The 72,089-nt window shown below is 44.2% G+C and overlaps 1 long non-coding RNA gene across 2 annotated transcripts; it reads right to left on the reverse strand.

The window, feature by feature from the left end:
- Window positions 1-6,114: 6,114 nt before the first annotated feature.
- LOC132709029 (uncharacterized) lies at window positions 6,115-34,127 on the reverse strand. Of its 2 annotated transcripts, XR_015733448.1 has the most exons (4): window positions 33,503-34,127; window positions 15,808-15,924; window positions 8,154-8,264; window positions 6,115-6,513 (listed from the first exon to the last, which is right to left on the reverse strand). It is a non-coding gene; the product is annotated as an uncharacterized LOC132709029 (long non-coding RNA). The 2 variants fall into 2 exon arrangements; XR_009620090.2 differs by lacking the exon at window positions 15,808-15,924.
- Between the last annotated feature and the right edge of the window lie 37,962 nt (window positions 34,128-72,089).

The raw sequence follows: 72,089 nt of genomic DNA on the forward strand, positions 1-72,089 counted from the left end.
TTTTCCTTCCCCCATTCTAATTTACAAATATGGCTTTGGGGAATGCAATTCTGGAGGCCATTTGATTCCCTGCCGCCCAGCATATTTATGGCATTCTGCATAATTATCAATTTAGGGAACTTCATCATTGCTCCTTCTGGAAATGCCACTTTGAATTACGAGTTAGGTGGAAATCTGGGCAAAAAAGTCTGGTCGAGTTTAGTTGCAGGGTTTTATTAAACATGCACCCAGGAGGTTCAGTGGAGACATTGGAAGGAATGAAGGAAAGATGGTGGGAGGGAGGGAAGGAAGGAAGGAAGGAAGGAAGGAAGGAAGAAAAGAAAAAAGGAGGAAAGGAGGAAAGGAGCAAGCAAGCAAGCAAGGAAGGAGGCACAGCAGGGAGGTAGATAGGTATACAGTTAGGGAAGGAAGAAGTTGAGGGAGGGAGGGAGGGAGGGAGGGAAGGAAGGAAGGAAGGAAGAAGGGAAGGAGGGAGGGAGGGAGGAGGAAGGGAGGGAGAGAGGGAGGGAGGGAAGGAAGGAAGGAAGGAAGGAAGGAAGGAAGGAAGGAAGGAAGGAAGGAAGGAAGGGAGTCCTTGATTTACCACAGTTCATTTAGTGACTGTTCAAAGTTACAACAGCACTGAACAAAGCAACTTATGACCATTTTTCACACTTATGACTTTTGCAGCATCCCCATGCTCACGTGATTCACATTTGGAAGCTTGACATCTGACTCACATTTATGATGGTTGCAATGTCCCAGAGTCACATGAGCCCTTTTTACGACCTTCTGACAAGCAAAGTCAATGGGGAAACGAGTTTCACTTAACAACCGTGTGACTAGTTTAAGAACTGCAGTGATTCATTTAACAAATGTGGAAAGACAGGACATGAAATGGGGCAAAACTCACTGAACACACTTCTCACTTAGCAATATAAATATTAGGCTCCATTGTGGTTGTAAGTTGAGGACTACTTGTAATCTATCCTAATATGCCATATTACATGATGAATTATTTATTCACTTAAAGCAGGAGTCCCCAACCCCTGATCTGTGAACCGATCCCGGTCCGTGGCCTTTTAGGAACCGAACTGCACAGCTGGAGGTGAACAGCGGGTAAGTTCTTCAGAGCTGAAGAAGCTTCTTGGATGAAAAGTGAAACTTCTTCAAAGAAAAAAACCCAGAAAGTCTAGTTGCCTCTTGAAAAGGCACCTTTGGGACAACCAGGACCTGGATCACTGAGAATCTCTTGTCATGGTTCTGAGTAATGCTTGATATAGCACCTGAGGTACTGCTCCACCATGGCATTAGTTCGTTCTACCATCCCATTGGTACTCAGGTGAAAAGCCAAACTAAACCCCTGGGAGGACCCAATTGACTGTACGAATTCCCTCCAGAACTTAGCCATGACCTAGACAGGTGAGTGAGTATTTGCAGTTACTACCCAGAACTAGCATCACCATTTCAGCTCACCTCAGATTATCAAGCATTAGATTTTCATAGGAGTGTGAACCCCACTCTATAAACTGTGTATGTGAAGGATCTACCGTATTTTTCAGACTATAAGACGCACCTGACTATAAGATGCACCTAAATTTAGAAGAGGAAAACAATTTAAAAGAGTTTTTGGCTTACCTTTTTGGGGGGCTTTTTTTGGCCTGTTTTGGTGGCTTTTTGGGCCTATTTTCAGGGCTTTTTCCAGCCCATTTTCAAGGCTTTTTGTAGCCCATTTTGTAGCTTTTTTGGGGCCCATTTTTGGCTTATTTTTGGCCCATTTTCAAGGCTTTTGGGGGCCATTTTTAAGGCTTTTTTCAGCTGATTTTTTTCTGAAAAAATGGGCCGAAAAAACCCCTCAAAAACAGGCCCAAAACCCCTCAAAAACAGGCCAAAAAGCCTCAAAAATGGGCCAAAAAAAGGTCTGAAAAAGGCCCCCAAAAGGCCCCAAAACAGGGCATGCAGAAGCCAAAACATGGCTGGTGGGTGGGCGGGGCTTTGGCATTATTCGGTCTATAAAACATTTTCGCTCCCTTTTGGGAGACAAAAAAGTGCGTCTTATAGTCTGAAAAATACGGTAAGTTATGCACTCCTCCTTGCCTTCCCAGGTCCATGGGAAAATTGTCTTCCCGTAGTGCCCAAAAGGTTGAGGGGCCACTGATATAAAGACATAATCTCTTTTTTTCCCCTTCTCCTGCACAGGTAAATCCTTGAGTTACGACCACAAGCCAACCGAGAATTATGGTTGTAAATTAGTCTGGTCATTAAGCAAGGCACTCCTATGATCATCTCACTTTAAGGCCACAATCCTTGCTCTAACCCCACCCCCTTGAATGCAGGCCCATGCATATTCATGTAGGAAAACACCCACCCACCCCATAATATAGACCTTCATACATATTCATGTAGGAAAACACATTTCTTCCCTGATGTGTTTGCATTCGGCAATAAGACAAATATGTAAGTAAGTAATTAGTTTCCCGCTGCTGCATGTTTCAAGACTGGAATGGCTGAAAACGAGAATAATTGTAAAAAAAAAAACACCTTCCACAACCTTTCCAAGCAGAAGATATGTCCCGTTTTGTGCCCTCTCTGTGCAGGATGACAGCTAAATAGTTGTCATGGTAGGATGTGACTAGAAGAGTATTTTCTTTTACCAGTTGAAACCACCTGGGCTGCGATGTTTTCCAACCAAAACAAGGCTGAGCTATCTGGATGGTGTTTGCTGCCACTACTGATCTGTTCTGATTTTTAGAGCTCCTAGCTCTGGTGTCTGCAAAGTTATTTATTTAGTCCATGCCAATAGGAGAATAGGATAGGATAAGATAGGATAGGATAGGATAGGATAGGATAGGATACAGTGGTGGGTTTCAAATTTTTTTACTACCAGTTCTGTGGGTGTGGCTTCATGGGCATGGCATTGCTTGGTGGGCGTGGCTTGGTGGGCGTGGCTTGGTGGGCGTGGCTTGGTGGGCGTGGCAGGGGAAGGGTACTGTAAAATCTCCATTCCCACCCCACTCCATGGGAAGGATACTGCAAAATCCCCATTTTCTCCCAATCAGATGGGACTTGGGAGGCAGAGAATAGATGGGGGTGGGGCCAGTCAGAATTTTTACTACCGATTCTCCGAACTACTCAAATTTCCCGCTACCAGTTCTCCAGAACTGGTCTGAACCTGCTGAAACCCACCTCTGATAGGATAGGATAGGATAGAATAGGATAGCAATAGAATAGGGCATGCTTTCTACATGGGGCTCCCCTTGAAGAGCACCCGGAGACTCCAGCTGGTCCAGAATGCGGCCGCGCGGGTAGTGATAGGAGCTGCATGGCGCTCCCACATAACACCTCTCCTGCGTGAGCTGCACTGGCTCCCAGTGATCTTCCGGGTGTGCTTCAAGGTGTTGGTTATCACCTTTAAAGCGCTCCATGGCATAGGACCTGGATATCTTCGAGACCGTCTGCGGCCACCAATGACCTCCCACGGACCGATGCGCTCCCACAGAGAGGGCCTCTTCAGCGTGCCATCGGTCAAGCAATGTAAACTGGTGGCCCCCAGGGGGAGGGCCTTCTCTGCGGGGGCACCTGCCCTCTGGAATCAACTGCTCCCAGAGATACGAAGAATTCAAGACCTCGGTGCCTTCTGCCGTGCCCTGAAGACCTTTCTTTTTCAGCAAGCCGGGCTGGCTTAACGCTTTTTAAAATGTTTTTAATATGTTTTGTTATTGTTTTTTAACTTTGGGGCCAAACTTATATATATCTTTTTAAATTGTTTTTAATGTTCGTATCTATGTTTTTACTTTGGCTGTACACCGCCCTGAGTCCTTCAGGAGAAGGGTAGTCTATAAATTTGATAATTAAAAAAAAGAATAAAAAAAAAAGAATAGAATAGAATAGAATAGAATAGAATAGAATAGAACGCTCTAAGCGGTTTACAGAGTCAGCCTATTGCCCCCAACAATCTGGGTCCTCATTTTACCGACCACGGAAGAATAGAAGGCTGAGTCAACCTTGAGTCTGGTGAGATTTGAACTGCCAAATTGTAGGCAGCCAGCAGTCAGAAGAAGTAGCCTGCAGTACTGCATTCTAACCACTGAATAGAATAGAGCTGGAAGAGATCTTGGTAGTCCTTGACTAACCAAAGTTCATTTAGTGCCCATTCAAAATTATAACGGCACTGAAAAAAAAAATTACTCAGGGTCGTTTTTCACACTTACAACCATGGCAGCATCCCCATGATCATGTGATCAACATTTGGACGCTTGGCAACTGATTCATACTTATGACCGTTGCAATGTCCCAGGTCATCGGAACCCCTTTTGCGACCTTCTGACAATCAAAGTCAATGGGGAAGCCAGATTTGCTTAACACCCATTGTTACTAACTTAACATCTGCAGTGATTCACTTAACAAGTATGGTAAGGAAGGTCGTAAGATGTGGTAAAATTCCCTTAACAAATGTTTCACTTAGCAACAGAAATGTCGGGCTCCATTGTGGCCATACGTTGAGGCAGTGGTGAAATTCAATTTTTTTTACGGTTCTGTGGGCGTGGTGTGGCTTGGTAGGCATGGCAGGGGAAGGATACTGCAAAAACTCCATTCCCACCCCACTCCAGGGGAAGGATACTGCAAAATCCCCATTCCCTCCCTACTCCTGGGGGAAGGATATTGCAAAATTTCCATTCCCACCCCACTCTGGGAGCAGCCAGAGGTGGTATTTGCCGGTTCTCCGAACTGCTCAAAATGTCCACTACCGGTTCTCCAGAACCTGTCAGAACCTGCTGGATTTCACCCCTGCATTGAGGACTATCTATATACTTGAGGATTGATGTATTCTCCAAAGCACCATAGGGCAGGCCAAGAAACAACAGGTGGAAGTTCATCAGAGGGAGATTCAACCTGGAAATGAGGAGGAATTTCCTGACATTGAGAATGATTTATCAGTGGAACATCTTGCCTCCCAATGTTATGGGTGCTCCATCAGGAGAGGCTTTCAAAAAAAGATGGGACTACAATAATTAATCAATGAAACAGCTTGTCTCTGTTGTGGCTCCATTACCTGAGCCTGTGTCATCGGCAGGAGAGGACTCCGAGAGTGAAGGAGAGGAGTTGGCAAGGCCTCCCTCTCCAGGACCCTCCTCTTTGGCAATGCCTTCGGTGTCTGCCGAAGGGCAAGAGATAGGGCCGGGGCCAAGCACGTCCACGCAGCCACAGATGGACAGTGATGAGGGTAATGAGTCTTGGCTGGATCCATGCCAGCATCGCAGAGATAAGCGCGTGCAACAGAAGAAAAGGCGTGCCCAAGATTAGGCTGAGTCACTGGACCACACCCCACAGGGTATAAAAGGGAGCGTGGTGGCCAGTCAAACCTTGTGATGAACAAAGCTGAAAGCTTCCACGCCATTCTGCATTGCCGGACTTTTGCTATAGACTTTGCTGGTTTATATTTGGACTTAAGTTACTCTGTAATTATTGAACATTTTACTTTGATGTACCAGAAGCGGAGAGACGTTATCTCTTCGTGAGTAATAAACTCTTGGCAGGCAGCCACTAGGTTGCTGCCAAGTTCCGTTATCATAAGGAAAAGGATTTTGTCGGCTGGTTTGGTTTTTAACTCTTGGACATCTGTTGGTGTGTGTGTGTGTGTGTGTGTGTGTGTGTGTGTGTGAGAGAGAGAGAGAGACGGGGACAGAATAGTCTCTTGGAGTTGTGGTGCTCATCACTCAGTGGTGAAATCCAAATTTTTTTACTACCAGTTCTGTGGGCGTGACTTGGTGGACTTGGCTTGGCTTAGTGAGCGTAGCAGGAGAAGGATACTGCAAAATCCCATTCCCTCCCCACTCCTGGGGGAAGGATATTGTAAAATCTCCATTCCCACATCATTCTGGGGCCAGCCAGAGGTGGTATTTGCCAGTTCTCCAAACTACTCAAAATTTCTGCTGCCAGTTCTCCGAACTCCTCAAAATTTCCGCTACTGGTTCTTCAGAACCTGTCAGAACCTGCTGGATTTCACTCCTGTCATCACTGCAGTTTTTTTTTTTTAAAAAAAAAATATGGGACAATTGTTTGTCTGGGATGGTATAAAGGCTATGTCAAGTTTCCGAAAGATGCCCTAATTAATTCATGAGCCATGATCCAAACTTCAAAGGAAATATATTGATTTATTAGGAGCAACATTCCGGCAATACTTGGATACAGTTAGGACTGATCCCATGTAGATTTACATTCCCCTATGACCCTGTCTCTCCCCTCCTCTCTGGCCATGTCATAAATCACATTCTCCAATTAACCACTTTGGCTGGCTGTGAAACCTAACACCCTCCTTCTGATTGCGGTCAGAAAGAATGTATGGAATTCACTTCAGTTCTCCCTCCCTCCTGCTCATGGCAACTTGAAAGCTTTGCAAGTTGACAGGCTACTGCTTTAAACAGGGGGGTTGGACTAGAAGATCTCCATGATCCCTTCCAGCCCAATGATTCTAGTTTTATTGTGTACTTGGCCTTTCTGCTCCAAGGAGGGCTGAAGACATCTTAAGCAAATCTGAAAACAAAAGCCGAAGAAAGAAAAGCTTAAGTAAATTAGTGCCTCAAACAAACAGCTTTCTAAACTATTAAAATTATCTAAATGTTGAAAGTCTGGCTAGGGCAGGTAATAATAACTATCCCAGTGATCAAATTACAGAGCTATTCCGCTGGCATGACTTAAGTGCTGAAAGAGCTGAGCAGGACAAAACAAGAGAATTGTGGGTTTTTATTGTATTAAAAGTACATCGAGTTTATGGAGGAAGCTGGCATGTTGTGGGGGATTCTTAATCACAAGGAGCTTGGAACGAAATCCTCCCCCTTCCTATTGCTGAGCTCCCAATAATGAAGTAAAGTCTTCTTTAAGTTAAGCTTAACTCCCGGCAAATCCATGCTATCTTTCCAGCCACAGAATGGTTTGCTGCAGCATTTTTTCTTTCTTTCTCTTTTACTGATAGTCCTCGATTTACGACCGCAATGGAGCCAGGCATTTTCATCATAAGTCATAGTGGTCATAAGTCAAGGCACCCATGTAAGTGACCCAATTTTACCTTTTTAATAGCAGTCATTAAGTGAATACCATGAACAGCAACAGAATGGCAGGGTCAATTGTCAGAATATTCATGACTGGGAAGACATGGTAACAAGGTCAGCCAATGAATAGGCATAGCAACTAAGTCAGCCAATTGATAAATTCCTTGAATGAATTGTCCTGCAGCAAATTAGCCATGGTGAGATGGCCACAGCAAGTTGGCCATGGAGAGTTGGCCATAGTGAGGTGGCCATGGAGAGTTGGCCATAGTGAGTTGGCCATGGAGAGCTGCCTGTGGTGAGTTGGCCATAGTTAGTTGGCCATGGAGAGTTGCCTGTGGTGAGTTGGCCATAGTGAGTTGGCCATGGAGAGTTGGTCATAGTGAATTGGCCATGGAGAGTTGGTCATAGTGAATTGGCCATGGAGAGTTGGCCATAGTGAGTTGGCCATGGAGAGTTGGCCACGGTGAATTGGCCTTGGAGAGTTGGCCATAGTGAGTTGGCCATGGTGAGGTAGCCACTGTGAATTGGCCATGGAGAGTTGGCCGTGGTGAGATGGCCACAGTGAATTGACCATGGAGTGTTGGCCATAGTGAATTGGCCATGGATATTTGGCCATAGTGACTTGGCCATGGAGAGTTGCCTGTGGTGAGTTGGCCATAGTGAGTTGGCCATGGAGAGTTGGCCATAGTGAGTTGGCCATGGAGAGTTGGTCCTGGTGAGATGGCCATAGTGAGTTGGCTGTGGTGAGTTGACCATGGTGAGGTAGCCACAGTGAATTGGCCATGGAGAGTTCGCCGTGGTGAGTTGCCCATAGTGAGATGGCCATGGTGAGATGGCCGCAGAGAGTTGGCTGTGGCCAGTTGTCCCATTTCCCTCTTGGGGGGATACTTATCAGGATTCAAATCAATTAGTGATTAAGTCAAGACTATCTGTACTTCCCAGACTAGACAACTGTTCTACGATTTCTTGGTGATTTCCATTTAAATATTATCTAGGATGACCTAGAACTTAGAATTTTCTAAATGAGCCAAAATCACAGAGAAGCTTTTGAAAACAGGTATTCTCTTATATGGTTTATCTCTTTCTTGATGGTGAACTTGACAAAGAAGAATATTGGAAACAAACCTCAAGCTTTGGGGTTTTGCATGTCTTCATGTGTGTCTTCAAATCCATCTTAATCTTTGCAATGAACTGAAACGATCAGAAGTGGTTTGCCAGCATCGCCTTCTTCCTAGGCTGTGACATGTGAAAAAAAAAATTCATTTTTTCAGTTGATGGGACTGTTTGATAGACATAAGGAATGTGCCCTTGCAACTCACAGCAGACTCATAGCAACCTGTGATTCTCAAGAGGCAAATGTTTCTTCTAACTAAGACCATTGTTCTCTGTATATCATAGACGGGCAGGAAGTATATTTTTTAAAAAAATTTATTTATTTATTTTTGTCAGCATGTATTAGATAACAGATAAAAATATAAAACATGATTATGAATACATGAAATGAATACGAATAAATGGGGATAGTAGGACAGGGACGAAAGGCACGCTGGTCCGCTTATGCACGCCCCTTAAAGACCTCTTAGGAATGGGGTGAGGTCGACAGTAGACAGTCTAAGGCAGAGGTGAAATCCAATATTTTTTACTACCAGTTCTGTGGGCATAGCTTGGTGGGCGTGGCAGGGGAAGGATACTGCAAAATCTCCATTCCCACCCCACTCCAGGGGAAGGATACTGCAAAATCCGCATTCCCTCCCCACTCCTGGGGGAAGGATATTGCAAAATCTCTATTCCCATCCAACTCTGGGGCCAGCCAGAGGTGGGATTTGCCAGTTCTCCGAACTATTCAAAATTTCCATTACCAGTTCTACAGAACCTGTCAGAACCTGCTGGATTTCACCCCTGGTCTAAGGTTAAAGTTTTGGGGGTTTGGGGAAGAAACCACAGAGTCAGGTAGTGCATTCCAGGCGTTGACCACTCTGTTAGGGAAGTCGTATTTTCTGGAGTCTAGTTTGGAGCAGTTTACCATAAGTTTGTATCTATTGTGTGCTCTTGTATTGTTTTGGTTGAAGCTGAAGTATTCATTGGCTGGTAGGACATTGTAGCAGATGATTTTATGTACTATGCTTAGGTCAGACCGAAGACGGCAAAGTTCTAAATTGCCTAAGCCCAAAATTTCAAGTCTGGTGACATAAGGTATTTTGTTGCGATCAGAGGCGTGGAGGACTCTTCTTGTGAAATATCTCTGGACTCGTTCGATTGCATTAATGTCCGATATGCAGTACGGGTAATCCAAGTAATTCAAGATCTATTACATTACGTTCTGTCTTAGATCCAGTACTCTTCAATATCTTCAGAAATGACTTCGATGAGGTAATAGAAGGGGAACTAATCCGATTTGCAGATGACACTAAATTGACAGGAATAGCCAATACTCCAAAAGACAAACTCAGGATATAAAAAGATCTTGACAGACTTGAACTACGGGCCCTACACAACAAACATGAAATTTAATGTGGAGAAAAGCAAGGTTTTACACCTAGACAGGAAAAACGTACAAGTATAGATTAGGCGAAACCTGGACCAAAAACAGTAACAGGCCCTTGAAGTCCTAGTCAGTGGTGAAATGTAAAATTTCTACCGGTTACTACCGGTTACTACCGGTTCTGTGGGCGTGGCTTGGTGGGGGGGTGTTAATGTGACTGGGTGGGCGTGGCCAACTTTTTTTTTTACTTTTAAAAGCATTTTTTCTACATTTACGGGACCGCCTACTACCACAAATAGTCTCCCACCGGCCAGTACGCTCTCATAGAGAGGGGCTCCTCCGGGTGCCATCCGCCAAACAGTGTTGACTGGCGGCCCCCAGGGGGAGGTCCTTCTCTGTGGGGGCACCCACTGTCTGGAATGAGCTCCCCACGGAGATACGGAGGATCCTGGATCTGCGCACTTTCCGCCGCGCTCTTAAGATCTTCCTATTCCAGCAAGCTGGCCTGGCCTAACCTTTCCCCCCTTTTCTTTTAAATTGAAAATTTTCAATCTGTTTTTAAATTATTGGGATGTTTTAAATTTGTCTTGGGCTAAATTGCTTAATCTGGTTTTATTTCAGCTTTTAAATTTTGTATTTATGTATTTTATTTTGTGCCTGTTCACTGCCCTGAGTCCTTCGGGAGTAGGGCGGTATATAAATCTAATAAAACAAAATAAAACAAAGAAACAACCTCTTCGGCCGAAGAGGTTGTAAAAAAATGCTTTTAAAAGGCTATGACGATCAGGCAACTCAGCTGGGATCGTCAGAGCCTTTTAAGAGCATTTTTTTCAGCCGAAGAGGTTGCAGAAAAAATGCTTTTAAAGGGCTCTGACAATCCCAGCTGAGCCGCGCGATCATCAGAGGCTTTTTTTTTTTTTTTACTTTTAAAAGCATTTTTTGGGCCGAAGAAAAAAATGCTTTTAAAAGTAAAAAAAAAAAAAAGCCTCTGATGATCGCGCGGCTCAGTTAGGCATGGGGGGCAGGTGATCCAGTCCGAACTGGGAGCATTTCACCCCTGGTCCTAGTGGAGGCATAGAATCAAAATCACGTGAAGTATTACTACTGCTCTATAAAGCCTTAGTAAGACCCACCTGGAATACTGCATCTAGTTTTGGTCGACGACTTCACAGAAAAAGATGTTGAGACTTTTGAAAAAGCGCAAAGAAGAACAACTAAGATGATTTAAGGTCTGGAGACTAAAACATATGAAGAACGGTTGCAGGATATCATGGCTTAGAATGGCACTCCCTTCTCCTTGGCCCCTCGCAAGGTTTTGCAATCTTTACCTTTTGTGAGTCAAGGAAGTAACCTCTAAGTTGTGAGGTTTGTGTGAGGACTCAACCTTTGGCATGAGGAACTTGTCGTGTCTTGATTTCCTTATTTAGTTAAGTTGATGACTTTTGCCAACTACGTTTGTGTAAAATATGCTTTGTCAGTTTTAGTCCAGGTGCCAAAAAGGATTAAGCCTCTTTTGTTCTATGGGTAGTCCCTCAACTCACAACCACTTGTTTCGTGACCATTTCAAGTGACAACGGCACTGATGAAAGTGACTTATGCCCAGTCTTCGCATTTACGACCATTACAGATCCCAGGGTCACATGATCAAAATTTGGGTGCCGGGTTAATTGGCAGCTTTAATTGATATTTGCAGTGGGATTGCCATTTGTGATCTGCCCCAGGGGTGGGTTCTAAATTTTTTTACTACTGGTTCTGTAGGCGTGGCTTATTTTGTGGGCGTGGCTTGATGGTCATGTGACAATTCTTTAGGATTTAGCAGAGGTACTGGTCTACCAGGCTTTTAACTGCTTGCAGAGCTGTACCGATCTACCCATCTATTTTTGCAGGCACTGATCTACTCATGCATTTTTGCAGGCACTGGTCTACTCATTTGTTTTCTTTTAACACTGATCAGCTGTAAGGCGGCCCTTTGAAGCCCCGCGGCAAGAGTTTAAACAGTTTTCTTCCCTCTAGCCATCAGCTGGGACTCAGGAGGCAGCAATAGATTGTGGGTGGGCCCAAATAAAAGGTAAGAATAATGCAGGGGGGTGGGGTGGGGGTGGGGGATGGGGGGTCAGAATCGGTTCGGTGACGTCATATTGTCACTGCTACCGGCTTGGTGGAACCAGGCCAAACCGGGAGGAACCCACCACTGATCTGCCCGGCTGCCTTCCGACAAGCAAAGGAATTGGAAGGAGCTGGATTCACTGAATGACCTTCTGAGTCAGTTAACTGCAGTGATTCACTTAATGCCCATGGCAAAAAAGGTCATAAAATCGAGCTCACTTAACAATCGTCTTGCTTAGAAAATGGAAATTTTATAAAGGAGAATATTTGTTGCTCAGGGTTGAAATGAGGGGTCCTTGGACCTCTCTGAGCTTGGTTGTTTACTTGCAGATGTTCCATTACCCAAAGTAGGTAACATCATCAATGTTAGAGGGGAGTGGGGTTGGAGTTGGAGAAGGAGGACTGTGGGGTCTTGGTTCTCTCTGAGCTTGGTTGTTTTCTTGCACATTTCATTACCCAAACTCAGTGGTGGGTTTCTCCCGGTTCGGCCTGGTTCGGCTGAGCCAGTAGTGGTGATGATATGACGTCACCGAACCGATTTTGCCCCCCCTGCCCTCCCTTGCCCCCCCACCCCCCCTGAATTATTCTTACCTTTTATTTGGTCCCACCCCCAAACTATTGCTGCCTCCTGAGTCCCAGCTGATGGCTAGAGGGAAAAAAACTGTTTAAACTGTTGCTGCGGGCTTCAAAGGGCTGCCCTACAGCTGATCAGTGTTAAAAGAAAACAAATGAGTAGACCGGTGCCTGCAAAAATAAATGGGTAGACCGGTGCCTGCAAAAATAAATGGGTAGACCGGTGCCTGCAAAAATAAATGGGTAGACCGGTACAGCTCTGCAAGCAGTTAAAAGCCTGGTAGACCAGTACCACATGATCATCAAGCCACGCCCACAAAATAAGCCACGCCCACAGAACCTATAGTAAAAAAATTTAGAACCCACACCTGCCCAAACTAGGTAACATCATCAGTGTTAGAGGGGAGTGGGGTTTGTGGAGGAGGAGGAGGAGGTGGACTGTGGGTTCTTTGGTGCTCTCTGAGCTTGGTTGTTTTCTTGCAGACACTTCATTACCCAAACTAGGTAACATCATCAGTGAAGATGATTACCTAGTTTGGGTAATGAAACATCTGCAAGAAAAGCAACCAAGCTCAGAGAGCACCAAAGACCTCTCAATGGGAATTTTGATTCCAATTTTGGTTGCAAATCGAGGTACTCCCCATATTGACTTAGAGCTCATTGGAAGGTCAAGAAAGATGCAGAGTAAGGTTGACATGGGCGATGGTTCTGACTTTCTTCCTACCCCAACTAACATCTTTTCTTCTCTCCGAGGACTTCAACTGAATTAAGTCAGGGGAAATTTTCACGAATGTCCTTGGTCCTTGCCAAGTGCTTGCATCCCTTGACTTTGGCAGAGGCTCCCCCCCGCCAGTGTTTCCCACCCAAGTTCCTTCTGTTCGCAACGCCACCGCTGACCTTGGCAAGACTGTCCCTTGCAGACTAATGACCAATTGGAATTAATGGCTTGATGCTGTATCTGATGCCATCAGGGTTTCTCAGCTGGCCAGTAATCCCATTACTGCTTAATGGATCTGATTCATCAGCCCTTTGAAGTTTGAGTCACTGCTGCATGAGAGGAGACACAGAGAGGTTATTACTATTCTCGGACGGGCTCATTTACTTCACTAATCAACCCACTTCTGATCCTTTCAGGAGAAGGCTTTAGGAAGCAGGGCTGTGAGAAGGATTTCTGGAATTTTGTTTTCCACCCTGTACAAACAGACGAGGAAGTAAATTCATCTGTCCATGCTGTCTTTTCTCCCAAACCGCAAATGTTCTCAGTCTATGCAATTGTGTTCCAAGTGCACTTGAGGGAGCAAAGAATAAAGGAAATGGGAGGAGAGGAAAAATAACATTGCAATAGTAGGAAGAGTCGTCATACCTGGCATCGCCTAGCCAACTTTTGATCCCAAGAGAAGTTTTTTGTTGTTGTTAGCTGCGAAGTCGTGTCCGACCCATGGACAATGTTCCTCCAGGCCTTCCTGTCCTCTGGAGTCCATTTAAGCTCACGTCTACTGCTTCAGTGACTCCATCCAGCCACCTCATTCTCTACCGTCCCCTTCTTCTTTTGCCCTCCATCTTTCCCAGCATTAGGTTCTTCTCCAGTGAGTCCTTCCTTCTCATTAGGTGGCCAAAGTATTTGAGTTTCATCTTCAGGATCTGGCCTTCTAAAGAGCAGATCTCCTCTAGGACTGATCGGTTTGATCACCTTGCACAAGAAAAGTTAGGCAACTAAATATCCATTGATATTTAAAAAATATCAATGGAAGACGATATATGTGGCTGAAGAGGTGAACAGTGAGGTCCTTGGTGGTCTCTGAGCTTGGCTATCTGCTTTCAGGCATTTCATGACCCAATCAGGTAACAGCATCAGGGTCAGTGAGTTTGCAGTTTGCTCCCTGTTTATAGCTTTCACTGTCAGTATTGATGGGAATGTGGGTTTTTCTTATTAGTTCCTTGATTGAAAGTTAGAAATGCTTATGATTTGGAAGGACTACCAAGTAATCTTACATAAATGCATTGGCCAACTACTTCCGTATTAATATGGACCTATCTTTGTGGACCTTCTGAATCAAGTCTGATTCAAGGGAGATTTCATCTAACACTAAATCCCAACTTGGCTGACTTTCCCATGGCCCATGCCATAAATGATGACAGTTAGAACAATTAATCAGTGGAACGACTTGCCTCCAGAAATTGAGGGAGCTCCAAAGCTGGAGGTTTTTAAGAAGGGATTGGACAGCCATTTGCCTGGAATGTTATAGAGTTTCCAGCTTGAGCAGGAGGTTGGACTAGACCTCCACGACTGCTTCAAACTCTGTTATTCTATTAAACGTGATTTGCAAGCAACTGGCTATATTCATACAACTCCCAGATTTAAAGAAACTTTTCCTGGCTCAAGATAGAGATCCTGATCCCAAAGTCCAATTCGCATAAATCATGGTGCAGGTGTATTTGAACATTCTCCATCCCTGATCACTTTGGTAGCTTCTTAAAGCCAAGTTGAAACCATAAGTTGCTTTATTTATTTATAGAAGAGAAGAGGGGTGCAATGTTGACTGGTGCTGGCAACATAGCGTTGAGACAAAATCTATTACTTGGCTTTGTTTTGTAGATTATTATTTTTATTATTAAATTTAATATTTATTATTAAAGCTGTGGCCATAGTATCATTGGGGCAAAGACCAAAAAATTGGAATGGAAGACCTCCAAGGTCGCTTCCATCTCCTCTCCTCTCCTCTCCTCTCCTCTCCTCTCCTCTCCTCTCCCTCTCCTCTCCTCTTTTCTCTTCTCCCCTCTCTCCTCTTTTCTCTCCTCTCCTCTTTTCTCTCCTCCTCTCCCTCCCCTTCCCTTCCCTTCCCTTCCCTTCCCTTCCCTTCCATTCCATTCCATTCCATTCCATTCCATTCTATTCTATTCTATTCTATTCTATTCTATTCTATTCTATTCTATTCTTCAGATAAAAGTAAAGATTTCCCCTGTCCAGTCATGTCTGACTCTCATCTTCATTTCCTCACCAAGGGATGCTTCTGTGGTCATGAAGCCAGCATGACTATATGCCAAAGTGCATGGAACACTGTTACCTTCCCACCAAAGTGGTACCTATTTATCTACTCACATTTGCATGCTGTTGAATGCCCGTTTGGCAGGAGCCGAGGCAAGTAACGGGCGCTCGCTCTGTCACACAGTGCTCAGGTCTTGAACCCGGTCTGTCTTTATCTGCTGAGCCATCCGCTAAGATTCTTCAACGATCAAACATTTCACAGCTGGTTTTCTTGACATCACAGAAGTTCTAATCTCATAAATCCTCAGATGTTTGGCTTCATTAGGGTTGACACAATGGATGCAAATTATGCATCTGAAGATTTGGCCTAACTATATGATATGTTTTTATTTTCTGTTGTTTCTGTTTGGGTCTCTCTCTCTCCCTCTCTCTTTTATTTGGCAACTTCTTTTTCGTTGTGCTTTTATGGTCTAATCTCATCTCTCCTGTGAACAGCTGCCTATAAATCACAGATGTAGCATGTTCCAGATTTCAGATTGATTGCTTTAACACCTGGGTTGTGATAGCAGCCTGCAAATTGCAAAAGAAAAAAGAAAGATAGGGGGAAAAAATCTGAAGAGTGACACTCTTACCCTTCTTTTACCTCTTCTGAGAGTTTCTGAGAGTTTCAATCTATAGATGAAAGCAATCCAGCTGCTTCTCTTTAGTCAACAGAGATGTTCCTCCATCTGTGAAATGGAACTTGCTTTCTGAAGACAAATAAAAGTTTAAAAACAAAGCGAAAATAAAGACCAGCGGAGCAGCTCTTTAGAAACACGCCTGTAAAATTGGAGGCAAATAGACGACCCGTCTTGTTGTAGGGTTTGAAATAGGTTCTGGATTCAATTTAAACATGTCTATCCATTCTGTATAATGATCCGGTTTCAATTAAACTCCCAAATTGATTTGGAGTGAATCTCGGAATCACAAGGCTGGAAGGAACCTCAGAGGTCATCTAATCCAACTCCCTGCTCAAGGCAGGAGACTTATAACGTCCCAGCCAAATGGTTATCCAGTCGTATTTTTGAAAATATCTACTGATGGAACACCTACAACCCCAGAGGCAAGCTGTTCCAGTGATTGTTCTTAGTGTCAGAAAATTTCTCCTTACTTTTAAGTTGGATCTCTCTTTGACGAGGTTCCATTCCTGCTTTCGGGTGCTTTGGAGAATAAGTCAAACCTTTCTTCTCTGGGGCAACCCCTTAAGTAATGAAGCCAGTTATCATGTCCAGGGATGGGATTCAGCAATATCACACACTATGCTGGATTCAACCCTTGGCCTTGCCTTTTCTTGCAATACAGGTAAACCTCAATTTACAACCTTTCATTTAGTGACCATTTGAGGTTACAACAGCATGTTGAATCTTTGCCCCCCACAGAGAGGGCTCGCAATCTGGGTGTCCTCCTGGATGCACGGCTGTCTTTAGAAGAGCATATGACGGCCGTGGCCAGGGGGGCCTTTTATCAGGTCCGCCTGATTCGCCAGTTGCAGCCCTTTCTGGACCGGGACGCCCTGCGCACAGTCACTCACGCCCTTGTCACCTCCCGGTTGGACTACTGTAATGCTCTCTACATGGGGCTCCCCTTGAAGAGCACTCGGAGGCTCCAACTGGTCCAGAATGTGGCCGCGCGGGTGGTTATGGCTGCAACCCGTTGCGCCCATGTGACACCCCTCCTGCGCGAGCTGCACTGGCTCCCAGTGGTCTTCTGGGTGCGATTCAAGGTGTTGGTCACCACCTTTAAAGCGCTCCATGGCATAGGACCCGGGTACCTTCGAGACTGTCTTCTGCCACCAATAGCCTCCCACCGACCAGTCCGCTCCCACAGAGAGGGTCTCCTCAGGGTGCCATCGGCCAAGTCATGTCGGCTGGCGACACCCAGGGGGAAGGCCTTCTCTGTGGGAGCCCCAGCCCTGTGGAATGAACTGCCCCCGGAAATTCGTAAGATTTCTGACCTCCGGGTATTTCGCTGCGCACTCAAGACCCTATTGTTCCGCCAGGCTGGGTTAGCAACATAATTTTATATTGGATGTTTTAAACTTTTGGGGTTTTAAATTAAGCCAAATTTATTTAATACTTTTAAATTATTTTAAATTGATGTCTATTCTGTTTTTAAATAGGCTGTACACCGCCCTGAGTCCTTCGGGAGAAGGGCGGTATAGAAATAAAATAATAATAATAATAATAATAATAATAATAATAATAATAATAATAATAATAATAATAATAATTATTATTATTATGATGTTCAACATGACCGTGGGATCTGTAATGGTCGTAAATGTGAAGCCTGGGTTTAAGTCATTTTCAACAGTGTCGTTGTCACTTGAAATGGTCACGAAACAAGTGGTTGTGAGTTGAGGGACTACCCATAGAACAAAAGAGGCTTAAATCTTTTGGCACCTGGACTAAAATTGGCAAAGCATATTTTACACAAACGTAGTTGGCAAAAGTCATCAACTTAACTAAATAAGGAAATCAAGATACCACAAGTTCCTCATTCCAAAGCTTGAGTCCTCACACAAACCCCTCAATCTGGAGGTCACTTCCTTGACTCACAAAAGGTAAAGATTGCAAAACCTTGCGAGGAAGGTACAAAGAAGAATGTACTACCATTCTAAGTCATGATATCCTATATTAGTAAAGCAACTCAGAGATGGGAGACCTTCTCAGAAATGCTTAGTTCACTGCAAATTAATCAAAATACTTCAGTGAGTCATGCAAAACAAGGAAATTGAATTAATGGGATTTTGGTTCAATTAATCATAGTTAAGGGCTCTGTAGGAGCATAGTTAAAGTGGCAGTGTATCTGAATTTATGCCAGAATGTCCAGATGTTATAAGGTTTGACCTCTCTCCTGTCCAGTGGTTGGCAAAGGAAATCCACCTTCTACGCGGTCTGTTGTTGTCACTTCTTTAAGACTTTTTTTAGGATATGACTTGGAGAATACAGGTATCTAGTCCTCGACTTACAACAGTTCACTTAGTGACCATTCAAAGCAGGGGTGGATTCTAAAAATTTTTACTACCCATTCTGTGGGCGTGGCTTATTTTGTGGGCATGGCTTGATGGTCATGTGACAAGTCTTTAGGATTTAGCAGAGGTACTGGTCTACCAGGCTTTTAACTGCTTGCAGAGCTGTACCAGTCTACTCATTTGTTTTTGCAGGCACTGGTCTACTCATTTGTTTTTGGAGGCACTGGTCTACTCATTTGTTTTTGGAGGCACTGGTCTACCCATTTATTTTTGCAGGCACCGGTCTACTCATTTGTTTTTGGAGGCACCGGTCTACCACCATACTGCCTTTTAACACTGATCAGCTGTAGGGCAGCCCTTTGAAGCCCCACGGCAAGAGTTTAAACAGTTTTTTCCTTCTAGATGATCAGCTGGGACTCAGGAGGCAGCAATAGATTGGGGGTGCGGCCAAATAAAAGGTAAGAATAATGTGGGGGGGCAGGGGGCAGGGGGCAGGGGGGAGAACCGGTTCGGTGATGTCATAGCATCACCGCTACCGGCTCGGCGGAACCGGGCAGAACCGGGAGGAACCCGCCACTGATTCAAAGTTACAACGGCATTGAAAAAAGTGACTGATGACCCTTTTTCACATTTATGACCGTTGCAGCATCCCCATGGTCCAAAATTCAGACACACTTGGCAACAGACTTATATTTTTGCTGGCTGCATTGTCCTGGGGTCATGTGATCACCTTTTGTGAAGCTCTGATAAGGTAGGTAGGTTGTTGAAGCCACACCTCAGCTCCAGGTATAATAGGTCTACAGCATTCATTTTTGATCTACTTAGTTAGTAACTGGGCTAAAATTTGTTTTGTGACCTATCTTTCTTTGCTCGTTCTTGTAGCATATCTACTTAGGGATCCCAAACATGCTGCTTGATCATCTGTTTGAGGATCTTGTCCTGAAGATATCAAGCTGACAGGCCTGTTAGATTTCCAGATCCTTTTCCACACCGTTTGGAAAGATGGACTTCACATTGGGTCTTCTCCACCATTATCAAACCCTCAACAGTTCTCCAGGAGTTCTCAAAGAATGATCAAGAGTGGTTCAGAAATCACCTCCACTATCAGGACCCTGGAATTTAATTCCTCTGGCTCTGGACACTTGAATTCATTAGAATAACAGAGTTGGAAGGGACCTTGGAGGTCTTCTAGTCCAACCCCCTGCTTAGGCAGGAAACCCTACATCACTTCAGACAAATGGTTATCCAACAGCTTCTTAAAACTTTACAACTTCTGGAGGCAAGTTGTTCCACTGATTACTTGTTCTCACTGCCAGGAAATTTCTCCTAAATTGCTTCTCTTCGCAATTAGTTTCCACCTATTGCTTCTTGTCCTGCCTTCAGGAGCTTTGGAGAATAGTTTGACTCCCTCTTCTTTGTGGCAGCCCCTGAGATACTGGAACATTGCTATCGTGTCTCCCCTAGTCCTTCTCTTCATTAAACTAGACATACCCAGTTTCTGCAACCGTTCTTCATATGTTTTAGCCTCCAGTCCCCTAATCCTCTTTGTTGCACTTCTCTCCTCTCTTTCTAGAGTCTCCACATCTTTTTTACATCATGGCAACCAAAACTGAATGCAATATTCCAAGTGTGGCCTTATCAAGGTGTTATAAAGCGCTATTAAAATTCGGTTTTAAAATTTGGCCAAAACTATTTAATGATTTTAATTAATTTTAACTATGATATTGTATATTTGTATATTTGTATATTAATTCTGGCTGTACACCGCCCTGAGTCCTTCGGGAGAATGGGCGGTATATAAATAAAATAAAATAATAATAATAATAATAATAATAATAATAATAATAATAATAATAATAATAATAATAATAATAGTAATAAACACTTCACATGATCTTGATTCTATCCCTCTGTTTATGTAGCCTAAAACTAGTTAAGTTCTCTTACTCTTTCTTTGTCTGTTCTAAGCTGCAGTATCCTGTTTTCCCTAGTGGCATTTCGATGACTATTTGGGATACCATTTTGTTTCTGAGACAAAAATAAGAATCAATACATTCTGTGTTCTCACCATTACTGGTTCATCATTTTCTCCTTGCAATGGATCTATACCATCTTAATTTGAACATAGCCCCCGGATATATATTTTTTAAAAAATCTTTCTAAGCCTCAACTCATTCTCAGCTTCTTGAACAGAGTTCTTACCGTTTCTGGAGATTACCTTGTATTCTTCTATGATTATACTCCTCCATCAATTACGTGACCTTTTTTTCCTTCAATGTTTTAGAGCTCACTGCATTTATCTTTAGATTTTTTTTCTGCCCATTTTTCTTTTGGGGGAATGTTTGTGACTGTGCCTTCAGTACCTCCTTTTGCACAATTTCCATGCTCTCTAGACACTTTTTTTTTTTCTTCATTCAGGATTTCAAGCCAAGGGATCCAAATGAGCTTCTTTCAGAATTCCTAAAAATACACTCATCTGAAAATCACCATCCTTAGTTCCTCCTCTTTTGGATATCTGAGTTCCCACAATGTGGTAACTTCATATCAGAACATTAGAATAACACAGTTGGAAGGGAGCTTGGAGGTCTTCTAGACCAACCCCCTATTTGAGCAGGAGACTCTACATCATTCCAGACAAATGGCTGTCCAATCTGTTCATAAAAATCTCTGGTGATGGAACACTCACAGCTTCTGAAGACAAGCCATTCTATTGATTCATTGTTCACACTGCCAGGAAATTTCTTCTTAATTCTGGATCTTTGATAACCTCTCATCTGTTATTTCTTATCTTGCCCTCAGGTGCTTTGGAGAATAGGTTGACCCCCTCTTCTCTGGGACAGCCCCTCAAATATTGGAAGACTTCTATATCACCCCTAGTACTTCTCTTTGTTAGACTTGACATATCTAATTCCCACAATCATTCATACCAAGAGCCTTGGTAGTACAGTGGTCCAAGGCACCCTGTTATTAAGCTGGTTATTAAGACCAGCTGCCTGCAATTACTGCAGGTTCGAATCTCGCCAAGGCTCAAGGTTGACTCAGCCTTCCATCCTTTCTAAGGTAGGTAAATTGAGGACCCAGTTGTGGGGGCAATAAGCTGACTTTGTATAAATATACAAAAGTATGAAGGCTATTGCTGAGCACATTGTAAGCCGCCCTGAGTCTCCGGAGAAGGGCGGCATATAAATCAAATTTTTTAAAAAAAAAATTGTAAGTTTTAGCCTCCAGTCCCTTAATGATCTCTGTTGCTTTTCTCTGCATTCTTTTTAAAGGCTCAATATCTATTTTGTATTGTGGTGACCAGAATGCACAGTATGACAAGTGTGATCTTAATGTCAACTTGCAAAGCTTTCAAGTTGCCATGAGCAGGAGGGAGGGAGAACTGAAGTGAATTCCATACATTCTTTCTGACCGCAATCAGGAGGGTGTTAGGTTTCACAGCCAGCCAAAGTGGTTAATTGGAGAATGTGATTTATGACATGGCCAGAGAGGAGGGGAGAGACAGGGTCATAGGGGAACGTAAATCTACGTGGGATCAGTCCTAACTGCATCCGAGTATTGCCGGAATGTTGCTCCTAATAAATGACTATATTTCCTTTGAAATTTGGATCATGGCTCATGAATTAATTAGGGCATCTTTCGGAAACTTGACACTTACCAGTTTTGGTAACTTAATACAGATAGTCCTTGACCTCCAACAATTTGTTTACTGGAGGAAAAAAAAGGCTGGTTCTCACACTTATGACCATTGCAGCATCCTCATGGTCATGTAATTAGAATTTGGCAGAGGTGAAATGCTCCCGGATCGGACTGGATTGCTCGATCTGGTAGCGATTTTTCCCTGTGGTTCCGTGATCCGGTAGTGATCGCCATCCAGGTGTCATTACTTCCTGGTTTTAACCAGGAAATAATGTTTTTTTACCTTCTGCGCATACGCAGAAGGTGTGTGCACGCACGTGACATGCGCACGCGCTTCCGAACCAGTAAGGAAGGTAAGTAGATTTTATTAAGTTGGGTGAGTGAGGAGACAGGAGCCGGCTGGCTCTGTGAGCGGGGAATTTAAACCGTTTCTTAACAAACAAAATGAACTGACTACTCAAGGGGGTTGTCTATTGTGGGGTGATCGAGTTGTTGTACCACTATGTTTACGGGAAAAAGTGTTGACAACATTGCATGTGGAGCACCCTGGAATTGTAAGGATGAAAGGGTTGGCGAGGAGCTACATATGGTGGCCTAAAATGGATGACAGCATATGCCGATTGGGTGGCTAGGTGTTCCCCCTGTCTACCTCGATCCCACCTTCGTCGCCAGTGTTAAGTTGGGTGAGTGAGGAGCCAGGAGCCAGGTCTATGTTAACAACAGCTTTTTATTTCACAGTGAGAATCCAGCAAATGTACAGTAGAACAGCTCTCCTTATATAGTCTCTTGGCCAGGGTGCTGGCCAATAATCATCGAGCCTTTTTCCCCGCTTAATTTTCCCTCCAAAATTAGATACATAACACCTTTCACCCCTGGAATTTGGGCACTTGGCAACCAAAATCTATTTGCAATGGTTTTAAAGGGGTATCTGATCACCATTTGTGACTTTTCTAGTTGGCCTCCGACAAGCAAAGTTAATGGAAGAATCCAGATTCACTGAATAAAAGCATGATTCATGTTGACAACTGCAGTGATTCACTTAACCATGATGGTAAAAAAATTGGGTGAAAAATCGGGTGCAAGTCACTTAACAACCACCTTGTTTAGCAAAAGAAATTGTGGTTGTAAGTCAAAGACTATCTGTATCTTGAGTGACCCAGCCTTCTGTGTGTATAATTTATGACATACGATGCAATAACCTAGTTAATCACAACAACAACAACAATAATAACAACAACAACAACACACTAGATATCATGGTTATCAAGGGCCGGTTGCAAGACAATAACTCAGACTGACTACAAACGACGTCACAACACAGTCGCTCAGATGGTCCACTGGAACTTGTGTCACAACTACCATCTGCCTGTAGCAAAGCACTGATGGGATCATAAGCCTGAAAAAGTGGTCGAAAATGAGCATGCAAAACTACTGTGGGACTTCAGAATACAGACTGACAAAGTTCTGGAACACAATACCCCAGATATCACGATTGTGGAGAAGAAAAAAGTGTGGATTGTCGACATTGCCGTACCTGATGACAGCAGAATCGACGAGAAACAACTTGAAAAAGTCACCAGATATCAGGACTTGAGAATCGAACTGCAGAGACTCTGGCATAAACCAGTGCAGGTAGTTCCAGTGGTACTTGGCACACTGGGTGCTGTGCTGAAAGACCAAGGCAAGCACTTAAGAACAATTGGCACTGACAAGATCACTATTGGTCAGCTGCAGAAGGCCACTTTACTGGGATCTGCTCGCATAATCCGCCGATACATCACACAGTCCTAAACGCTCGGGAAGTGTTCAACTAGTGATTTGGGATACGAAATCCAGCATGGTCATCTCGTTTGCTGTGTATACTGTCAAACAACAACAACACACCAGATATCACAGTTGTCGAGGGCCGAAGTGTACAATTTATTGATATCGCTATACCAGGAGATGCCAGAGTCGAAGAAAAAGAACTGTGAAAAAAAATCACAAAATATCGCAACCTGGCCATCGAAACTACACAGTTATGAATGAAGCATGTAAAAGTGATACCCATTGTCATTGGGGCACTTGCTACCATGGTCCAAGAATTTTATAAAAAACATCAAGAAATTGCAGCTTTTTGCAATAACACTAATGGAACTGCAAAAAACTGCGCTACTCGGAACATCGTACATCTTAAGAAGATACTTGGTTGATACCTAGGACGCTGGCAGCAACCCGTATCAACCATTAGCACCAGTCAATGGCATTTATGATACATTTTTAAATGTTCAGTTGACTGTGGTTCATGTTTAATGAATAAAAGAGATAATAATAATGATGATGGTTGGTTCAATAACTTATGTTTGAGCAAACTATGATTTTTTTCCAACCTGTGAATGAAAGTATAGGATGATTAAAGTCCACCCTGAATCACAATCTCATTTTCCAATTCTGGATCCAATCAACTCTGTTCCTTTTTTTATTATTAGGATTTATTTATTTATTTATTTATTTATTTATTTATTTATTTATTTATTTATTTATTTATTTATTTGTTTGTTTGTTTGTTTGATTTATATGCCGCCCTTCTCCGGAGACTCAGGGCGGCTTACAATACGTTAAGCAATAGCCTTCATACTTTTGTATATTTATACAAAGTCAGCTTATTGCCCCCACAAACTGGGTCCTCATTTCACCTACCTTAGAAAGGATGGAAGGCTGAGTCAACCTTGAGCCTTAGAGAGATTCGAACCAGCAGTAAATTGCAGGCAGCTGTGTTAATAACAGGGTGCTTAGACCACTGTACCATCAAGGCTTTATTTATTTATTTATGGAATTTATATGCCACCCTATCTCCAATGGACTCAGGGTGGCTCACAACAATTAAAACAAAGCAAACAAACCATTAAAACAAAAATCCAAGTTAAAATTAACAAAAATTCAATAAAACCCAGTTAAAATTCAATTAAAACCCTCATCAGTCCAGGGCGGCCAGGTAAAATAGCCACGTTTTCAGGCCACGGCGGAAAGAGTGAAGGTCAGGGGCCACCCCGAGCTCCAGAGGGAGTTGATTCCAAAGAGTGGGTGTGCCCACAGAGAAAGCTCTCTCCTTGGGGGTAGACAGCCGACACTGTCTGGCCGATGGCACTCTGAGTAGGCCCTCCCTGTGGGAACGCACAGGGCGATGGGAAGCTGTTGCTGGCTGCAGATGGTCCGCCAAATATCCCGGGCCTAAGCCATGAATTACCACAAGAACAAGGATTTCACGACATGATAGCAGTGTTCCAAAATCTGAGGGGCTCCTACAAAGATGACGGGGGGGGGGGGAGAGTCAAGCTATTTTCCAAAGCACCAGAAGGCAAGATGAGAAACAATGGATGGAAACTAACGAAGGAGAGAAGCCACCCAGAACTAAGGAGAAATTTCCTAATGATGAGAACAATCAAGCAATGGAACAACTGAACTTTGATTAAAAAGCATTCACAACTTCTGGAGGCAAATTGTTCCGCTGATTAATTGTTCTAACTGTCAGGAAATTTCTTAACTTAAGAAATTTCTTAAGTTAAAAAAAATTCCTGACAGTTAGAACAATTAATCAGCGGAACAATTTGCCTCCAGAAGTTGTGAAAGCTCCATCACTGGAGGCTTTTAAGAAGAGACTGGACAGCCATTTGTCTGAAATGGTATACAGTCTTCTGCTTGAACAGGGGGTTGGACTAGAAGATCTCAGAGATCCCTTTCAACTCTGTTATTCTATGTTCAGGTCCGTAGCCTTGCTGCCATTCTCCCTTCGAAACCCAAGCATTCCATAAATCAGGCTGCCCCTTTAAATGCATTAGTCGGTATCCAAGCTATCAAATCATCTCTAGAAGTCTTATCTCAACAATATAGAAACCTCCCGAGTTATGACAAATGGCTCAGGTCTATAGAACTGAACTTTGCAATGATTAACCGCTCCTTGCCTTGTAAAGTTTCTGGAAGATGCAAAGTGCAAGATAAGCACCGCTAAGCATTATTAGGAGCCATAGCTCAGCCAAAAGAATGTGCCATCTGTCTATGTCAAGGCATGGTTCTCTCTCCCCCACCCCCTCCTCCGCCTTCACCTCTGGGTGCCAAAAAAAAAATGCTTCCATTTGCAGAAAGGGATGAGAGCAGGGAAAAGGGGTCTCTCTGCTGCAGACAGTCCAGATGGCTTCCAGGGACCCCCTCGGTGCATCTGAAGCAGAGTATTGTGGCTCCGTTACCTGAGCCTGTGTCATCGGCAGGAGAGGACTCCGAGAGTGAAGGAGAGGAGTTGGCAAGGCCTCCCTCTCCAGGACCCTCCTCTCTGGCAATGCCTTCGGTGTCCGCCGAAGAGCAAGAGATAGGGCCGGGGCCAAGCACGTCCACGCAGCCACAGATGGACAGTGATGAGGGTAATGAGTCTTGGCTGGATCCACGCCAGCATCGCAGAGATAAGTGCGCGCAACAGAAGAAAAGGTGTGCCCAAGATTAGGCTGAGTCAGTGGACCACACCCCACAGGATATAAAAGGGAGCGTGGTGGCCAGTCAAACCTTGTGATGAACAAAGCTGAAAGCTTCCACGCCATTCTGCATTGCCGGACTTTTGCTATAGACTTTGCTGGATTATCTCTGGACTTGATTGACTCTGTAATTATTGAACTGCTTTCCTTTGATGTATTAGAAGTGGGGAGAAGTTATCTCTCCTCTTTGTAAATAATAAACTTTTGGCAGGCAGCCACTAGGTTGTTGCCAAGTTCCGTTATCATAAGGAAAAGAATTTTGCCGGCTGGCTTGGTCTTTAACTCCTGAACGTCTGTTGGTGTGTGTGCGTGGGGTTGGGGACAGAACACAGAGGTGGGTTTCAGCAGGTTCTGACCAGTTCTGGAGAACCGTTAGCAGAAATTTTGAGTAGTTCGGAGAACCGGTAAATACCACCTCTGACCGGCCCCACCCCCCATCTATTCTCTGCCTCCCCCAAGTCCCAGCTGATTGGGAGGAAATGGGGATTTTGCAGTATCCTTCCCCTGAAGTGGGGAAGGAATGGGGATTTTACAGTATCCTTCCCCTGCCATGCGCACCAAACTATACCCACAGAACCGGTAGTAAAAATCTTTGATTTCCCACCACTGATCTGAAGGGGAGGGTCATGTTGCTTCTGGCCCACCCACAGCCTGCATGATTGACATCAGGGGCTGCTAATCAGACTAGAGGACATCTAGCCAAGCTTGGGAAGTTAAACTGGAAGCAAGTTGTCCAAAATCAGTGCAGCTAGAACAGTGCCCCCACCCCCAACTTTTTGGGACCAGGGGCCGGTTCCGTGGAAAGAGGTTTTTCTGCAGACCAGAGAAGATGTGGCTTCATGTGCTGCCTGTATTCCATGGATGGAGCTTTGTTTGTTTGGATGGCATGATGTCTGGCATGCCGTGGACCAGTGCCTGTTCATGGATTGGAGGTTGGAGACCCCTGAGCTAGAAGATCACAAGGGTCCAAGTTTGTAAGTCTGTGCCTCAACTGACTTGCAAAGATGCTTGAGAAAGAGAAAAAGTACGCCACCAAGAGAAGCTGAACATTAGCTTAACATTGCAACTGCCTCTCATAAGTAGTTGCCTAAATTGTCCACCTATTATCTTGCAGCTGAAGACGAGATACCCACAGTTACTCTGGTAGTAGTGGAGGAGGAAGTGTACACATTTCTGAAATCTTTCACCCCTCTGTTGCCAAATGGAAACATATAATCTGAAAGTAGAGCGAATCTACTTCTGATGACAGAATAAGGCCCTTAGAGGTCTTCTAGTCCAACGCTTGCTTAAGCAGGAGACCCTGTACCATATCAGACAAATGGCTGTCTAATCTCTTCTTTAAAAACCTCCAGTGATGGAGCATTCATAACTTCTGAAGGTCAGCCCTTCTACTGATCAATTGATTTGTCAGGAATTTTCTCCTTAATTCTAAGTTGGTTTCCTCCTTCAATAGTTTCCATCTGTTGCTTCTTGTCCTGCCTTCAGGTGCTTTGGAGAATAGATTGAAACCCCCCCCCCACTTCTTTGTAGCAGTCCCTGGAGTACTGAAATATTGCTATCATGTCACCCCTAGTTCTTCTTTTCAGAGCTGCTCATTGTTCAGCCGATTGGAAACTCATATTTCAGGGGATTGAAGAGAGTTGCAGATCTGTCTTTCTAAACTGTTAGCTGAATAATTAGCTTCTTACACAGAATTAGAAATCTCTCTGACTTAGGTCTCTTGGTATCAGCTACTGATTTCACTTTTGGAAAGAAAGATATTAGATATTTAGAGAGTCAGTTTGATGTAGTGATTGAAGTGCTGGCCTAGCAACCAGAATACTGTGAGTTCTAGTTCCACTTTAGCCACGAAAGCTGGTCGGGTGACTTTGGACTAGTCCTATCATGGCGAACCTATGGCATGTGTGCCACAGGTGGTACACGGAGCCATATCTGTGGGCACGTGAGCATTGCCCTAGTTCAGCTCCAGCGCTGGCCACCTGATTTTCGGGCCTTCCGGTCCCACCGGAAGTTGGGAAAAAGGCTGTTTCTGGCCTCCGGAGAGCCTCTGAGTGGGTGGGGAAGGCTGTTTTTGCCCTCCCCAGAGTCCAAGAAAGCCTCTGGAGCCTGGGGAGAGTGAAAAACAGGCCTACCGGGCCCATTGTGTCATCATGTGTCAAAAGTGGGGGGAGTGTGTAGGGGTCACGCATGCAGGCATGGTGGAGGTGAGGCACATTGAATTATGGGTGTGGACACGCACATGTGTGACCCCCCCCACGTGACCCCCACTTTTGGCATGAGACAGCAAAAAGGTTAGCCATCACTGGCACTAGTCACTCTCTCTCAGCCCAACTCATCTCACTAGGTCCCTGTTGTGGGGGAAAACAGGAGGAGGAAGGAGTATTGTGTATATTTGCTACTTGGAGAAACGTATAAAGTAATGCAGGCAGTATAAAAATCTAACAAATAAACAATTCGCTTTCCAAGATTTTATACCTCAAATTCCTTCCGAAAAGAAGTGGGTAAGTGGATCTGCAGGAACTCAAAATAACAAGTTGGATGACATGGCATCTCTCATCTTTGTTTGTGGCCTTCAAATTCCAAAATTTTCTCCCAGTTAGTCCACCGGTTTCCTTATCCTTTCCAACCAAATGCCACATACTGTAGTCCTTTCTGGCTAAAAAAAATACTACCTAATAGAGCTCTATCAAGTTTTTACATAAGCATATTTTATGCTGTATTTCAGCCCTTAATGTTGCCTCCTAAACTTCAAAGACCCGTCAAAGTGAGAGTCCATCCTCGCATTAGACAAACGGAGAATTCTCTTGCCAATTATGCATTTAATTAACAGCTCTGGAATTCAAAGCTCCCCTTAGTAATTTTGTTATTGTTGTTGACTGATTAGTTACGGGACACAAATGCATGCTTCTATTAGCCTATCTGATTTATTTATTTTTTCTGTTTAAGGTTAATAAGCTCATTGGCATTCTGTACATTGCAACCATAATTCTGCTTTTAATTTGCAGAGTGGAGGTCTTTCAGTGTTTTGTCTTTATCAGCCTTCTGTTCTAACGATTGTCACTCTTCCTTTTTACAGGTGGTACTATTTTTGCGTCGATTACAAATCAAGGATTTTCTATCCTTTGGCCACAGAAAACTCCCTACCTTGTAGAGATCCATCTAAAAGTGCCGGCATGCCTGAAATGAAGCATAGCTCAAAGGACATATCACTTTCCTTTCATCGGAGCATTTCAAGAAAACTCTGAAATTGCATTCTGTCGGGCACCTTGTCTGCTGTGAATGATTCTGTCATCAAGAAACCTCATTACATTTCTGAGTTCCATAAGACTCAGCCTGCAAATAACCACTTGGTTTCATTCATTTGTTGATCAGCTGCAGGTATTTCATTCAAGTCCAATGAATTAGAATATCTCACGACATAGCTAGATGATTGTCTGTAGAGATTCACAGTCATCCAGGTCATGGTTGTCCCAAAGGTGCTTTTTCAGGAGGCAACTGATGTTTCTTGTTTTTCTTTTTGAAGATGTTTCATTTCTTTTCCAAGAAGCTTCTTCAACTCTGACAGGATAATGGGGAATGGAAGGATTTAAATTCCTTGCAGACAGTTGGTCATTTGCATCCTTTTATTTTTATTTATTTATTTATTTATTTATTTATTTATTTATTTATTTATTTATTTATTTATTTATTTATTTATTTATTTATTAAATTTTTATACCGCCCCCTCTCCCGAAGGACTCGGGGCGGTGAACAGCCAAAATTAAAACACACAATACAAATATTAAAATGCAATTAAAAACAAAATTAAATTATCTTTGGCTTCTCCAATTTAAAACCCCTTATCCATAAAATACACCCAATTAAAATTTTTAACCCAGTCCGGCTTGCTGAAATAAAAAAGTCTTCAGGGCCCGGCGGAAGGTACGGAGGTCTGGGATTAGTCGTATCCCTGGGGGTAGCTCATTCCAGAGGGCGGGTGCCCCCACAGAGAAGGCTCTTCCCCGGGGGGTCGCCAGCCGACATTGCCTGACAGACGGCACCCTGAGGAGACCCTCTCTGTGGGAGCGTGTTGGCCGGGGGGAGGTTATCGGAGGCAGAATGTGGTCTCGTAAATAACCGGGTCCTAAGCCATGGAGCGCTTTGAAGATGAGAACCAGCACCTTGAAGCGCACTCGGAAGACCACCGGAAGCCAATGCAGCTCGCGCAGGAGAGGTGTCACGTGGGAGCGCCATGTTGCCCCCATAAGTACCCGTGCGGCCGCATTCTGCACTAGTTGGAGCCTCCGAGTGCTCCTCAAGGGGAGCCCCATGTAGAGAGCGTTGCAGTAGTCGAGGCGGGAAGTAACGAGGGCATGAGTGACTGTGCATAGGGAGTCCCGATCCAGAAAGGGGTCGGGACTTTTAAAGGGTCATTGAAGCACTTGGAGGTTTATCTGTGTCCTCAGGGTCACCTGAGTGGTGCTCCTGGTTCCTGTAGTCTGCAATTTTTCCTCTGGAAATCCATTCCTACTCCCACACCATTCCAAGTGTGTTCATCCCAAATTGTATAGCTAAATGTCTGTAGAGATTCTCAGTCATCCATGAAAAATCTTTCAGGACCAACCTATGATCACTAGTCACGGTCATCCCTACCTTCAGAAAGGATGACCCCAGCCTATTTGAAAATTATAGACCAATCTCTTTATGTTGCATCACCTACAAAGTCATGGAATCAATCATAAACCATTACCCTCCACTTAGGGACAAACAACCTACTCTCTAATAAACAATTTGGTTTCAGGAAAAATTTGTCCTGTAATCTGCAACTCCTACACTGAAAAAACATATGGACTACCGAACTCAACCAGGGCAAAGCAATAGACACAATTTACATAGACTTCGGTAAAGCCTTTGATTCAGTGGTACACGACAAACTACTTCTAAAACTAAAATCTTATGGCATTTCCGGATCCCTGCATAAGTGGATAGCTGCATTCCTGTCAAACAGGCAACAAGTAGTCAAAATAGGGAGTCCCCTATCAAATCCTGCACCTGTTAACAGTGGTGTCCCCAAGGCAGCGTTTTAGGACCCACACTCTTTATACTTTACATAAATGACCTTTGTGATCATATTATAAACAACTGTGTTCTCTTCACTGATGATGTAAAACTATTCAACACCACTGACAATCTACTGCCCTACAAAGAGTCCTTGACTATGTGCCAGAATTGTCAAACAATTGGCAACTCCAAATCTTAACCAACAAATGCTCTGTCTTACACATTGGCAAACATCATTGCCAAAAAGGCATTAAGAGTTGCTAACCTAATCTTGCGAAGCTTCTTTTCTGGTAATATTGTACTGCAAACTAGGGCATACAAAATCTTTGCTAGACCAATTCTTGAATACAGCTCATCTGTCTGGAACCTGCACATCGGACATTAATACAATTGAGCGAGTCCAGAGAAATTCCACAAGAAGTGTCCTCCACTCCTCTGCTCACAACAGAATCCCTTATGACACCAGGCTTGAAATTTTGGGCTTAGACAACTTAGAACTACACCGCCTTCGGTATGACCTAAGTGTAGTACACTAAATTATCTGCTACAATGTCCTACCTGTCAATGACTACTTCAGCTTCAACTGCAACAATACATGAGCACACAATCGATACAAACTTAAGGTAAACTGCTCCAAACTGGATTGCAGAAAATATGACTTCAGCAACAGAGTAGTCAATGCCTGGAATGCACTACCTGACTCTGTGGTCTCATCCCAAAACCCCCAAAACTTTAACCTTAGATTGTCTACTGTTGACCTCACCCAATTCCTAAGAGGTCTGTAAGGAGTGTGCATAAGCACACCAACGTGCCTACCATCCCTGTCCTAATATTCCTTTTTACTCGTATCCATTTCCTGCATTCAAAATCATGTTAGATATATACTTATATCTGTTATCTTATACATGCTTGATAAATAAATAAATAAATAATAAATGCTTGTCCCAAAAAGGTGCTTTTTCAGGAGGCAACTGGGCTTTTGTTAAACAAAACAAAACAAAACAAAACAAAACAAAACAAAACAAAACAAAACAAAACAAAACAAAACAAAACAAAACAAATTCCAGGAACATCTTGATGATTGGATAGTCTCCAGCAAGGTTAGTTTCCCTCTAATATTGGATGCATATTCTGCATATTTATCAACCGTGGCAAATTCAAGCGGTGGACTTCAACTCCCAGAATTCCCTAACCCACAGGTGTCAAACTCGATCACATCAGTGGACGTATCGTGATGTATCGTGACATTTTTTTGCCTTTGCGGAGCCAGGGTGGGTGTGGCCTGCGCATGACGCATCCGGCCCATGGACCACCAGTTTGACAGGCCTGCCCTAACCAGTATCCCAGCTTGGGAATTTTGGAAGTGGAAGTCCCTATACCCTAAATTTAGCAGGACTGAAACAAGGTTTTAGAGCAAGGGTGGGGAACAATGGCCTTTTTATGACTTGTGGAGTTCAACTCCCAGAATTCATGAGCCAGCCACGCTGGCTTAGGAATCCTGGGAGTTGAAGTCCACAAGTCATAAAGGGGCATTCATTCCCTACCTCTTTTTCCAGAGGATGAAGCAAAGATGGCAGCATCTAGCCAAGCTCGTCTGAGATTGCAAGCTAAGCAGGGTCAGCACTGTTGAGCGCTTGGCTGAGAGCCATCCAAGAAAGATTAAGACCATAAACTAGAGAGGAATCCTGGAAAAAAAAAACCCCACTAGAAGGCAGTGGCCAAACACTTGTCTGCATTATTACCAAGAAAACTGCTCGGCCATAAAATCTTTAGGCAGGGGTCTGCAACCTTAAACACTCAAAGAGACATTTGGATCCGTTTCCCACAGGAAAAAAAAAAAACACCGGGAGCCACAAAACCTGGGTGGGCGTGGCCAACTCCACATCATTCACTTCCACTAGTCACCTGACCCCCCCCTAGCCACGCCTACCCAGCCGGTCAACAGGGCAGAGAACCAATTGTTAAAAAACACCAGGAACCACAAAACCCTTTTGACATCTCTCTCCCTCCCTCCCTCCCTCCCTCCCTCCCTTCCTCCCTCCCTCTCTCCCTCCCTCCCCCCTCTCTCTGTATCTCCCTGTATCTCCCTGTCTCTGCTCCAGCCGCTTCTCCATCCCCCACCGTCGCCTTTACCTTCTCAAGCCAGGTGAGGAATGACTGGGAGGGGAGGGTGAGGGACGGGGCCAGCCAGTGGTGGGATCACCTGACAGGGAGCCACAACAGAGGGCTCAAAGAGCCGCATGCAGCTCCGGAGCCGCAGGTTGCTGACCCCTGTTCTTAGGGAATCAAAGGCTATTTACTTTTTAAAGCTGTCAGTAAAAAAAAAAAAAAAAGAGTAAAGTTGCATTTCTGCAACCAGCTGGTGCACAATCTCTCCTCATCTTTTAAAATACATCACTTCTAACCCTTCGACGTTGACCGTGTTGACTGAAGCTGATGTCCGTTGAAATATTTCACATGCGGAAGGCTCCAAGTCGCTAATTCCTCCTCCAAGGACCCATTGCGCAATCCCGCCCCGTGTCACGAGAACTTGACTATTCCTGGTGGCCTCAGGCATTAACCCGAGCCTTTAGCCGTTTGGCCTCCTCCACAGTAGCCTCTTTGTTAAGACCCTCAGGTCTGAATTAATTGATTATTATGACAGTATGGCTTGCCCTTGATTCTGGCTCCCTGCCTGGCCCACTTATCTCCGAATGGGCCCTGCTCAACAGAAGCTACTATTGTTCAGTATCCTGATATTTTGTTCTAAATGAGGAACACTCACTCCAGGCTGAAATTTACTTCAGGTCAGATGGCAAAGCAGTTTGCATTGCATTTCAGGAAAGCAAAAAATAAAAAATAAAAAATTACATCCTCTTGCGTCAAAGCTTGGATGGAGACAATGCTCCAGGAGGAGCATTTCAAAACAAGGCAAACAATATCGCAGGTCTTCCTTGACCCTCCCGGAACTCTACAGATTACAGAGAGACTACGCTTTCCCAGTCACGAGATTGGCCCGTACCTGGAAGGCAAAAGTTGGAGGGTGCTTCAAATGAGACCCAGAGAACAAGGGACCGTAGGAGGGTTTAGTTTTCAATGGTTTTCATATGCTCAATTAAGAGAGAGATTTAATGTAGATAAAAAAAGTAATTGGAAAGGAAACCTTACAATGGAATCTGTAATTAACGGGGACAAAGGATGAACATTTGCTTGCTAAAATGTCTGGACTCCTGCTGAGATTTGGAACAAAAAAGAATCTGGCAGGGATCATGGAAACCTTCTCTTCTCTTCTCTTCTCTTCTCTTCTCTTCTCTTCTCTTCTCTTCTCTTCTCTTCTCTTCTCTTCTCTTCTCTTCTCTTCTCTTCTCCTCTCCTCTCCTCTCCTCTCCTCTCCTCTCCTCTCCTCTCCCCTCCCCTCCCCTTCCCTTCCCCTCCATTCTCTCTTCCCTTTGCTTCCCTTTGTTTCACTTCCCCTTCCAGCATGCAGGTAAGTGGCTGGTGCTGCTGGGTGGGGGAGGAAATGAAGGATTGCAAGACAGGCTTGGAAACTGTCACGGAATGTTGAAAATAAAAGTCACATGACCATGGCAGCAGCACAGAAGCAGATGTAGCACTGTAGCCGAAACTGCCACAATCTCCCCAAATTTCAATCCCTCAAAAGATCCAGAGTTTAGATGCATTCTGTAATTTAATAGATTTGAAGTAGCATGATTCAAAAATTGTTGCCGTATGACGCACCATTTCTCATGGCAACATGACTTTTAGTAGGCTACAGCTCCGTGGTGAAATTCAATTTTTTTTTACTACAGGTTCTGTGGGCGTGGCTTGGTGGGCGTGGCAGGGGAAGGATACTGCAAAATCTTCATTCCCACCCCACTCCTGGGGGAAGGATATTGTAAAATCTCCATTCCCACCCCACTCTTGGCCAGCCAGGGGTGGTATTTGCCAGTTCTCCAAACTACACAAAATTTCCATTACTGGTTCTCCAGAACCTGTCAGAACCTGCTGGATTTCACCCCTGCTACAGTTATAGAAAAAGAAATATATGCGAGTTCAAATCTCACCAGGCTCAAGGTTGACTCAGCCTTCCATCCTTCCGAGGTTGGTAAAATGAGGACCCAGATTGTGGGGGCAATAAGCTGACTGTATATAAAAGAACACCACTTAGGGGAGGCCGAAAGGCCTGCTAAGGAGGTATATACAAAAAGTATGAAGGCTATTGCTTAACGCATTGTAAGCCGCCCTGAGTCTTGGAGAAGGGCGGCATATAAATCGAACCAATAAATAAATAAATATGTTTGAGGTCGATTTTATTAGTGGAACACTACAGCAAAAATATCCTGATAAGTGAAAATGCAGGTGTTCTGATTACAGCCATCTCTGGTGGAATTGGTTAATGGTCCTTCTCTAATCTGATAATCTCCAGATGTTGCAGTGTACTTTCCATAATTTCCACTCAGCATGGCCTCCAGTTACATCTCAACCAGGCACCTCATTAGGAAAGTCTGGGTTTGGATAATATCATGCCACAATTGCTGTGAAGATAAATCCATCAATTTGTGCTCATAGATAATTGTGGGTCACGATCGTGGTTTTCTCACTAACAAGCACACTGAACTTGATAGAGATTAATCCACAGTGAGATTACAGTTCTAGGTGTTGAAGACAAAAAAAAAAGAAATATTTCCAAAGGATCATCTTTCATCTCTCCCGCAGGAATTTGGTAAAAGATGAATTCAGGCTTCTAGAAAACATTCCCACTAGGGAACATCTTAACTCTTTGACCTCTTAACTCCTCTAGTTAGCCTTCCGTAACTAGGCTGTGGTGCCTGGAGATTCTGAGGACTGCCGTCTAAAAAAAAACATCTGGAAGATGCCAAATTGGGAAACCAGTGGAATGCAAAGCAAGGCAGTGTGCAAAAATGCATGCAATTGTGTAAGTTTCTCCCCTCCTCTCCCTCCAAGAAATCTTGACCTACAATAGTCTGTGGAAACTCACAGACTACAATAGTCTGTGAAAAAAACAAAGGATTTGGGAATGTAGAAAGTTAGCACCCACCCCTCTCCTAGAAGAATGAAACATTTTGAGAAATATTAAAAAGGCAGAATATTATTTTCCCCTGAGTGAGAAATGGAGAAACATGCTCTGGGAAAGCAGCTCCCATCTTTCTTAACAGCCCCCAGCAGATATTTTTTTGCCCATTAAGAAAGACTGGGCCATCCTATCTACAAAACAACAGACCTTCAGATCCAGGATGATGGGATTAAGACATGACCCTTCAGGACATAATAGGATTAGCCCACTAGCAGTAGAGCTCACCACATCGCACAATCTCCTAAGGACATTGCATCAGAGTCCAAACTTCAACCAAACCGGAGAGCCCAGACAACCTACAGAGCCAGCTACAACCCCTACAACAGCCAATAGAATACCTCTTCTTGCACAGGAACAGGAAGTTCAAGTGCAAAGCCCAAGAGAAGGTATAAATACCCCTCACTCTCAACTCCATGTGGTCAGCTGCTCAGGACCTCAAACCCATGTGGTTCTGCTTCATCCTTAAACCATCTTTCCAATCAGCCTCCATGTTTTTGTTTTTGTTTTTAATTTGATTTATATGCCGCCCTTCTCCGGAGACTCAGGGCGGCTTACAATGCGCTAAGCAATAGCCTTCATCCTTTTGTATATTTATACAAAGTCAGCTTATTGCCCCCACAAACTGGGTCCTCAATTTACCTACCTTAGAAAGGATGGAAGGCTGAGTCAACCTTGAGCCTGGCGAGATTCGAACCTGCAGTAATTGCAGGCAGCTGGTCTTAATAACAGGGTGCTTTAGACCACTGTACTACCAAGGCTCTTTCCATGTTTCCAGTGTCTTTCTCCCGGCTTGGAACTGAACCCAGATGGATATTTCTCCCAACAGGCGAAATGAGGAACATATCCCATCCTCTAGAAAAAAGGAGCCCCTCTCAAGTTTCCCATGTGGAATTTGACCCCTTACTTCCTTCTCTACTTAGGGGTTCAAGGTTTGTTCAGCTGCATTTCATCCTCTTTCACTATCGGCTTGTCCTTTTTTGATGCTCCCTATGATACAGCAACTAATTGCCATGGAGTTCTGGAACAAAGCAGCCATTGTCTGCCTAACTACCTGATATCTTTGAGACAGAGCTCAAAGCAAAATCCTCAAGAGAGCAATTGTATCTTCTAAAGCGGTCTTTTCCAACCACGGCCTTTCGCAAGGGTTGGGCAAAGGTACACAGCACATTTGGGGAAACAAATATTATATCTCCTCATCGGATGTCTGTGACGTGATGAGGTATGACATTACCGTCCAAAGGCTCCTGAATGTTGATGGACAACAGAAGAAAATATTTGTAGCTCAGGGTTGGACTGTGAAGTCCTTCGTACTCTCTTGCAGACAGATTCCTTGCAGATGTTTTGTTACCCAACTAGGTAATACAGACATTTCATTACCCAACTAGATAACATCATCAGTGCTAGAAGGGAGTGGGGTTTCTCAGTTTATCTCAGGGGTCAGCAACCTGCAGCTCTGGAGCCGCATGTGACTCTTTTACCCCTCTGCTGTGGCTCCCTGTCACTCAAAATATGCGTCACAACTGCCAATGTGAGACACCCACCATCACGCGATTTATTGAGCTTTTCAACCCCTGGTAGGCCAACCATGGATAAATCCAAGAAAACAAAAGTTTCAGAAGAAAACAGAATGTTTAATTCAACTATAACTGCTAGTTTTGTGGCCACTCAAGAAATAGTCAGCACGGGAAGGGTTTTGTGGCTCCCGGTGTTTTCTTTTCTGTGGGAAATGGGTCCAAATGGCTCTTTGAGTGTTTAAGGTTGCAGACCCCTGGTTTATCTACGTGTAGTTTGCTCTGTCAGTGTTGGTGGGAATGTTCCTAGTGGTCCCTTGAATAGGCAGAAGGAACCACAGCACACAAACACACAATTATTATTATGTGTATTTTTCTCTTAAACATTATTTTTCTTCCTTTTGTTTTTCTTTCTCTGTGGTGATTTTTTTTTGGGTGGGGGCTTGTTTTCGTTTCATTGTGTTTTGCCTTTTTGAACTTTCGTACTTGGCAATTATCTTCCTGTCTGTTTATAGACTCAAAGCAATTTTTTTTAAAAAAAGTGTGTTATTCAAGACCATATGGCTTGCCAATATTTTAATAACACCCAAAGATGAAGCTGAATCATTTCTTTTCCCCCATCATTATGTTCTTATCACTATTAATATTTTTGGTTTGTTTAATAAACAGAGGGAAGATGCAATCTTTCATTATCAAAGGGGGAAAAAAAACCATTTTGATTTGTCTGTTTGAATAGAAATTGAGGATATTCACAGAGCGAATCAAAAAAATCAAGTGGGAAACTGTGATCACAAAATTAAAAGTCCACTCTTTTTTTATAAGTATTGCAGGCATGTGGCTTATAAAATAAGAGATTGGGCTTTGATAATGAGAATGCAAGTGCCATCTATCTATTTTTTATTTTTACCTATTCATATATTTGTTAGTTAATTAGTTAGTTAGTTAGTTATTGCTTATTATAAGTTAGTTTGCTTATTTATTTATTTATTTATTTATTTATTTATTTATTTATTTATTTATTTATTTGATTTATATGCTGCCCATCTTGTCTAGAGGTGACTCTAAAATAATACAATTCTTAATTGGAATCAGCAAAAGGTATATTCTTATATGGAACAATGGATGGAAACTGATCAAGGAGGGTGCCAATCTAGAATAAAGGAGAAATTTCTAACAGTGAGAACAATCAACCAGTAGAATTGCTTGCCTTCAGATCAGTAGTGGGTTCCTCCCGGTTTGGCCCGGTTCTCCTGAGCTGATAGTGGTGGCAATATGTCGTCACCAAACCGGTTCTGCCCCCCTGCCCCCCGTGCCCACCCCCCACCCCCGCATTATTCTTATCTTTTATTTGGCCCCACCCCCAATCTATTGCTGCCTCCTGAGTCCCAGCTGATTGGCTAGAAGGAAAAAAAACTGTTTAAATTCTTGCCGTGGGGCTTCAAAGGGACGTCCTACAGCTGATCGGTGTTAAAAGAAAACAAATGAGTAGACCGGTGCCTGCAAAAATACATGAGTAGATCAGTGCCTGCAAAAATAAATGAGTAGATCAGCAGTTAAAAGCCCGGTAGACCAGTACCTCTGCTAAATCCTAAATAATTGTCACATGACCATCAAGCCATGCCCACAAAATAACCCACGCCCACAGAACTGGTAGTAAAAAAATTTAGAACCCACCCATGCTTCAGATGTTGTGGGTTCTCCATCACTGGAGGCTTTCAAGAAGAGATTGGCAGCCATTTGTTTAAAATGGCTAAAATGATACGGGGTCTCCTTTTTGGGTAGGGGCTTGGACTAGATGACCTCCAAGGTCCATTCCAACTCTGTTATTCTATGAATAAATTAATCAAGGAGAGATCCAATCTTAGAAATAAGGAGAAATTTATTGGTAGTTATAACAATTAATCAGTGGAACAGTGTGTCTCCAGAAGATGCGGGTGCTCCATCACTGGAGTTTTTAAGAAGAGAGTAGACAGTCATTTGACTAGAATAGTATAGGGCTGTGTTGGCGAACCTATGGCATGCGTGCCACAGGTGGCATGGGGAGCCATATCTGTGGGTATGCAAGCATTGCCCTAGCTCAGGTCCAGCATGCATGTGCGCCCCAGCCAGCTGATTTTTGGGCCTTCCAGTCCTACCAGTCAAGAAATGGGCTGTTTCCAGCCTCCGGAAGGCCTCGGGGGGGGGGGGGGGAAGGCTGTTTTTGCCCTCCCCAGGCTTCTAGAAAGCCTCTGGAGCCTGGGGAGAGCGAAAAACGGGCCCACCGTGCCCACCGTACCGTTGTGTGCCAAAAGCAGAGTGAGTGTGGGGGGGTTGAGCACGCGTGTACAAGGAGGGTGGCGCATTGAATTATGGGCGTGGGCACCTGCGTGCACGATCCCCCACATGACCCCCCCGCTTTTGGCACGTGATGGCAAAAAGGTTAGCCATCACTGCTATAGGGTTTCCTGTTAGAGGAGGGAATTGGACTAGAAGACCTCCAAGGTCCCTTCCAACTCCGTTATTCTGTTATTCCTGTCATCACACAGTCATCTAAGGGCAGATATAATGCTGTAAGAATATATCCAGTGATGGGATTCAGCCAGTTCGCACCTATTCGGGAGAACCGGTTGTTAGAAGAAATCATATTTTGTTTTTTTCCCACTTTACAGGGCTAATCCTGTAAGGAAGGCAGGAAGGAAACATTCTGCTGTTGTTTCTAGCCTAATCTTTATCACCCTGCTTACAGAAACTGCCTCTCTGGTTAACCCTTATTACATTGTTACAGCTAAGGCACTTCGCCCATAGATGTGAGTGATGTTGAATTGGCCATGCCCACACAGTCACATGACCACTGAGCCACACCTACCCAACTGGTCATTAGGGCAGAGAACCGGTTGTTAAATTATGTGAATCCCACCACTGAATATATCCTATCTGTGGTCCTATTAGAAGAAATGAGAAGTTGAAGCATTTTGCTTCCAACAGCTTCTTGATTAACTTGATATTAGCTGATTGCTTATGCATCTTTGAATTTTGATAGTTTAATTTCCCCAAGTGGTGCCTGTATAGTCTTTTAAAGATTCCTGTCTTTTCATTCTCAACAGTAGCTATTGTATTTCTCAATCTATTTTGGCATTTTTTTTGTGCTCATCCTAGAGTCGTTGACTTTTTTTATTATTATTATTATTATTTATTAGATTTCTATACCGCCCTACTCCCGAAGGACTCAGGGCGGTGCACAGCCAAACAATAAAAACACATACAATACAAAATTTAAAAATAGAATAAAATCAAATTAAATAATTTTGGCCCCGACAAATTTAAAACCCCAAACTTTTAAAACCAATTTAAAATTGAATATATAAATACTAAAAAATATTTAAAATTTTAAAAATCTTTTATAAAAGAGGGGGAAAATTAGGCCAGGCCGGCCTGGTGAAATAGTAAGGTCTTTAAGGCGCGGCGGAAGGTGCGCAGATCCGGGATCCTCCGTATCTCTGGGGGGAGCTCGTTCCAGATAGTAGGTGCCCCCACAGAGAAGGCTCTCCCCCTGGGGGCCGCCAGTCGGCATTGTTTGGCTGACGGCACCCGGAGGAGCCCCTCTCTATGGGAGCGTACCGGCCGGTGGGAGGCTATTGGTGGTAGTAGGCGGTCCCGCAAGTACCCGGGTCCTAAGCCATGGAGCGCTTTAAAGGTGGTAACCAAAACCTTGAAGCGCACCCGGAAGACCACCGGGAGCCAGTGCAGCTCGCGCAGGAGAGGTGTTACATGGGAACGCCATGTCGCTCCCATTACCACCCGCGCGGCCGCACTCTGCGCCAGTTGGAGCCTCCGGGTGCTCCTCAAGGGGAGCCCCATGTAGAGAGCGTTGCAATAGTCCAGGCAGGAGGTGACAAGGGCATGAGTGACCGTGCGTAAAGAGTCCCGATCCAGAAAGGGACGCAACTGGCGAATCAGGCGAACCTGATGAAAAATCCTCCCGGTCACGGCCGTCAAGTGCTCTTCTAAAGACAGCCGTGAGTCCAGGAGGACGCCCAAGTTGCGAGCCCTCTCTGTGGGGGCCAATGATTCGCCCCCAATAGTCAGTGATGGCGTCAACTGACTATATCGGGACGTCGGAAACCACAGCCACTCAGTCTTGGATGGGTTGAGCCTGAGCCTGTTCCTCCCCATCCAGATCCGTACGGCCTCCAGGCACCGGGACATCACTTCAAGGGCATCGTTGGGGTGATCCGGGGTGGAGATGTACAGCTGGGTGTCATCAGTGTACTGATGGTACTCCACCCCGAAACCACGGATGATCTCACCCAGCGGCTTCACATAAATGTTGAACAGGAGAGGCGAGAGGACCAACCCTTGCGGCACCCCACATATGAGGGGCCTCAGGGTCGACCTCTGTCCCCCTGTCAACACAGACTGCGACCGGTCAGAGAGAAAGGAGGAGAACCACCGCAACACAGTGCCTCCCACCCCCAACTCTTCCAACCGGTGCAGCATGATACCATGGTCGATGGTATCAAAAGCCGCTGAGAGATCTAACAGGACCAGGACAGAGGAGCACCCCCTGTCCCGAGCCCTCCAGAGATCATCAACCAACGCGACCAATGCCGTTTCCGTGCTGTACCCGGGCCTGAAGCCCGACTGGAACGGATCCAGATACGTCGTTTCATCCAGGTGCTGGGGGAGCTGTTGCGCGACCACACTCTCAACAACCTTCGCAACAAAGCGAAGATTGGAGACCGGACGATAATTTACCAACATTGCCGGGTCCAGGGAAGGCTTCTTGAGGAGAGGCCTCACCACCGCCTCTTTCAAGGCGGCGGGAAAGTCACCCTCACTCAGCGAAGCGTTTATAATCCCCTGGAGCCAGCCTCGTGTCACTTCCCGGGAAGCCAGTACTAACCAGGAAGGACACGGGTCCAATAAACAAGTGGTCGCGTTCAGTCTACCCAGAATCCTGTCCACGTCCTCAGGGGTCACAGGATCAAACTCATCCCAGATAACATTCTCAAGACCTGCCCCTGTCTCTCCCCCTGAGACTACCCAGTCGGAGTCCAAATCTTCCCGAATCTGAGTGATTTTGTCATACAGATACTGAACAAAATCCTCGGCTCTACCCTCCAAGGGGTCCTCCCGCGCTTCCTGGTGGAGCAGGGAGCGGGTCACCCTAAAGAGGGCGGCCGGGCGATTATCTGATGACGCAATAAGAGCAGCAAAATAACTACATTTCGCTGCTTTTATCGCCACTAAGTAATTCCTAATGTGGGATCTTAATAGTGTCCGGTCAGATTCAAGAAGACTGGCCCTCCAACTACTCTCTAGGCATCTTTTCCGGCGCTTCAACTCCCTCAGCTCCTCGGTAAACCAAGGAGCCAATTGAGATTGGCGCCGGGTCAGAGGCCGCAAAGGCACGACCCGATCCAGAGCACCAGCAGCCGCCCTATCCCAGGCGGCCACCAGGTCTCCAGTCGAGGCGTGTGCCAGAACCTCAGGAAATGGCCCAAGCTCCGTCTGGAATCTGTCAGGTTCCATCAGGCGCCTGGGGCGGAACCATCTGACCGGCTCCGCCTCCCTGCGGCGGGGTGCAGCGGTTCGAAAGTTGAGACGAAGGAGAGAGTGATCTGACCATGACGAGGGTTCAGTAACTATATCCCCTATATCAAGATCCCTCAACCACTGTCCAGAGACAAAAACCAGATCCAGCGTGTTTCCCCCTGTGTGGGTAGGGCCATGAATTAACTGGGTCAGGTCCATAGCTGTCATGGAAGCCATGAACTCCCGAGCCATCTCTGACGTCTCACCCACGGACGGCAGGTTGAAATCCCCCATAACCATAAGCTTAGGGGTATCAACCGCCACCGCGGCGATGACGTTGAGTAGCTCGGGCAGGGCTGTTGCCACGTGGCAGGGAGCCAGGTACGTGATCAGCAAACCCATCTGAACCCCATGACCCCATTTCACAAAAAGGGATTCACAGCCGGCCGTCTGAGGAACAGTGGCCTCCCTCGGTCTCAGACCTTCTTTAATGATAACCGCTACCCCCCCGCCCCTCCCCTGTGACCTCGGCTGATGGAATGCTTGGAAACCTGGCGGGCACATTTCAACGAGGGGAACCCCCCCCTCCTGGCCCAACCAGGTCTCCGTAATACCTGCCAGGTCCGCACCCCCCTCCTGAACAAGATCACAGATGAGGGGGGCTTTATTTACTACGGACCTGGCATTGCACAGCATCAGCCGAAGGCCTGGGTCCTGAGGGTCTATGCAACCTGAGGAGCGAGTAGAGCCTTGGGGGCCGGAGCACGCCACCACTCGTAGACAGCGAGTGCGCACTCCCCTAACACGATATGGCCCCCTGCTCCCGCCATATCTACTCCTCCCACCTACAGTACTGATGTTCAAAAAACTATCCAGACAAGCTCTAACCCCCCCTCGATCCCGGGTCCTCCATCCCCCACACCACGCTTCACTGCCAGACCCGACCCTCCCCCTTGTGGGTTATCCCCCATACCCACAGCCCGAATTCCAATCTGACCCTCCCCCTCCCTTGGACCCCTTAAAAATTTGACTAAAAATTTTGTTGAAAAACCCCTCAATCCCCTCGTTTTCACATGCCACCTCTCTGGGTCCCAAAACCCTTCCTTGAGGGGGGCCCTCGATAGTGAGGAGGGCCACATCTGCGAGAAGGGGGAATCTCGCAGCGCAAGAAGATCTGCAGTCGTATACATCTCCAAAATGCAGCGATGGAGGCCCAAAGCTCAGACAGGGGACTTCACAAAAGATGTAACACAGCCAATTGTTCATCGATGTGCTGTTGGTGTCTCAACTGTCCTCCCACAACAGCAGGAGGGTCCTAAATTATCTCCTCCAATGGGGGCGACCTCCGGCCCGCCCTCTCACAGCGGAACCCCGCGGGGCCGTAGATTGAAAAAGTTCTCCCACAGACAAGAGCCATGATGTAATAGAGGACCCCTCAACAGTTGCATCAGTTTGGCTGACCATGGTCGGAAGAAAGATTTATCAGTCTATCAGTCAGTCTATGAGTCACGCCAGGGGTGAAGATGGAAAATCCTTGGCAAAGTCTTATACTCAAGATCATATTCGAGTAAGTCCCGATGAAAAAGGGAAAGAAGGGAAGGGGAAGAAGGAAGAGGGGAAGAAAAGTGGGGGGAGAGAGAAGATTCCCTCAATTAGGGCGAATAATAAGCCCATTTAGGCAGACACAGTACCTGGGAGGGGGAGGAGAAAAGGGCTGGTATCTATGTGACGGAAAACTCCTCCGTCGCCCCCCAGCCCTACATTCCTCAGATAGTTCAGTTCTTCCGGGATAACAAATCCAAACCCCAGCCTCCATTGGATGTCACAGGGGGCCTCCAGGTCCTCTATAGCTGCCAAGATATCCCGGGAGGGGGTCTTTCTTCTCCAGTCCGTTATGCTCCTCTCAGTTTTCACCCTCTAGCAAGGCCCCTTCTCTGGCAATAGGGCCTGAGAACAGCTCCAGTACTTCCATGGGGTGTGCCATGGCCCAGTTTAATGTTGGGGCCGGCCTCACCACCCCCGCTGATATCCACTTAAATCCTTACCTACTTTTATTAACCAGCAATAGAACGGTGTATTGAAATATTCTTTTATCCATAAAAGTCGTTTTCTAAGACTGATCCAAAGCTCCTATATTATTTAGGATAGACTTCAGTGAAGAAGGACAACCTTTTTAACAGTTTAAACTCACAGCTGGATTTATTATTTTTTTTACAAAAATCAAGATCATATTAACCGCTTCCTTCTCCTTTTTTTTTTTAAAAAAAAGGCACTTCTTTGTATACTTTGAAATTAAAATGATAAAAAGTATGTATGCATTTGACATCGATTCAATTGATAACACCGTAACATAAGGTAAAGACACTTCTTATACGTAGCTTTCTTGACAAGTGTGAAACTAGGATTCTTCTTCTGGAATCTATTTTTGATTTCCAATCTAGTTTACACTCTTCAAATTTACTAATGCTCTTCCATCAAGTATTCACCAGTTTCAGACAAGGTCAGTTAGATTTAATGTGTTAAGACTAATGTTGGAAGAAATGTCCCATCTGGGGTGCCAAATTGTTGGAAAAAATGTCCATCAGGGTTCAGTGCCAAGTGGGAAGAAAGATATTGGAAATACGGAGGATGATTGGAAAGATGGTTTAATGGTGGACAGGACCATATGGTTTGAGGTCCTGGGCAATTGAGCACATGGGTGAGTGAGAGAGAGAGGCTTATACCCTCTCTTGAGCTTTGAACTTGCTTCCTGTTCCTGTGAAAGAAATGTATTCTGATTGGTTGTCAGACTCCCATGGGTAACTTTGTAGGTTGTCTTGAGACTCAGGCTTGGTTGAATCTTGCTGGGTGATGTAATGAAGGGTCTTTGGGCAATTCCTATTATGGTTTAATGGCTTTGTCCTGGTTTGGATCTTGAGTGAGGGCTAATCCTATCACCCTGGAGCTGAAGGTCTTTTGTTTTGTAGATACTGGCCCAGTCTTTTATCTTGCAGATAGGGGCTATTAACAAAGGTAGGGGCTGCTTTCCAAGAGCATGTTTCTCCTTTTCTCATCCAGGGAGGTATAATATTCTGCCTTTTTAATATTTCCTAAAATATTTCATTCTTCTAGGAGAAGGGTGGATGCTAACTTTCTACACTAACATTCTCAAAAACATAGGTGCTTGTTTTGAAAGGCAGATGTAAGAGAAGAGCAGGGAGAACCTGGTGGTGGAGTCAAGTGAGTAATTAACCTGGAGTCAGTATGTTCTCAACAGCAGATCAACCATTCTGGAATTCCATTGACTCTTAACTAGCGCCAATTTAGTGTTGACCATTAGTTGACTAGAATCTTGTGCATAGGCATGAGCAATAAATCAGCTTGACTGGAACTCATCGTGTGGTCCTGATTCTTCACGCCTGACAGCCAATGAACCACCTGCTTCCCCTTTTTTGTGTTTTTCGATAAAGCCCATTTGCACTAATCTATTCATAGCTGGTGATCTCAGAAGAGGCCTCCTCTCTTGTCTGATGGGGAAAAAAAATAGGAATATTTCTCCTAATGTAGTAGCTGCAGAAATATATATATATACTTATCCCTGTTTAATCAGAGAGAAAAGTACTCCAGAATTAATCAAAGGCCTTTAATGGCTTTTAAAGCTCTTAAGAGAGAAATGGAGCTGGAAACTTTGTGTGCCTTAAGAAGTATCAATCTTTTGATCACACGTCTTTTGTGTGTGTGCCATAGCAGCAGAACTATACAAACTCACTTGCAACAAAGACTAATTCAGGCTTAATCCAGAATCTCTGGGATTCTAATTCTCCAGGAGTTCCTTCTATAAATATGCTGCTCCAACTATTTTGCCCCCCCCTTTTTGATCCAGCAATCTGAATCAAACAAATCTTATACAACAGAAAAGTGAAATGAGTAATATTAAGAGATTCTGAGAACATAATGCAGTTTGGAAACACTTCCATGACACCTTCTCCTTCTCTATCTGGTTCAAATATCAAAAGAAGACAATATTTGTTGTTCAGGGTGGGGTTCTTGGTGCTCTCTGAGAAGCTTGATTGCCTTGTAGACATTTCAATACCAAGCTAGATAACATCATCTCTGCTAGTGACTGATGATATTACCTACTTCGGTAATGAAATGTCTGCAAGAAAACAACCAAATTCAGAGAGTACTGTTGTGGTCCGCCAGCAGCCTGCGGAGCTGGCAGCGGAATTGGACAGCGATGAGGCTGAGGAAGAACATGGGCCAGTCCTGGAGGCTGGGGAAGGCCTGGATGAGGGCTTTGCATCAGAGGCAAAGATGAGGCCAAGGCCATCGGGGAGTGATGCGTGGACTTCGGAGCCCCCAGAGGCTGACATTAGAGAGGCGGAGGAACAGGAGGAGCCTGTTCCTAGTGCACGTATGAGAAGAGCTGCCAGAAGGTAAGAGCAGCTAAAGCAGAGAGGACAACTGAGGAGTAGGGCCAAGAGATGATTGGCCCCTCCCATAAGGCTTAAAAGACCAGCAATGGCTCTTGGCCTCTTTGCCGGAAAACAACCATTGAGAGATTTGCTTCGTGTTTGGGTGTATTTCTTTCTTGTCAGCATCTTCTGTTCCTGAACTGTTGCCAAGAAAAGCCTTTGGCAGTTTGCCTAATTATCCTAAGGTCAGAGATAAACTGGAGAATGATGTTTTGAGGACTTTGCTTTCATTTAATTTGGAATACGATGAGAATGAGTTAATTCTCAGCTGTTTTAATAAAATCTGTTTGTTTTTTGGAACTGTTTTGCATTTAATATTAACTACGTGGGCCTGAGTCACAACAAGTATTATATATCTAAGTACTATGAACCAGAGGTGGGATTCACTTACCTTCCCTACTGGTTTGCAAATGGGAGCACACGCGCATGCGCAGTAGTTGCTCATTATATCCGGGCGGGTGGGCAAGAGCTTCCTGCAGTTCAGGGGTGGGTTCTAAATTTTTTTACTACCGGTTCTGTGGGCGTGGCTTATTTTGTGGGTGTGGCTTGGAGGTCATGTGACTAGGTGGGCGTGGCTAGCTGGTCAGAGTCTTTTCTGGAAGGTCATCGCACTTACGACCAGTCCTCGCACTTATGACCCAACTCATTTGTTTGCTTTTAACACTGATCAGCTGTAGGACGGCCCTTTGAAGCACCACGGCAAGAGTTTAAACAGTTTTTTTCCCTCTAGTCATCAGCTGGGACTCAGGAGGCAGCAATAGATTGGGGGTGGGACCAAATAAAAGGTAAGAATAACGTGGGTGGGTGGGTGGGTGGGAGGGCGGGGGGGAGAACCGGTTCGGTGACATCATATCATCACCGCTACTGGCTCGGCCAAACCGGACCGAACCGGGAGGAACCCACCACTGCTGCAGTTGCCGTTACCATTTCGCATGATCCGGACAGAACTGGCTGAATCCCACCACTGCTATGAATTATATAACACTCTCTCTGTAACAATCCTCTTCCCCCTCCTCCCCCTCCTCCCCCTCTCCCCCCTCTTCCATCTTCTTCTGTGATTCAGTCCTACAAGGTTTAAGTAGCTGTAACTCTTGGAGCCACATGGATCTGGGGACTTCCCATCTTTTGTCTTGAATGGGGTGGCATTTCCCTGTTCACAGGTAGTGTGCAATCTGGAGTAATTCCTTGACTCCTAGCTCCTGCTTAGTGAACGAGTAGCAGTCAGGAATGAAATAAATAAGAAGGTAACGCATGGAACGCATACATAGAAGGATGAGATAAATCAGATAAACATGATCAGATAAAAAAGGCAAGCCCAAACACGGAATCTTTGAAACTTCTGAAGACGTTTACTCTCACCTGAATATCTGGCTTAGCTGCTGAGGTATTTTGAAGTATTTACGCTTGATGTACTTCTGCCTTCTTTGAAGAAGCCCAGCAGCCTATGTTATAATGAATTTCTGTATGCATAAAGAATAAGCAAAGCGGTACGGGCCTGGATGGGAAGAAACAGACTCAGACTCAACCCATCCAAGACTGAGTGGCTGTGGATACCGGCATCTCGTGATCTAGTGGTCCCATCACTTGTGATAGGAGGGGAGGTTCTTACTCCCTCAGAAAGGGTTCACAATCTGGGTGTCCTCCTGGAGTCACGGCTATCTTTAGAAGATCATTTGACGGCCATGACCAGGGGGGCCTTCGCACAAGTATGCCTGGTGCACCAGTTGCGCCCTTTCCTAGACCGGGATGAACTTGCCACGGTCACTCATGCCCTTGTTACATCTCGGTTGGACTATTGCCCTCTACATAGGGCTGCCCTTGGGATGCACCCGGAGGCTACAGTCCAGAATGCGGCCGTGTGGGTCGTTACATGGGCTTCTTGTTACTCCCATGTGACACCTCTCCTGCGCGAGCTGCACTGGCTACCAGTGGTCCTTCGGGTCCATTTCAAGGTGCTGGTGCTCACCTATAAAGCCCTACATGGCTTAGGCCCGGGGTACTTGCAGGATCATCTCCTGCCATCCTCCCATCGTCCTGTGCGCTCCCATAAAGCGGGCCTCCTCAAGCTGCTGTCAGCCAGACAATGTCGGCTGGCGGCCCCTAGGGGGAAAGCGTTCTCTGTAGGAGTGCTGACCCTCTGGAATGGGCTGCCCACCGGCCTTAGGACAGCCCCTGACCTCCTCTCCTTCTACCGCGAATTGAAGACGTGGCTCTTTCATCAAATGGGCTGATCTGCAGGGGTGATTTTAAATAACTTTAATCAATTTTTAATTGGATTTTTAATGTTTATGTAATTTTTGTTCCGTTCTTTGTAAGCCGCCCTGAGTCCTTTGGGAGAAGAGCGGCATATAAATTACATAAATAAAATAAAATAAATAAATAAATAAATCAGTCCATTTCAATTTTGGTCTCTTTTTTTTTTCATTTTCTTCGTTATACATTAATTTCAGATCGTTTCTGCCTCGGTTGGCAAATTTGGCCAAAAACTTGGAAGATTTTGCCTACTTTTAATTTTATTCTGCATACTTTTTCTGTAATATATTTTGTGTGTCCCCCCCCCATCCATTTTTTGCGTTTACGTTTTCTTTTACATCTCTTCGACTCGAATACTACTTCGGTTCCTTTTTCGGAGGGACAAAGCCTATCATGAAAAAAGATGCATGTGTTTCTGTTTCAGATAAATAGTGCTCAAGTCCATTGGCCCAACTGAGCCAAATATATTTCAGTAGCAATAACAATAGCACTTAGACTTATATACTACTTTACAGGGCTTTACAGCCCTTTCTAAGCGGTTTACAGAGTCAGCATATTGCCCCCAACAATTGGGGTCCTCATTTTACCCACCTCGGAAGGATGGAAGTCTGAGTCAAGCTTGATCCTAGTGAGATTCGAACTGCCAAATTGCAGGCAGCTGGAAGTCAGCAGAAGTAGCCTGCAGCATTGCACTCTAACCACTGCACCTCCGTAGCTCTTCAATAGAAGAGAGCATAGCTCAAAGTTGAACTATGGAGTCTGTGCTCTCAAAACTTGCAGGTATTTCATTACCCTTCCAGGTAACGGATGTGGGGTTGACTGCCTGTTTATATACAGTGACTTGCCCTGCCAGTGTTGATGGAGGCGTGTTTTTTTCCCTTGGTAATTCTTTCTTTAGGGAATCGTTTCTGGTGGTTGTTTGTCTGGTGTTAATCCCTGCTTATCTGGATTTGGTGGCTGCTAAGAGAAGAAGGAAATAAATAACCAGAACACATCCTCTCTGGCAACCAACATCCAGGTAAGAACTTCCTTCTTAGATAAAAAAAGAAACAAAAATCCAGAACATATCCTCTTTAGCAACCAACCCAGATAAGCAGAATTAATACCAGAAAACTAATCAAGCTGAAAACAATACACCCTAATCGAGGAGAAAAATACACCCTCAGCAATACTGGTAGGGCAAAATGAGAAGCTAACTCCACATTCATTAGCACTGATGATGTTATCTAGTCTTGTAACGAAACATCTCCAAGCAAATAAACAAGCTTAGAGAACACCAAGGACGCTACAAATACGTTTCTCTTTCATCATTACCTGAACACTGAAACAATGCTTTCCAACAATACCTGAGATCTCTGAAACATTTAGAGAGTATTTTAGAGAACTGTTTCCTGGAGCAGCCAATATTTTTGGATTATTTCTAACAATGGGTCTTATTTGCAAAAGTAGCTTCCAGGTTCAAGAAATAATCCAGGCTATAAACCAAGAAAATGTCAATGAAAAATAATTCCCTTCTAGTAGCAGGACAGTTCTCCTCAGCCCCCATCTCATTAAATTATCCAGAATGTCAAGAAAAGTCTTTATTGAATCAAGTCAGTCACTGCTCTTTGCTACACTGGTATGGAATATTGCATCTAGTTCTGGTCACCACAATACAAAGACTCTAGAAAGAGTGCAGAAAAGAGCAAGAAAGATGACTGAAGCAGTGGTGAAATCCAAATTTTTTTACTACCGGTTCTGTGGGCGTGGCTTGGTGGGCATGGTGTGGCTTGGTGGGCGGGGCAGGGGAAGGATACTGCAAAATCTCAATTCCCACCCCACTCCAGGGGAAGGATACTGCAAAATCCCCATTCTCTCCCCATTATTATTATTATTATTATTATTATTTATTCAATTTATATACCGCCCTTCTCCTGGTGGACTCAGGGCGGTGCACAGCCAAAACTAAAATACATAACAATACAAAATTTAAAATTAATTAAAAGAATTATATACTTTGGCCCGAATTAAAACAGTGCGAATTAAAACCCATTAACAAATTAAAACTAAACAATTAATACCCATTAAAAACTAAAAAAGGGGGGCGGGGTTCACGCCAGCCCTGCTTGCTGGAAAAGAAGAGTTTTCAGGGCTCGGCGAAAGACCTGAATATCCTTCCTGAGGGAAGGATATTACAAAATCTCCATTCCCACCCCACTCTAGTATTTGCTGGTTCTCTGAACTACTCAAAATTTCTGCTACCTGTTCTCCAGAATCTGTCAGAATCTGCTGGATTTCACCCCTGGACTGGAGGCTAAACTATACAATGAATGATTGAGGGAATTAGGAATGTCTAGCCCAGGGATCGGCAACCTTAGGCAGGCAAAGAGCCACAAAGGTCCTTGCCGGAAGCCCCCCGTTCAATTCTGGAGCTGACCGGAAGTCCGGTTTCCCCACCATAGAGTCTCCTCCTAGCATGGCATCCTTTTTTCTCTGCCGACTGGAAGTCGGTTCTCCCATCATAGAGTCTCCTCCTAGCGTGGCATCTAAGTATCTATCACCTAAGTGTGGTAGATACTTAGATACTCTTAAAAAAAAAAGAAAAAAAAAAGATGACTCGCTGACCCATCATCTTGTATCACATTCATGGAGAAGAGGAGCTGACGGTGACATGGACTGTCAAATCAAATTCTACCAGCTATAAAAGAATTGCCACCCCCTTCATCCATCATTGTATTGCTCCTATTTGTAATTTATTCACTGCCTGGTATTGGGACATAATTTGTTCTGCAGCTCATTCGGCAGAACATAACTGCAGTAAAAGAGTTCCTCACCTTTGTTATTTGCTCAGATATTTAGAAGGGCATTTCTGATCCTTCCTGTCAGGATTTTATCATCAACACAAAGTTTACTGGTGTCTTATTGATCTCTGCTTCTGAAAGGTTTGGCATAGCCAATTTGAAATCTGTCAGGATTTTATAGTTGTGGGTAAGGTTATAGGAGGAAAAAAAAATCTAATGGGATTTAAAGAGACTTTATTATGGGTGACTTGACTCATGTATGCTTACAGAATGTTCCCAAACAAGTCAGATTTTCTTGAGTCAAATTACTAAAGTGGAGTCTGCAAGTAAGAGGCCTAAAAACAAACCAATAAGCAAATAAACAAAACCTCATTTTTGCCATTATTTTAAACATATTTAAGGCAGGGGTGGGTTTTTTTTTTTTAAAAAAAATTGATTTATATGCCACCCTTCTCCAGAGACTCAGGGCAGCTTACAATGTGTTAAGCAATAGCCTTCATACTTTTGTATATTTATACAAAGTCAGCTTATTGCCCCCACAAACCGGGTCCTCAATTTACCTACCTTAGAAAGGATGGAAGGCTAAGTCAACCTTGAGCCTGGTGAGATTCGAACTTACAGTAATTGCAGACAGCTGGTGTTAATCACAATGCTATCAGTCTGCTGAGCCACCAGGCCCTTCAATACTGAACTGGTATTCAGCTGGTTCAGACCAGTTCGGGTGAATTGGATGCTAATTTTACATCTGGTTCACTGAACTGGTAGTGGCAAGGACTGGCTGCCCCACCCACCCTGCCCCTCCCCTCCCAGGAGTCTCCACGCAGCCCATTTTGGATGCCAGGCAAGTGCAGCGCCTGCACAAAAGCTCTGGGAGGGCAAAAAATGGGCCTCCCGGAAGTTCCAGAAGTCTGGAAACAGGCCATTTTCGCCCTCCCAGAGGCTCGAGGAAAGCCTCTGGAGCCTGGGGAGGGCAAAAACGCACCCCACCACCGTGGTGCAGGAGGCCAAGTAGGCCACACCCACCCAGCAACTGGGCAGACAACCGGTTGCTACAATTTTTGAATCCCACCCCTGATTTAAGGACAGAGCTAATGAGAGGAAATTCTAAATGTTCCACAGAAATCAGCTTTCCATGCACAGGAGCACCAACAACCTAGGTTTAGTTTGATGACAAAAGGTCTTTTTCTAAATATCTTTTTTCATATTCACTGAGATCTTTTGACAAGGTAGAACTTCAGTTGTTGAAGTCCGGACTCAGGATTCCAGTATTTGAGGAACTGTTACAGAGAAGAGGGGATTGGCCTTTTCTCCAAAGCTTCAAAGAAGAGAATTTAGGAGAAATTTCCTTACAGTGAGAACAGTTAATCACTTGCTTCCAGAAGTTCTGGGTGCTCCATCAATGGAGGTTTTTAAAAAGAGATTGGACAGCCATTTGGAATGGTATAGAGTCTCCTGCTCAAACAAAGGTTTGGACTATAAGATCTCCAAAGTATCTTCCAAATTTGTTATTCTGAACTCTCATAGGCTGTCCCAGTATCTTGAAATCTACTTATGGCTAAATTAAAAGGCTAATTCATTCATTTGTGTCTACAGGACATAGGTCCTAGAGGAGATCAACCCTGACTGCTCTTTAGAAGGCCAGATCCTGAAGAGGAAACTCAAATACTTTGGCTACCTAATGTGAAGGAAGGTATCACTGGAGAAGAGCCTAATGCTGGGAACGATGGAGGGCAAAAAAAGAAGGTGATGGCAGAGAACGAGGTGGCTGGATGGAGTCATTGAAGCAGTCAGTGTGAGCTTAAATGGACTCCAGAAGATGGTAGAGGACAGGAAGGCCTGGAGGAACGTTGTCCATGGGGTCGCAATGGGTCAGACATGACTTCAAAACTAACAACAATAACACAGGATGTAGCATCTGGTCTTCCTTGCTTTGACTCTGAAGCTCAGTATTTGGTTAGACCTTGGAGGAAAGTCTAGACAGAAACTCAAAAGAAAAATCACAGAAGAATCGTGGCTAGCCACTTTTGTGCCATTATCAAAGACCTGTCTGTGAAATCACTAGGTGCTTCAAGAGGCTTGACTTCAACCCTTCGTTGGCCTTTAAAAAGAGTTCAAATGGTTAATTTTAGATATCTCCACTTGTGAGACTATTCCTTTCTGTAAACCTCTGAGAGACCTTGGCAATCACTGGTGTAATCAATTGAATAATGGTAGTGCCAGGGCTTCTTAATTTGAAGTGGTTTGTTGGCTAGCTCCTAACATATCTCCAAACACAGCCTCTTTCAAGGAGAGACAGAGGTAGGATTCGGGGAGAAGAATGCTTGGCTTCAGGAAGAAGGACCCGAAGAAGAAAGATTTCATAAATCTGGATTTAAGAATTCAGATTCAACTCCTAAAACTCTGGGAAGACAGGAACCAGTAAACTAAAGTTATCGTTTTGAGGGTAGGAGTTGAAACAATTTATGTCCAGGATGCGAGGAGTCAGTAGATATTTTCACAGCCCTCTTTTTGACTCGTGCAGTATACAGGTCCTCCATGGAAGGCAGGTTCGTAGTAATTGTTTTTTCTGCAGTTCTAATTATCCTCTGAAGTCTGAGTCTGTCTTGTTGGGTTGCAGAAGTTCCCTTCCATCTCTGTTATTCTGTCTGTTATAGTTTTGTATCTGCCCCACTTCCTTGTCTGTTATTTAGACTGTTTACAGATAGCTATTAACTCACACATACAAATCTTCTCTGTAAATTGTGGCAGCAAACTATTATCTTCAGATCTTAACATTGTTTCCTTCCTAAAGATAAAAATCTATTCTCTTGATTCCATGTTGTTGGGTTTGTAATCAAACCACATGCACTCCTAAACTAAATAATTCTGGCTTTAAAAAAGGGGAAATTGGAGCCATGCATTTAAATATTTATTCCTAGGTTTCCTGTTCAACCTGCTCCATTTTCTAGATGTTGGAGGACATCTCTCCATTCAAGAAGAGCCAAATTATCTGTCCAAGTGTAATGTTTTCAACTGTGGGTGTGACCATGCGCAAACCACAAGAAGCTTAGAAGGGCTATTGCTTTGCAGTTAATTTTCCTGCTGTCTGGAATGATCAGGGATAGCGTCAATTGGCTGATTGATCGATTTAAACCATTTATATAGCTGCCCAACTCATGCATGTTAGATATCTGACATGGGGATAACCACAAGACAAAAATACCAATTAACATCAAAACCCGCAAAACCACCGCACAATGCAACACAACTAAAACCGGCCCATCATTGTTTTAACAATCGTTCCAGGACCAAGATTGGTCAAGGCCTGCCTCAATGTTCAGGAAAAAAACAGGCTTTTAAAGTCTTAAAAAGAATTCGGACTGTCTCAGTGGTGGGATCCTCCCGGTTTAACAATTGGTTCGGTGATCACGTGTTTCGCTGTGGCCGCAGGCATAGTTTTGACAAAACTAAACTTCTGCGTTACTTCTGGGGACTAACACAGCTGAGGCACCCCAATCTGCTCTGCTGCGTGAATCAACTGAGAGGATAAAGGTAAGTAAAGTGCACAGGGGCAGGCGGGAGAGCCCATCTGACCATCAGAACAAACCGGTACGCCCAAACCGGTTTGAACCGGCTGAATCCCATCCTGGACTGTCTGTGTATCAGGAAATAAATTCATTCAAAGGGCAGGCATTATGACAGAGAAAAGTGTTCTGTCCCCAACCCCACGCACACACACCAACAGACGTTCAAGAATTAAAGACCAAACCAGCCGGCAAAATCCTTTTCCTTATGATAACGGAACTTGGCAACAACCTAGTGGCTGCCTGCCAAGAGTTTATTATTTACAAAGAGGAGAGATAACTTCTCCCCACTTCTGATATATCAAAAGAAACAGCTCAATAATCACGGTGTCAAATCAAGTCCAGAGATAATCCAGTAAAGTCTTATAGCCAAAAGTCCGGCAATGCAGAATGGCGTGGAAGCTTTCAACTTTGTTCGTTACAAGGTTTGACTGGCCACCACGCTCCCTTTTATATCCTGTGGGTGTGGTCCAGTGACTCAGCCTAATCTTGGGCACGCCTTTTCTTCTGTTGTGCGTGCTTATCTCTGCGACGCTGGTGTGGATCCAGCCAAGACTCATTACCCTCATCACTGTCCATCTGTGGCTGCGTGGACGTGCTTGGCCCCGGCCCTATCTCTTGCCCTTCGATGGACACCAAAGGCATTGCCAGAGAGGAGGGTCCTGGAGAGGGAGGCCTTGCCAAATCCTCTCCTTCACTCTCGGAGTCCTCTCCTGCCGATGACACAGGCTCAGATAACGGAGCCACAACAAAAAGCACACTTCCTGGGTCCAGCATATGGCATACCTGTATGGTCCTTGGTGCTCTCTGAGCTTGGTTCTTTTCTTGCAGACGTTTCATTACCCAATTAGGTAACACCATCAGTGCTAGTCTTGATGATGTTACCTAATTGGGTCTAGCTGATGATGTTACCTAGCTGGTAATAAAATGTCTGCAGGCAAACAACCAAGCTCAGAGAACACCAAGGTTTCCACAGTTCAGTCCTGACCTACAAATATTCTCTTTGACTGTTGTTACCTCTACATAGGTCTTCTAGTCCAATCCCATGCTGAGGCAGGAAACTCTATAACATTGCAGTCACATGGCTGTCCAATCTCTTCTTAAAATCTTCCAGTGTTGGAGCATTCACAACTTCTGAAGACAAGCCATTCCACTGGTTGATTGTCCTCACTGTCAGGAAATTTCTCCTTAGTTCTAAGTTGCTTCTCTCCTTGATTAGTTTCCATCCATTGCTTCTTCTCTTGCCCTCAGGTGCTTTGGAGAATAGCTTGACTCCTTGTTTGTGGCAGCCCTTGAGATATTGGAACACATACAAAAGTATGAAGGCTATTGCTTAATGCATTGTAAGCTTCCCTGAGTCTCCGGAGAAGGGCGGCATATAAATCGAACCAATAAATAAATAAATAAACACTGCTATCCTGTCTCCCCTAGTCCTTCTTTTCATCAGACTAGACATTCCCAATTCCAGAGCCTTGATAGTACAGTGGTTTAGTGCACCCTGTTATTAACACAGCTGCCTGCAATTTCTGCTGGTTCGAATCTCTCCAAGGCTCAAGGTTGACTCAGCCTTCCATCCTTTCTAAGGTAGGTGAAATGAGGACCCAGTTTGTGGGGGTAATAAGCTGACTTTGTATAAAATATACAAAAGAATGAAGGCTATTGCTTAACGCATTGTAAGGCGCCCTGAGTCTCCGGAGAAGGGCGGCATATAAATCAAATTAAAAAAAAACAAAAAAACGTCTTTATATGTTTTTATCGCCGTGATTCACTTAACAACTGTGGTAAGAAAGGTTATAAAATGGAGCACAACTCACCGAACAACCGTTTTGTTTAGCAACAAAAAATGTTGGATTTGATTGTGGTGGTTCCTGTACCATGCCTACAGGAGAATAACCATTTCTTGGACAAATAAAACCTGTTAAAATTATGGAAGACTTTGTCACCAGTCTCCTTGAGGCTTAATACGCAGCGGGTTTGCATCGGTACCCCCTTAGCTAACGATACTGATTATGACTGCAAGAAGGATGCAAATCTGCTCAGCCTTTGTGCAGCAAAGACATACGGCTTAATTAGAAGCTCGCTAGCACCTGAAAAATTCGGTGGCAGATTCATCGAGGAACTAATTGGAGTGGCCTCCTATCATCCGAGCTCCACGCTGCTGGAGAATTTGCACAAAATGTTTTCGCTTAACATCTTCTTGCTCCCACCTGGAATCTCCATGGCAGGTTCCGGCAGGGCCCTTGCATCATTAGTCAGAACAGCATGGATCTGGGGAGAGTTTGAAGCATGAAGCTGGCAAAGTTTAAGGAAACGAGGGCGACCCCATCATGGAAGAAGCCACAGGGTTTTCAGAGAAGCTGTAAATAACTCAGCGATGCCCAGATGCTAATAGTTATTTTATCTAGGTAGCCCAAGGCAAGGTTCGCAAAAAGGGTTCTGCAAGGAGATTGCAGATAATGCTGTGGTTGCTTCAAAGGTGGGTTTCAGCAGGTTCTGGAGAACTGGTAGCGGAAATTTTGAGTATTTCAGAGAACTGTTAAATACCACCTCTGACCGCCCCCGCCCCCATCTGTTCTCTGCCTCCCGAGTCCCAGCTGATCGGGAGGAAATGGAGATTTTGTAGTAACCTTCCCCTGGAATAGGGAGGGAATGGAGATTTTATAGTATCCTTCCCCTGCCACGCCCACCAAGCCACGCCCACAGAACCGGTAGTAAAAAAAATTGAAACCCACCACTAGGTTGCTTCATATGTGTGTCAACTCTGAAGTGAACCTGGCTGAAGCCACCTTTTGCTGCCTCATAGTTGCCACGAGTTATGAGAGGAGGAAGAGAGGGAGAAGTAGATAGACCGGCTAACAGTCAAAACAAAAAAGTTTTCTTGTGAGAACCAAGGTCATCCCGACAGGTGGCAGTTGAAGGAGGAGAGGATTGACCAAGCAGCCTGCCAGCTATTTTCATTGGACAATGTGACCGGTGACATCTGGGGAGGGAAATATTTGCTTTTTTACTTAGGGGGGAAAACGCAGGAACTTTTAGAGATGGTTTTCACCAGCTGTGATGATACGATGTATCCAATAAACATGTTCTTTGAGGAATCTACCTGCCTCGGAGTTCTGCTTTTGGTGGATGCGTTACTCGGAACGTTGACAATGTGAATGGAAGATTATCAAAGCTGGCCTTCACCTGAGATATAGGAAGTCCCCAACTCTACAACCACACACTTGGGGTTAGAATTTCCATTGCTAAGCAGTGGGGTTGTTAAGTGAGTCGTGCCCAATTTTATGACTTTCTTGCCACAGTTGTTAAGTGAATCACTGCAGTTGTTTGGTTAGAAACATGGTTGTTAAATGAATCTGGCTTCCCCATTGAGTTTGCTTGTCAGAAGGTGACCACGTGACCCCGGGACACTGCAACCGTCACAAATATGAATCAGTTGCCAAGCGTCGAAATCCACAAATCCACAGTGGGGAATTCTGAGAATTGAAATCCACATTTTCAAACTTGCCAAGTTTGATTTTAAAAATAACAACATTGGTTTAGATCACGTCACAAGCAGCAGGGTTACAAATAGAAATATACATTATTTCCATAGCGAGGAAGATAAAGCAGGAATGGTTAACTTGATTACTTTATTTAAAGAGGAAAATATGTTCTTACTTTCTGGAATTTGTGCTTGTGAAGAAAAAAAATGAAATTTTGACCTTGGTTTTGTTGATTAGAAGGATTTGGGGTTATAGAAAGGGCTAGTTATATATTAATGTGTAAAAGCAAAAAGTTGAGGCTGTAGTGTGTTTATTTTGTACTGAGTTGGGAAGAGTTGGAAGTCAATGCTCCCTTTTCTCTCTTTTTCTCCTCCCCCTTGTATTTCATAACCCTTTTTCCCCCATTCCTTTTCCCACCCGTAATTTCTTCTTTTCTTTTCTTTTTTTTTTTTTGTATTTTATATTTTATACTAGCTGGACACCCGTGCTTCGCTACAAAACTATGTGCTCAGGCTTGATAAATTGACACTTACAGCCTGAAACTTAATGTAGAATGTGTAACTCCGTAGCATCAGTGTGTGTTAATATAATGCAACTGGCAGTTGGAACAGAGGGGGAGGGGGAGTAGAATGTCCCAGTCCGCAGCATCCATCGGTATTCATCTGGCTAACATCCTGTCAGTGTGTGAGAGAGTTGAGGGGTGTTTGGAAACTCAAACGGTATTTGCTGTGTGAGCAAGAAGGAGAACGAAGGAGGCTGGGTATGGCTTAGCTCAACTGTTATGTATTAAAGCTGCTTCCTGCTGTGAAAGTAAAACTGAAAGTGAAACTCCTCTCCTCTGCTTGTGTCTTGCATTGGGAACAGATTTCTTTTCAGGTGGAGAGAAGGAGTAGAACCCCTTAGCATCAGAGTATGTTAATAATAATATAGGAAATACTAATGCTCTGATGGTCATTTCGAAAAATCCTTTCTTAGTGAGCACCTAGAAGCCAAAAGGAACATATGTGGCAAATTTCAAGTTGGTAGGCTTTACGGTTCTGGAGTTTTCAGGATTATGGTGTGAGTGATTTTCGTTTTTATATACTGTATATAGATAATAAAATAAACAATTATAAAAAGAAGCAGCGGGGTTACCTACAGAGAACCAGCCTTCAAATAAACACAAAGTATGAAGCAAAAATAATGCTTACATTTCTGAATTTGTGTGATGATAATCTTATGCAATGCAAATAATCCCCACAAAATGTAACAGCATCAAAGGAAGAGTTTTGTTACCAGTGCGACTATCACAAAGTAATTTGGCTGTTGACATAATACATCTTCCGGGAAGGCTACACAAAGGGCCTTTAGTTCTAGGATGAACAAAAGCAGGATCGAACTGTGCAATTCATAGACATATAAAAAGAAGGAAAGGAAAGCTAAACAAAATTCTAAAAGGTGAGACAATTCACCAGAGTAAAATCCAGGCTAAGGGCTTGAAATAATTCCAGCAAGAATCTCAAATGTGCATACCAAGATGTTGATCAGCTGCTTGGAGAAATGGTTGCCTAGACAGCTCTATCAACCCAAGCATTTTCTCATCGCAGAACCTTCCCAGTGGATCATCCTACTTCCAGATGTTCAACAGAAGACCTTCAGGAACATTCATTTTCCAGGTAGTTTATGCCAAAGTGAAAATGCAACATAATATAAATTGCCAGAAATTTGTAGCTCGTGGATCTCAGGGCTTTAAGAAAAACAATGCTTATTTTGGAAGAAATGTCCATCTGGGTTCAGTTCCAAGTGGGAAGAAAGACATTGGAAACATGGAGGCTGATTGGAAAGATGGTTTAATGGTGGACAGGACCACATGGTTTGAGGTCCTGGGCAAAAAGAGCACATGGGTGAGAAGGGGAGAGAGAGATTTATACCCTCTGTTGGACTTTGAACTTGCTTCTTGTTCCTGTGGCAAGCTATTGACTGCTGTAAAGGTCATAGCTAACCTTGTAGGCTTTCTGAGTCAAGCTTGGTTGAATCTTGCCAGGTGATGATGTAATGAATGGGCTTTGGGCAATTCCTATTATGGCTTAATGGCTTTGTCCTGGTTTGGATCTTGAGTGAGGGCTAATCCTATCATGTCCTGAGGGCCAGGTGTTTTGTGTTGTAGATAAACTGGCCCAGCCTTTTGTCTTGTAAATAACCAAAGTATCTGCTGGGGGCAGGGAGCTGGGGCTGAATTTCTGTCTTAAGATTTCTATTCTCTTTTAGGGGAAATATTCTGCCTTTTTAATATTTCCTAGAATATTTCATTTTTCTAGGAGAGGGGTGGGTGCCAACTTCCTACATTTACATAAGAGAGATTTGCAGCTGGATCTCAGAAGAGAAAGAGCTGAATATTCATTACCGTTAGTCCACGACTTGTCACCACAATTGAGCCCAAACTCACTGTTGCTAAGCGAGACATTTGTTAAGTGAGTTTAGCTCCGTTTCATGACCTTTCTTGCCACAGTTATTGAGTGAATCAATGCAGTTGTTGAGTTAGTAACACGGTTGTTAAGTGAATCTAGCTTCCCTATTGACTTTGCTTGTTATAAGGTCACAAAAGGAGATCACATGGCCCCCGGGATATTGCAACCATTATAAATGTGAATCAGTTGCCAAGCATCTAGAATTTTGATCATGTGACCATGGGGATTGTCACTGCGTTCTTTTATTTACCAGCTGAGCTCATCATTCTGGACTATCAGACTTTCCGTACCTTGCCAAGAATTGTTATCAAAAGTTACTACGCATGTCTGCATTCCTTCACTTGCTTCACACACTCTTTCCTTTGTTCTCTTGCCAGAAAGGTCCGTCTGGACCGGCAGGAGACCTCGCTTGCCAAAATGTAGCAATTACTTTTCTTAGTTAGTGAGGTGTTTTATTTTCTTTATAACAAATAAATGAGTTTTATTAGAAACTTTTCTTCATGTTTCTTTTTCAGAATATTGCAACAAGGAATAAGCCTCGATCCATCCTCTAAACCAGGGTGATTTTTCCCAGAGCCAAACATGGGATTAATCAACGCCCTGACAGGGATACTGCAATGGTCGTAAGTGTGAAAAAATGGTTGTCGGTTGCTTTTTCAGTGCCGTTGTAACTTTGAATGGTCACTGAATGAACTGTAGTAAGTAGAGGACTATCAATACAAAGGAAAGAATTAGGGTGAACTCTCGGGATCCATTTGTGGGTCAGGGTGACTCCCGAGAGTGGATTAGCCCTTCATTGATAATGATGTTATCCATTCAGTCATGTCGGACTCTTGGCGAGTCTGTGGACCAGGTCTGTCCACATCTTACGATCTTGCACTACTTCTTTGAGATGTTCTATGCTCTGGCTGGTGTCATCTTTGATGGTGTTCAGCCACCATGTTCTTTTTACCGCTAACTTTTCCAAACACAATTGCTGTCAGCCTCTAGGATGCTTGCTGGCTATCGGCTGCCATAGTAACGGGGAGGGGGGAAGATTGGGTGGGGAAGAGAGCTGGAGTGAAGACGGCCTGTGTGTGAACCAAAAGGGAGAGATGCTTTCATGATCTACTGCGCAGCTGAATGGACTTGTTTATACCCAATCAAGGTCAACCGTCCCGGAATACCAGATGGGCGAAAACACCTGAAGATGCATCCCACATGACACCATATGTGTTTGAGTTTGGACATTCAGCCTGGGTCCTTGGGGGGAGGGATTTGGGGTTGCTTTCAATACAGTGGTGCCTTTCAAATATTTTTACTACCGGTTCTGTGGATGTGGCTTGGTGGGCATGGCATTGCTTGGTGGGCATGGCAAGGGAAGGATACTGTAAAATCTCCATTCCCACCCCACTCCAGGGGAAGGTTACTGCAAAATCCCCATTTCCTCCTGATCAGCTGGGCCAAGCTGATCAACTTGAAAGCTTTGCAAGTTGACACTGGGACTCGGGAGGCAGAGAATAGATGGGGGCTTGGCCAGTCAGAATTTTTACTACCGGTTCTCCGAACTACTCAAAATTTCTGCTACCGGTTCTCCAGAACTGGTCAGAATCTGCTGAATACCACCTCTGCCCTGAGCATCTTTTTTATATTGTGTTGACCAGAACTGAATGTAGAATTCCAAGTGTGGTCTTACGAAGGCTTTGTAAAGGCTTTGTACACCAGCCATGGCTGTGTGCAATGGAAGCGGGCAGTGTCCTTTGTGTCGTTACATGCGTGTGGTCTTCAAGCTGGCTTGTACTGAGGACACTGAACGCAACAATGAAGATTTCATTCTCTTCATCTATTTTCCGGTCACATTTTCCAGTCTGTTGTTTTCCATAACCTTCTTCATGAGACATGTAGCGTATTTCTTTCCATTTTCCCTCCTTACATGTACAAGTTCATCCACTGTCATCACAAAGACCACTAAAGAGCAGACCATCCATCTGGGGGAAGTATTATTCGGCCTCATTAACGCTGACAGCCAATATCACAGGTAGCCATTATACAGAGTCCTCATAGATCATGCAGGGCAATTCCATTAACCTGAGAGATAAATACAGCCCCGTTGCATTTGTATTTGTCAATAAATGCTCCACGGAATGGAACAAGACAGGCCAGGGCAGACAATTGTTCATTGAAGACCGCCTGTCTTCTCGAGACTTTATCTTGACTTTGCAAATGGTCCTGAGACAGCTTGAATGGTTGTCTGTATTTCAGAGGCCCTGGGAAGGCTGACATTTTTATGGAACCCTGTCAATGGGGGAAAAAAATAAAACAATGATCAGATTAATGTGGCATCCATTTGATTTCCCTGTCAATAAAATGGTCAGACATTGATGGGTATGGAGGTGACCTCATCCCTTAGAGCCGTGATGGCGAACCTATGGCACGCGTGCCACAGGTGGCACACAGAGCCATACCTGTGGGCACGTGAGCTCAGCTCCGGCGTGCATGCATGCACTGGCCAGCTGATTTTTGGGCCTTCTGGGCACACCGGAAGTAGAGAAACAGGCTGTTTCCTGCTTCCGGAGGGCCTGGGTGTGTGTGTGGGGAAGGCCCGTTTTTCTCTCTCCCCAGTCTCCAGAGGTTTTCTAGGAGCCTGGGAAGGACAAAAACGGCCATCCCCACCCACCTAGAGGCCCTCCAGAAGCCTGTTTGCCAACTTCCTAGAAAGCCTCTGGAGCCTGGGAAGGGCAAAAAACGGGCCTACTGGGCCCACCATGCCATCACGTGCCAAAAGCAGGGGGAGCACGGGGAGTCGCGTGCGCATGTGTGGGGGGTGGAGTGGGGTGCATAGAATTAGGGGTGTGGGCGGGCATGCCCACGTCCCCCCCCGCCCGTGCTCCCCCCGCTTTTGGCACGTGATGGCAAAAAGATTAGCCATCACTGCCTTAGAGGCTTCTGACCTGTGGTCTTTTTGTTTACTTTTTTTTGGCTTTTTGATTGTCTCTTTTGAATGGTATATAGGTGTAACATAAACACCTCAATCAACACCTGGATAAGCAGAGATTAAAACCAAGTTAATACTAGGCCAACAATCAAGAAGTAAACAATAACCCACTCAAAGAGCTACCAACTCAGACAGACAAACAGTCAATAACAGCCAAATAAAGGAATCACTCAGAACATTCCTTCCAATACTGACAGGAAAAAAGCCACTGGTTATAAACAGAGGGTAAACCCCATTCACTTCTAGCACTGATGATGTTACCTAGTTGGGTAATGAAATGTCTGCAAGAAAACTACCAAGTTCAGAGAGCACCAAGAACCCCAAGCTCATCCCTGAGCTACAAATATTCTCCTCCATTGATACTTTTGGACACTGGTCTCTGCTTCAGCTAGGAACTCGGGACATTGTGTTGGAGTCAAAGTGGATAGATGTTTGGAATAGTAACTGAAAAAGGTCCATTTCAGAGCTTTAAAATATATTTAGGGTGTATTACCTACAGGCTTGAGGAAATTACCTCTTCTTTCATTTTCAGCTCAGGAGGGAAGTTTTTATAGATGTTGGTTGTCTTAAGCATTCAATTCAGAGATATTTTCCAAAGCACCTGAGGGCTGGACAAGAAACAATGGATGGAAAGTAATCAAGGAGAGAAGCAACCTAGAATTAAGGAGAAGTTTCCTAACGGTGAGGACAATTAACCAGTGGAATAGCTTGCCTTCAGAAGTTATGGGTGCTCCATCACTGGAGGTCTTCAAGAAGAGACTGGATAGCCACTTGTCTGAAATGGTATACTGCTAGAGCATGGGGTTGGACTAGAAGACCTCCAAGGTCCCTTCCAGCTCTATTCTATTCTAAATTTCTGCAATCTCTGGGTGCAAATTACCCAGAGATGAGCTATGTTACTGAAGCAATTTTGACTCTGAGGTAAACTTTGTGGTCCTATGTTTATCATACAAATAGCAGCCTGTTATACAGAACAGAATTTCTAGTGTTGAGTTTGTAATTAAAAAATAAATATTCGTTTTAATTCTGTAGAGCAGATGATTCCTAGCCTGAAAAACACATTCCTTGTGTAAAATCATCATAATTTACATCAGGGTAAATGGACACAGCTCGTTTCAGATAGGATGGGCCATTAGAATTGACGAATTATCTCAGAGTACCCAACAATAATCACGTCATCAGCAGAAGAGAATATTTGTAGCTCAGGGTGATGTTTGTTTGAGTTTGGTTACTTTCTGAGCTTGGTTGTTTTCTTGCAGACATTTTATTACTCAACTAGATAACCTCAACCTGATGATGTTACCAAGTTGGGTAATAAAACACCTGCAAGAAAACAACCAAAGTCAGAGAGCACCCAGAACCCTCACACTAATCACAGTGTCAAAATGTGCATCACAACACAAAACTTGGCTTTTTTTGGTATGCCAGTACCAGCTCCAATTATGTTAGTCATATAGTCTGCGTTGTAGCATCACAAACGTATTGTCAGGGTTCCAACTAACATACCCATAGCAAACCAAACTCTGAGGCAGGTAGTTTCCTCAAAGAATAATTTTATTGGATATGTCATATTGGCACAGGCTGGTGAAAACCGACTCTGACTATTCCTGCAGTTTTCACCTAATTAAAAATAAAAGCTTTTCACTTTATCAAAAGATAACGTGCCTGGATAGCTCTGCAGACTAAAGCACTGTAATTTAACACCAGCTGTCTGCAATTAAAGTAAGTTCGAATCTTGCCAGGCTCAAGGTTGACTCAGCCTTCCATCCTTTCTAAGGTAGGTAAATTGAGGACCCAGTTTGTGGGGGCAATAAGCTGACTTTGTATAAAATATACAAAAGAATGAAGGCTATTGCTTAATGCACTGTAAGCCGCCCTGAGTCTCCGGAGAAGGGCGGCATATAAATCAAATTAAAAAAAAAAAACAATCAGTCACATGGCCCAAAGAGGATACAGTCCAGTTGCTACCCTGTTTTCCTGAAAATAAGACATCCCCTGATAATAAGCCCAATCGGGCTTTTGAGCGCATGTGCTAAAATAAGCCTTCCCCCCGAAAATAAGCCCTCCCCAAAAATATTTAAATGCAGAGCTGGAAATCAGGTAAGATGGCAAGAAGAGCCCCATCTTGCTCCACCCCCCCAAATAATAAGACCTCCCCGAAAATAAGGCCAAGAGCTTATTTCGGGGTTCAAAAAAAATATAAGACAGGGTCTTATTTTCGGGGAAACATGGTAGATGACTACAGTCTCCTCCTTCCGAGCACCTGCAGGAATGTCCTTGGTTCCCAAGAGAAAGTATTTTGTTTTGGCTACAAGATCCCAACTATCTCTCTTCCCTCCCCTCCCTGTCCCTCTTCTCCAGCTGAAGTCTCAAAATGGCCTCAGTAAGGCCAGCTTCAGGATTGACACATATATTCTCATCTGCCTGATTCGCACCACTAACCCAGATGCCTATATCAGAATATGGTTTTCATCTGGTTGGTGAACCCAGCCAATATTTTTTGCCCCTTGGCTGGTGCAACAAGCCAACATTTCTTGACTCGAGCTATTGCTCTTCTGCTCCTGACCAGTTTGTAACCAATCTCCAGTTTCTGTTGTCTTGGGGTAGAGCCAATAATCTGTGCTGAGCATTTGAGCACCAAAAAGTTACAAGGCCAAGAATCCTTATGTAGAGTTGGCATGCTAACTGCACTGAACTGTTTGTAATGTTTCTAGAGAATAGATACTTGGAAAGCTTTGCCCATAATAAATAGAGAATATAGTTGTTTAATGATAGAACTATTGATCAGAATGAGTTTTCAAATCTAAACCCATTGTCCTCTGCTATTGTTGTGTTGAATGCTGTCCATGGGCTTATCTTGAAGGTGTGAAACCCCAGCTGGGGTTTGCCATACCTCGGTGGTAGAGGATGGTGGTGGACCGCAGTGGCAGTGAGCAGCAGCGGCAAGCAACGGCAGCACTCCTGGCCACCCAGAACAGCTGATTGGTGCACCAGGAGGCCGAGATCCGGCTGCTGAATAGCTGACTGGCGCTTTCCGGTCTGACCCACAGATGATCGGCGGGGACCCACGGAGTCGATCTCTGGCTGGTTGGATGGGTGGAGCATGTGTCCATGTTGGGTGGGGGTTTAACAGTAACAAAGTTGGAAGGTACCTTAGAGGCCATCTAGTCCAACCCCCTGCTCAAGCAGGAGACCTATACTAGGGATTTGAACCACCAAACTGCCGACCTTTCTAATCGAGAAGCTCAGCGTCTTAGCCTCTGAGCCACCTAGCCAGGTTTTTTGACGTCTGCTGATTGGGGCCGGCTGGTTGATTGTCAGCTGGTGGTTGAGCAGCCAGAGGCATGTCCAGGAGGAAGGCAGAAGCTCCCAGCACTGACTTTGCAATGAATTTTGATCCACTCCATTGAGTGCCAAGGCTCCAGCCTGAATAAACCTTGTTTCTGTTTACAGGTTCCAGAGCAATTGAGCTTCTGTTTTGCCTAGGTCCAGAGCTTGGGCCTTTGAGAGAAGGCTGGACAAGAAGCTATGGATGGAAACTAACCAAGGACAGAACCAACCTAGAACTAAGGAGAAATTTCCTGACAGTTGGAACAATTAATCAGTAGAACAACTTGTCTCCAGAAGTTTTGGGTGCTCCAACACTGGAGATTTTTAAGAAGATATTGGACAATGATTTATCTGAAATAGCATAGGGTTTCCTGCTTAAGAGCGGGTTGCACTAGAAGACTCTAAAGTCCCTTCCAACTTTGTTATTCTGTTATTCGTGTATTGTTGGTGGAAAATTATTCTAGTATGAAATTTGTTGTCTCCATAACCAATCGGCATCCTGCCTCTATTGTTTCTCACATCACTTATAGCTGAATGATGCTGTCCTGTTTAGGGATGCACAGTGTGCAATAAGCAAAGTGATGTATCACCCATCCACCCATCATCTACGGTATCTACTCATCAATCTCTTCCTTAAAGTCGGTTTTTGAATGCAAGAAAGAGCAATCATCTGAGAGAAAACACAAGCGTCTTCTTTCGTTCCTTCCAACTCATGCTCAAGGCAAATGAAAGAAAATCAACATTACTTCCCAACTCTTTGCTCTTGTAGTCTTGATAGTACAAGTCGAGATGTCTAGGGTAGTTGCAACAATGTATGAGACCTTTAGCTTATTTTGTCTCGCTGAGATAGAGAAGAAGGAGACTGTTCATAGCTGGTCTGGCTAAAAAAACAGAAATCCTACACTACTTTGGGTTTTGGAATGTAATTCAGGAACTTTTTCAATCCTCATGACAGATCCTATGATAAACCCTTGGCATAAGCTGGAGGGCCAATTATATAGCCCGAAAGAGCTGTCTGAGAATGGATCTCCCTATTCTCGTCATTTTATTTAAACTTTATTAAAAATTCTCTCTACAGAAATTGACTTGAGAAAATCTTTCCTTCCTTCCTTCCTTCCTTCCTTCCTTCCTTCCTTCCTTCCTTCCTTCCTTCCTTCCTTCCTTCCTTCCTGCCTGCCTGCCTGCCTGCCTGCCTGCCTTCCTGCCTTCCTTCCTGCCTTCCCCATTACTTTTCCTCCATACTCCACATGCAGTTCTCTTCATACCTGAATTTAAGGCACAGTGAAGGATATAATGTATGTAGTGTCTAAGTGGAAGAAACTGAACTAAATACATTGAAGAAAGGAAAAGAGGAAGAGAAAATGGAGAGCAAGGGAAGAGAAGGGGAAGGTGGAAAAGGAGGAGGAAAAAGAGGAAGAGGAAAGGAAGGCAGAAAGAAAGAAAGAAAGAGAGAGAGAGAGAGAGAGAGAGAGAGAGAATAAAATAAAATAAAATAAAATAAAATAAACTGCGTGAGGGAGAAACATATGGCTTAAACTTAAAATAACTTTATTATCACTTTGAATGTACATTAATCGGCATACATTAAAATGAAATTTCGTTGCATACAGCTCTCAAAGGGTCTCCACCTGCAATATGTACTACATAAATATGACAAATAAATAAATAAATAAATAATAGCAATAGCACTTACTTATATACCACTTCACAGTGCTTTTACAGCCCTCTCTAAGCGGTTTACAGAGTCAGCCTATTGCCCCCAACAGTCTGGGTCCTCATTTTACCCACCTTGGAAGGATGGAAGGCTGAGTCAACCTTGAGCCTGGTGAGATTTGATCTGCCAAACTGCTGGGAGCCGGTGATCAGCAGAAGTAGCCTGCAGTACTACACTCTAACCACTGTACCACCACGGCTCATGTAAACATACAAACAAATAAAGAAATGAACAAACAAGTAAAAAAATATGCATATACCCACATACCCACATACCCACATAAGAGCCTCAGTGGCGCAGCGGACTAAAGTCCTGTTAAGTGCTAGCACTTAGCTGCCAACTGCCTGCAATTAGTGCAAGTTCGAATCTCACCAGGCTCAAGGTTGACTCAGCCTTCCATCCTTTCGAGGTAGGTAAATTGAGGACCCGGATTGTGGGGGCAATAAGCCGACTTTGTATAGAACAACACTGCTTAGGGGGCCCCCGAAAGCCCTAATAAGCAGGTATATACAAAAAAGTATGCAGGCTATTGCTATAATGCATTGTAAACTCTGTTACTGTTACATGTACATGGCGAGAGAAACGAATCTTGCGAGTTTACCAGCGGGATGGCCTAGGGAACGAAGCTGTTCCAGAATCCGGCACCCCTGCTAGAAATGCTCGATAATATAACACGACCCTCCTCCCTTGCGGATTTCTCCGTCCACAAAAACAGCAGAAAATGTCCAGAAACTGCCTCTGGGATCAAGTTAAGAATAGACAGGAATAAAGGATTCATTCACAGAATAGACATAACAGGGATTTTTTCTACCCCAGGATGCAATGATGACCGTCAGCTTGGAAGGCTTTGAAAGCTTATGAACTGACATCATTCAAGGGTAGAGCTGGAAGGGATCTTGAAACCAAAACATCCCTAGTGGAACTCTGCTGAAACATGCCAAGCAGAGGACATGGGCACTGTCTCCCAACACAGTCCATTCCCTGACTGGGCAGTGCAAAATCTAAAATTTTTTGGACCAACTGCGTGTAGATTTAGACTTAGAATAACTTTATTGTCACTTTGAATGTACACTAATCGGCCGACATTAAAATGAAATTTCATTGAAATTTCGCTCCACCTCCAATATTCACTACATAAACACGACAAAATAAATAAATAAATAAATACAGAATTATGCATGTACCCACATTTATTTATTTATTTATTTATTTATTTATTTATTTATTTATTTATTTATTGGTTCGATTTATATGCCGCCCTTCTCCGGAGACTCAGGGCGGCTTACAATGCGTTAAGCAATAGCCTTCATACTTTTTGTATATACCTGCTTAGTAGGGCTTTCGGCCCCCCCTAAGCAGTGTTCTTTTTTATACAAAGTCAGCTTATTCCCCCCACAATCCGGGTCCTCATTTTACCTACCCCAAAAAGGATGGAAGGCTGAGTCAACCTTGAGCCTGGTGAGATTTGAACTTGCAGTAATTGCAGGCAGCTGGCAGCTAAGTGCTACTTAACAGCACTTTAGTCCGCTGCGCCACCAAGGCTCTTTATTGGCTGTCACAAAGGTGTTTTCTCAAGAAGCAACTGGATTTTCTTGGGGTGTTTTTTTTTTTTTTGAAGATATTT

The sequence above is a fragment of the Pantherophis guttatus genome, chromosome 3, assembly GCF_059756535.1.
Source record: "Pantherophis guttatus breed Tessera chromosome 3, ASM5975653v1, whole genome shotgun sequence".
NCBI lineage: Eukaryota > Metazoa > Chordata > Lepidosauria > Squamata > Colubridae > Pantherophis > Pantherophis guttatus.